This window comes from Eumetopias jubatus, unplaced genomic scaffold (genome assembly GCF_037043125.1).
Source record: "Eumetopias jubatus isolate StellerSeaLion01/CBP00866 unplaced genomic scaffold, mEumJub1_p1.0 scaffold_5, whole genome shotgun sequence".
Classification (NCBI taxonomy): Eukaryota; Metazoa; Chordata; class Mammalia; order Carnivora; family Otariidae; genus Eumetopias; species Eumetopias jubatus.
Window position 1 is genome coordinate 151610305 of NW_028274811.1, and position 70940 is coordinate 151681244.

Sequence of the window (70940 nt, forward strand, 5' to 3'; positions counted from 1 at the left end):
AGGTAGATTCTACTTGGCCAGGTAGAATAAAAAAACCTCAACGGGAACATATGCAGATATTAGCCATGGAAGGTATTACTACTGCCTTTTCAAGGACGTTCCAAATATTGAAATGCTGAGGTCTACTGCCGCTAAAGGTCCTGGCATGGGGACTGCCGTATATTTATTTACTTATTTATTTATTTAAGTAAGTTCTATGCCCATTGTGGGGCTTGAACTCATGACTCCGAAATCAAGAGTCACCCGCTCTGCCGACTGAGACAGCCAGGTGCCTCTTAAGGACTTCCATATATAAAACAAAATGATGGCGATAAAAAACAACCTATTAGGTAGTGTCCTTGCTTTAAAAAGTTGGATTTACAATTTAAATGTCAGGGCTTGTTAAGGAGTGGGGTTGAAGTCAACACAGGTGCCCAGTGTATGTTGTTTTGAAGTCCATCTGCACGTACAACTAAACAGGATTTGTGTTACACATCCAGGAATGTATGGGCACATCTGGGATGCAGCATGGATGAGCGGAGATGGAGCCAAAGGGGCAATCTTGTTTGGGTGGCCTGCCCCCAGGGACATCAGGGGAGAGAAGTGGCCCTGAGATGAGATGTATGGCCCTGACGGTGCAGCTCAGACACCATAGCACCGTGGTTGGGACACTGCCAACTTACAGCTGCATGGCTTGAGGAAGCTCCTTAGCCCCACGCCCCTCAGTTTGTGCATCTCTAAGATGGGTTCATGCCACCTGCAGGGTTGTTGTAAATAGTCAACTACATCTTGTCCACAGTGGGCTGGGCAGGATGCTGGCAGCATGGACCCCCTTCCTGAATCATGGCCCCAGGAGTAGACACCTAGGGATTTCCTAGTGTTTCCCACCAACTGGTAGCCTTGGATGCCCCCTTCCCAGAAGCTCTGCCGAATGCCCCTGCAGACTGGGTCATTACAGGGCCTGAGGAGTTTTCATGTGCCCCCTGAGCACAGGAGACTTATGAGGAATGATGAGCAGAGAACCCGCCATGTTCCAGCCGCATGGGGCAATTCAGGATCCTATCCTCCCCCATATTCCACTGTTACACATCAGCTGTGCAAGGTCAAACATTGTCATTTTTAGTTCCCCCTCTACATAGACCTCCCAGTGCAAATTAGTTTTTGGGAGGTCAAGTTCACCATTCTTGACCCCAAGAATGGAAACCTTGGTAGATTCTGGTGGTCCAGGAGCCTCTGAGATGGCTGCAGTGATTTATATTTAGGCGGAATCCCACTGAAAGCATGTTGAGCTGAAAATACAGCTGTGGTTTCTTCTAGAAAACAGTGGGTAAAGCAACATTGCTGGTTGAATCATCAAGACACAGCACAACCACCTCTGATCCATCCATCCAGCAGTTTGGAAGGAGAAGCATTGTTAACACACAGAGTTGTAGAAAACATGAGCTATCTGTGTACACAGAGGGGAGGAAATCTAGTGGAAAGTTCAACAATTCCAAAAATGAAGCTCATAAAATATTTTTGAGCAAATGACTCTGCTTTTAACAGTTATTTACCGAATTTTATAGCTCAATGTTAACCAAAGTCATAAAATTATAATGACTTAGACTGTGCAAAAGTAGCAATGCTTTTCAATTTTCATTCCCAGAATAGCAACGCATGGTTTTAATGTTTAGTTGGGGTTATGTGGATGTTCCAAAAATGTGCTATGCATTGCTGTAGAAATTAGGATTAATTCAACAGAAAAATAAAAGACATTACTTCTCTCCCCTCCTTCCCACCTTCAACCCAGCAACACTGCCCTTTGTCTTCCTCTCCCTCTTAGGGCAGCCCAGCTAATGAGGCTGACACCAGGCAGGAGGCAGGAACAAACCTTAATGACCTCTCCTGGACTTGGACTTGCCTGACACCCAAAGCAGCCATTTGTGTGATAGATCTTCTCAACAAGGAAGGTTTTTGTGTTTGCTAATTTCTTGGCAAAATTGAGTTGTTACTGCTAAAAGTGACAAAAGATAAGGCTGTCCCCAAGCTAGGCAGCATCAGCTCCTGAAAGGTGAACAGTGCCACAGAGGACCAGAAGTTTGTGTCTCACCTGGAAATGGAAGCAGGAAGTGTTATTCCTGCCGGTGCCCCTGGAGACACCCCAGCTCCAGGTAAAGGGAGGAAGGGCCTGGGCAATCAAGCTGGATGTCCCCAGACCCACAGCGTGACACAGCCCTCCACTGTCCCCACCTGTGGCCCCCAGACTCCACACGCTGCCATTCCTTCTAATCCCTCTCTAAGCTCCATCAGGAGGGTCCGAGGAGCCTCTGAGCTGCTCGAGCCATTCGCAGTAGCTCCAATCCTCGCACATCGGTGCAGCGTCACCCCACAGGTACTTGGCACAGCCTTACCTCTGCACCCTGTGATGGAGCAGGAAGTGCCATGCGCGGTATTCTGTCTGCTGAGTAATTAGGCAAATGGGCACTAAACTCAGATTACAGCTGAGTGTCTGCTGACAGCCACCGGTCTAGAGCCAGGTGGTAAGACTTCACCGTGGGATCAACCCAGGTTAGCCCTTTCTTCCCAGACCCCTGCAGAGGGTCCAGAAGGCCCTGTCTCCAAGAAGATGCATGGGACAAGAGAGGAGCGGAGTTGGAAGAAATTCCCCCACTACTCCAGAAGACAAGATTAGTACCCTCCTCAGAACTCCAAATCTTGTGGCCGGTAACAGGAAACAGCCAAGATATTGCAAAGGTACGGACGATACGCAGAATATTGACCTAGAGAAGTCTTCTGGTCATGAAGACTTCTCTAGGACCTCTCCTTCCACCCTGAGAAAAAGAAAAGTGCAGAAAGGAACCAACATTTATTAAGCACCTACTATGCGCCGGGGGCTGTGCTGTGAGCCGCTCATGACGCCTCCCTTCATCCCCTCATCGGGCACTCAGGTAAGTAGGATCACTGGCCACTAAAGGCTTAGCATCTTTCCCAAGGTCACACTGTTACAGAGGGCAGCAGATATTTCCACCCACATCTGTCTGGCTCAGGTTCCTTCCGCACCACAGCAAGAGCTCTTTGGGGGGAAGCACGCCTCCCTGACAAACGTAGTCGGAGCTTGATGGTATTCCGCCCTGTTCCTCGAGCGGGCAGTAGGGGGGAGAGAGCACCCCTGTCTAAAGGTTGAGCCTCATCTTTGCCCTGAAATCCTTGTGTATTGAAGAGAGTAGACCAAGGGGCAATTCAACCCATCGGGAGCTCTCCATTTCCCAGGACTTGAAAGAAATTGCCCCTCCAGGGATCTCCCTCACTGCTGCAGGGACGCCGAGCATTGTCAACCATCGAGAAGAGCATTTCTGTCCACTGCAAGTAGCTGAGGCCCACTACCAAAGAGCCTTTGCTGAGAGAAATAATCTCCACTTAACGTTTTTCTTTTGCACAAAGCATCTTTTATCATGATACAGCAGGTTGACAGCTCCGTCAACTCCCACTTAGGAACTAAAAGCTTCAGAGAAAGCTTCCATCTCTCTGAAAGCAGCACCCGCCTGGACACCCCTCCTGCATGAGGGTACAGAACACACGTGGCACCCCCAGCAGCCCTCGGCCTCCAAGGGAGAGGAATGGGGCAGCAAGGTCTCGTCCAGGCTCACCCTGGGCTCCACTGCCCAGCGACCCGCTGGGGCCCCAGGCTGAGTCCTTACTCTTGCACTAGGGAGGGGGCGTGCTCATGGAGCCATCACAGACATCTCTCCATCGAGGCTGGGGAGCACGCATTCCAGGTTGGCGCCAGGGCCCTGACCTCTGTCCGTTTCCACATCTCCTGACCTCCACACCACATGACTGACCAGAGCTGGCCTCGTGGGCACAAAGGGGCTACTGCTCATCCCAGAAGGTCTCCAAGGGCTCTGACCCCAAGTACAGGAAGTACAGGCATAGGCGCATGGAAGGGGGGCCGAGGGGAGAACCCGGCCTTGCCAACGCGCTTCCCCACCAGGGTGCTTCTCAGCTAGATGGGCCCCCCCACCACTCCAGCCTGGGCCACAGGAAAGGAGGGAGAAGCTGCACCCAGATCACAGGCAGCCCAGCTATTTGGTGCAAGATGTTACCACTTAAAAGCGATACTTTGAAGAGCAATTTAGCTAAATCCCTTCATCATTGTTTTTAATCCCCCTCATGAAAGACAGACATGTGCTATTGGTGCCTCGGCCAAGAGGAGACTTCCAGGGTCTACACTCGACAAGGCTCAACTTCAATCCCTTCCCCCAACAGCCCCCACAGGGGTGCTCCCCATAGCTCCCCAGAAGCCCCTTCCCCTCACAGTCCCCACAGGGGGACCCCTCCCCTCCATAAGCCCCACAAGAATGCTCCTCTACCCCCAGCCTTCACAGGACCCTCCTTCCCCAGAGCCCCCCAGGAGAGCCCCTCCCCACAGCCCCCCCAGGAGCTTCTCCTTCCCCACAGCCTCCCATAGGAATGCCCTCTCCCAGAGCCCCAACCCTGGGCCGGCCCCTCTCCAGGGCAGACACCGCCCAGCGTTCTTCCTGTTGGCTTTCTCGGGCTCCACAGGCTTGGGGTCAGAGCTGTGTGTCCCGGGACCAGCGCTCTGCACACACCTCCCATCCGGGCAAACCATGACCTCTTTCTTCCTCCTGCTTCTCATCCCATGGAGGTTGAAAGGGGGCCGAGTTTAGGAGCTGGTGAGCTCCAAAGAAGCCACTTTGCCAGCAACGGGGAAAGAGCCTCCCCCCGGGGTCTCCCGGAGCAGCCGGGTTGCCACCACACCCAGCGGCCTGTGGCAGTGTGGACACCTCTGGAGTGAATCGTGACGGAAAGGCGGGAGGTACAGGACCGTCCTCCTGGATTCTCCTGCACTGCTCTGGACGCCGGCCGTGCAGGGCAGGTCTCCAGGCTTGGTCCCCCAGCACCATGGGGGAGACAGCCCCTCCGCGCCGCTCCTGCCAGCGCTGGGACTCTGTGGGCAGAGTTAGCTGGGAACCTGTAACATGCAGGTTCCTGGGCCACCGGGGCCCCAGACTTTCTGAGGTGTCCGCCTCAAAATGAGCTTCCCCAAGTCAGAGAGCCATGGTCTGTCTGTCAGAGGGTGCTCAGCTCGGAGATCCAGAAGGGCACCAATGGAGCGGGGTCTTTGCAGAAAAATAGAATGGATCACGGAAATGAAACTCCACATGTAGAGCTTCCTGTCTTTCTCTATGGGGGCAAACGCCCCGGAAAGAGTCACCTTCCCTTCCCCCATCCCTCAGTTGGAAGGACAGCTACAGCTCTGGTGGACATGACGTCATTATATGCATGTGGCAGATGCAAACTCTCCTGGGGTCCCCTGGGCAGCCTGAAGCAGAGACGGTAGTGAGGCGGGAAGAGGAAGTCCTAAATCTGTAGGGAAATGCGGCTGGCACTGAAGGATGGCCTGGCAAAGTCTTCTATGAGAAAGTGACTTAGCCAGTGGATCTTGACTAAAGCCCGCTCCGTCTTCGCCAAGCCCCGCCACTGCGCTCAGGAGACCAGGGCTGCTCTGCACCTGCTGTCTCACACAGTGGTTGTGGTACTGTCTACATTAGAGCATTCTGGAGTTACGGTGAGGATGGCATGCGATGTCACCATGCACCAGGGTGCTGAATGGGACTGCTCTCCTGTCCGAAAACTTCTGCCAGAACCCCAGAGTTGCAGACCATAGGAAAAGGGCATCCTCACATTCTAAAGTGGGCCTGGGGACAGAAGGCTTACATCCAGAACTCTCAAAGTGCAGTGGGTTGAATAGTGTCCCCAAAAATGTTAAGTACAAGCTCCAAACCCCAGAACTTGTAAGTGTGACCTCATTTGGGAAAAGGGTCTTTGCAAATACGATGAAGTTCAAGATCTCTCAATGAGATCATCCTGGACTCAGCCTGGGCCGTATATCCAATGACAGGCTTCCTTATAAGAGGGAGCCAGAGAGAGATTTGAGTCTCAGACACACAGGGGAGGAGGCCAGGTGATGTGGCCGTAAGCTAAGAAACCCCAGGAGCTGCCGTGAGCTGGAAGAGGTAGAAAGCATGGCCCTGGGACACATAAACTTCAGACCTCTGGCCTCCAGAGCTCTGAGCACATAAATGTCTGTTGTTGTAAGTCACACTCATGACGAATGATTTAGGAAAGCCCACAAGGTGGACCAATGAGAGAAATAGCAATATTTATTTGTAAGATATTTTATTTGCCCAAATTAAGCAAAGGAGGCTCTATAACCAAATGCATCAGAGGTTCAAGTGCTGATGAGTTGCAACTGCTCATGCCCATGCCGGGGCAATTCTAGACACTACAGGACCTGGGAACTGCCACAAGCGGTTTCAAAATCTAGATATCCATGGCGGGATCTTGACGGCAGGGAACCAGAAGGTTTTAACCTGAGAAGGTGGTTTTCCCCATCATAGCCCTGGTGAGATGAGTCCAAATGAGACTGCTGTGAATGTCTTTATAAGGAGCTTCCATATTAATTCCAAGGAATCAGTATGATGTGCGGCTTGCCGATTATACTATAATTCTGTAATACAAATTAGACCAGGCTCCGATGTCTTTGAAATGTACTGTGTTAAAAATGGTAGGTACAGGTTAAAAGATACATATTCGGAACACCAGGATTTACATGAAATTATCACACAGACTTTGATAGAGTCCTGGACTGATTCAAAAGAGCAAGTTTCATATGAAGCCGTCTCATTCCCTTTGAAAGGGCCTTGATCTCTGCGTAGTCATCTATTAATTATATTACAGATAAGGTAAATAAAAGTGTTGCAATATGGAGATCACAGCCTTCTTTCTTCTTCTGGAGACGAAAGGTATGGTCTCCTGTGAAGTCTGCGGGCAACAAGGGAGGATAAAGGTATTCTATAACTGAGAGACTCTATTTATTTTGACACGTGATGGAAAGATCTGAAGTTCCATAGCTGAGACCAGACCTGGACAGAACAGCCATGGCTGGGGGGTGGGGGGGTGGCCAGTTAGGGCACAGATTGGAGGCCAGAGCACACGGTGGGGGAAAACTTGGATTTAGAAATACTGTTATCAGTGCTGTCGGTGTTGATATTTTAATAGACTTCAGTTTGTAGAGCAGATTTCAGTTCCCAGCAAGATCGAGTAGGAACACAAAGAGTTCCCCCGTACCCTGCCACCCCGCCATCCACACCCACACCAGAGGGACATGTTTGTCACCATCGATGCGTCGTCACGGACAAGGCATTGTCACCCGACGTCCATAGCTTTCATCAGGTCTTTTAAAACGATTTCAATCCTACAAATTGTGGTATAAGTGTCCGACAGTGTGCATGCTCCAGGCAAACCCGAATCCACCCCAGGGGCCCCATCACTCACTCAGACACATTCAGTGGGAGTGGTGCTGAAGTGTTCCCATGGCTAAGGTGGGGGAGAATATCTGCTCTCAAGTTTTAGAGGGGAAAAATACCTTCCCCAGTGTACGGGGTAGACTTCTAGAGTCCCCACAGTAACTTACCAATGTGCTTCAGTCAAGTCAGACCTGTCTTTTGGGGACATGGGGAAAGTCAAGGATGAATCCCAACAGTGAGCCCTTTGTCTTTCACCCGTATCACATGGCTCAGAGCGTACACACATAACAGTTCGAACACGTGTTTGTTAATAAGTGGGTCCTATGTCATGTGTTGCCTTCTTTTCTCCTGATTTTGTTTTTGGTCATTGTAGCCTTTTTAGACCACAGTGTGGGTGTGCTTGCTCCTTCTTCCCACATTCCAGAAGTCCCAGACATCCTTTACTAAACGTGTGGTCTCTGTGCCTGTCCTGCAAGCCTCGGAGACCATTTTTAGAACAGATGGGAAATAAGGAAATACACTCAGTAGGGCAATGCAGGCTTTGGACATCTACCTCAGGCTTCATATGGTGCATGTAGGTAGAAGCCAAGCTCATAGCCTTATTTTTTACTGTGACTGGTTATGTTCTTTGATTGCTTCAATGTGATGCACCTTACAGAGCTTCTCAGAAAACAGCACATGTTTGGGGCTCTAAAAGATTCTGAACGAATCATGTCCTTCCCCAGGTTTTCCTGCAACTCATGCATGCATCCATCCTGCAGGAGAGAACACCCTGCCCCAGACAGTCTTGGTGTCAGGCCAGAGGACGGGGCCTCGGTCTCCCCAGGACAAGGGGATCCAGGCAGGAGTCCTGGGGAACTGGTGGCTGAGACTCCGTGTAAATGTGTTAGGAGAGTCAAGATGAAAATATTTCCATAAAATAAACGTCATCAGAAACTCAGGCCTACTCTTTAGCCATTTTAACACACATTTCAGAGGGGCAAAAGAAAATGAGTCGTTTAGCGTGTTGAGAAAGAAATGATTTCTTCTAGATAAAGGCTTTTTTAAACAGTATTTGAGAAACCATCCAAGTGAAGAAACCGTCCTTGCAATAGAGGAAAAGCTAGACGTGGATACAAAGCACAACCCCGGTCCAAGGGTCTGAGAATAAAGAGGAAGGGTCTTGGTGGTGGAGCCATGGGAGTCTAAAGCTGCTCAAATCCACACTCACGTCAGAATGGTGAGGACAGCTGGGGCAGAGAAGGGGGTGTCCACTTGTGGCTTCTGTCCGTAAGACAATGTGTCCGCATGTGCAAGGAAGCTTCTAGAATTTGGAGATGTCCATCTCCAGGGTGGCCACAGGGAGCCAAGGAAGGGAAGCCTCAGTCCCTCGAGTCTCCATTGGCTCCCCAAAAGAGTCCCAAATGAAACTAACTAAACAAAAGCTCCTGCCATGGAAACACAGTTTCCAGAGAAACCCTAGTCCTCTTCTCCACATAATGCTGGCCCTGGATGCCGGCATGAAAACCCCAGAACCATCGGAGACTGCCACCCCACCTCCTGTGGGAGCGAGGTCCGGCCGCGCTTCCTATCAACACGACCATCGTGAAGGCGCATGGGCTCCGACTAGCCCACGGACGGAACGGTTGTCTGCTTTACATTCAAAGCTGCCTTTCAGCTGTGGCTCTTCATTTTATTCATGTTTTGTTTATGCCAAGACCGTAAGGATAAACCGCAACCATCACCCGTTTGTAGCTATAGAAAAGCCAGTTTCATAAGAAGTGGACTAGCTGGCTAATTAATCCTGATCTTCCCATTCAGGGGGTGCGGGGAGTAAGCCAGCCAACCCCAGCTGACCGGAGTGGACACAGCGCATGAAGCTTTGTGATCTTAAAGCACTCTGCCATCAATGCAACAATGACTTTTTGGATGGAAAAATCCATTTTTTCCCTTCCGTCCTGTTAACCTCTGGAGCCATCTCCTCGCCTTCCCAGGACTCAGATAACATAACTCACCATGAAAGCCAGACAGAAACGGCCTTGGGCACGACCACAGGAAACTCAAATCCATCTCATCAGCAGGAGGACCGTTTCCCCCAGCAAAGGCCGCTTTACCCCAATGACCGAATCACCCCTTTCAACTCTACTTATTAATCCTCAAAATTCCCCAGGAAAAGAGGCAAATTGTTTCTGTGCATGATGCAAGCCAGCATGAGCGCCAGTTGGGCGGTTCTGGGGAAGGGTCACAGCTCTGTTACCCAGGGGCCCAGCCCTGCCTGGGCACAAACGCATGAGCCCAGGGTGGCAGGCGGAGGGAAGTGACCCCGTAGCAGCCACAGGCACTTGGCGGACCAAAAGCATTTTCTTCTCCCAAAACTGACGTACTTGGAGCCCGTGTGCTCAGCATGGGGGCGGCGTGAAGGCTCCAAAGCCAACAGCCTGGGATCCCCAGTGGACGCAGAGATGTGTTGCTCAGGTGCCCGGTGAGGACTAGAGGACCTCTCCCCAGCCACGGAGTCCCATCCACGGGAGTCGGCTGCTGCCTTCACCCAAGGTCGCACTGCCTCCCTGGGGTCCCATCCCTAGTTGCAGGAGGGGACAAGCCCAGGCCCTTGCCTCATCCCTGTGAGCTCCCGTGGGGCGGGCTGCCCCTTCCCTTCCATAGATGTTCAGCTCTGGGGCTCTCCCTGCTAATCTTCCAGCCTGCTCATCTCTGTCCAGGGTCTGCACCCCCAGAACCGGGCTGCACAGCCCCAACATGGACACCCAGCACCTCCGACTCCGTTCCCCCGGAGCTCACAGAGCCTCTCAATCTGTGTTCTCGTCTGTAGAGTGGGGATAATAATGGCACCTACCTGGACCTCTCCCTGCCACACAGGGACCGAACTGTTTTAAAACTTCAGTCATTATTGCACACAAGATTGCATGATGGCTTGAGTGGGTTAAGGCCAGAAAGGGCGGGGGCTTCTTTCCCATTTATCACATGGACACGTCACATTCTCTCTTGAGAACCACAGTGGAAAAAGTGTGTGTGTGTGTGTGTGTGTGTGTGTGTGTGTGTGTGTGGTGTTGTTGTTAAGGGACAGCAATTGGGAGCACATAGTGATCAGAATAAGGGGACATGTGATAAGAACTGATTGCATTTTGAAGCCCTCCCTGGTGGCCCTTTCCCATCAAGAGCAAGACAAGAGGAGCCCCAGGAAGGCTTTTCCAGCAATCCAGGCAAGAGTAGATGGTGGACGGGACCGGGAGGGATTGGGATTAGGGGGACGTGCGGGGGGCAGCATCAGCACTTTGCCGGCGGACAGGACACGGGGTGACGGAAAGAGAGAGCCCCTTGTTTCCCACCCGAGCACCTGGGAGAATGGGGGCCCAGGGCATTTGCAGGGGTAGAGATGGTGTGGAGCAGGTCTGGGTGTGGGAGACCAAGGACCCCTCTGGGCACTGGGTCTGAATGTACGGGGAGCCCTGAGGGGCGGTCAGTGAGCCCCAGGCTACTGAGCGGTGACCATCTGCAGTCATCTGCACACTGACTCTATCCAGAGTCATCACGTGGACACAGTGACCTAGAGTGGGAAGGGAGAGGAGAAAGGACCCTTGACTCGCCCCAGAACTCATGGCCAGGAGGAGCCGGTAGCAATGACGGGGCAGAGATGGGCAGTGGGCAGCAAGGACAACAGGGAGGTCCCCGATGCCCGCAGCTGAACTGGTAGGGAGCTTTCCAGTCAGCAGGCCAGTGGTGCCCAGGCGGAGGGGTGGGGCAAACACGCGTGGCACCTGTGCGAGGGGGAGGTCTGCTGGCTTGGAGGGAGCCAAGCGGGCCTAAAGGGGAGGCGCGCAGCTTCTCCGAGGCAACTCAGCAGGGAAGAAGCAGGAAAGGTGATCGTCCCAGGGCTTTTGGAATGAAGAGACCGTTGAACTCAACGGGGACATAACATCAAGATGGCAGAGCTTTTGTTGGTTAGTTTGAGAAGGGAGATATTAGAATATGTTTGCACGCAAAAGAAAATAATCCAGGAGACAGTAAACGGTGCACCTGATAATGCAGAAGAGAAAGGCCGTACATGGCCAAGTGGACACTTTCAGTACAAAGAAGCATACATGCCTGAAGGCAGCATCTGGTTTCGGCGTGGGGACTCTCCCTCCCCATCACAGGAGGGGGCGGAGCAGGGAGGGTCCAGGCGAGGCAGTAGGAGGCTGAGGGGACTCTTGTCTGACTCGGGTCGCCAGTGGGAGGGGGGGTGCTGGGTTTCAGGAGGGACACGTGTGCAGGGGTGCAGTAATGAGAGAGCAAATCCGCAGGTGCAGGGAGTGGGTTCCCCCGGCTGACCATGGGCATTGAGGGGCTCCATTCAGGAGCTGCCCCACTGTGTCGATCTTGCTCTGCAGGTGTGTGGGTAGGACGGCTAGGCTTCCAGGCATATGTAGGTCCACGGTAGATGGGAACTCTCGCTGAGAGTCCTGTAGACGTCCAATCTAACCAGCCTCCCAGGATCCCACAGGTGAGGGGAAGAGTGGGGATGCACTCTGGCTAATACTCACCTCCCGCCTCCACCTGTCCCTCCACACCCGCCCCATGACACTCACTCCTTCCTTGCAGACAGAGCCCTCTGGCCACCCCAGAATCTTAAGGAACAAGATGCTTGCCTTCCTGCTCTCTGACAACCTGCACCTGGCATGGGATCCAGTCTGGGCCAGGCTGACCCAAAGAGCAACCTGCCCTGAGGCTGCTGGAAATCCTTTCCCTTGCTTAGAAGAAATCAGGAGTCCGGGCACTGGGTGGCACAGTTGGATCGGCATCTGACTCGCGATTTTGGTTCAGGTCATGATCTCAGGGTTGTGAGATCGAGCCCCAAGTCAGGCTCTGCACAGAGTCAGCTTGAGATTCTCTCCCCCTGCTCCTCCCCGCCCTTGCTCACGCTCGCTTTCTCTGTCTCTTCTCTCTAAAATAAATAAATAAATCCTTAAAAAAGAAAAAGGTTCTCTCTCCCTCTCCCTCTGCCCCTCCCCACCTCCCTCTTTAAAAAAAAAAAAATCAGGAGCTCAAGAGAGGGGCGCCCGGGGGGCTCAGTTGGTTAAGCATCCGACTCTTGGTCTCACTCAGGTCATGATCTCAGGGCCATGAGATTGAGCCCTGTGTCAGCTCAGTGCTCAGCATGGAGTTCACTGGAGATTCTCTTTATCTCTCCCTCTGTCCCTCCCCTGTCCATGCTATAAATAAATAAATAAATAAATGAGTAAATAAATAAATAAAATCTTAAAAAAAAAAAAGACTTCAAGAGAGAAGTTCTGTCTTCCTTGAAGGTTGAGGTCATAGGCATATGACCCTGGAACTGCCACGGCTTATGTTGACCTTAAGGGGACACCCCATTTCCTCCCACTGGTCAGGGGGGCAGGGCAGAAGGATGGAGGGCCCTGGGTCCCTGCTAGCACCACGGAGCTTCTCACCAAGCCTGGCCGCCTGCCTCTGGAGGATGGTGCCACGGGAGAGTGAGTGTCCTCAGCATGCCAACAACATGTAGTTGAACATCTCCTCACTGTCTAGGGAATGTGCTAAATGCCGTGATCACGGAGGCATTGACCTATCCTCATGTTACCTCCTGAAGGGGTCCGACTGAAAAGGCAAGTGCACAGGTGCTTGCCAGGATGCAGATCATGGCACAGATGTCATTGGTCACAACCAGCATCCAAAGGTTGAGTAGAAAGGAAGACGCCAGACTGTCGTAGAGGCTATGGTAAGTATATTTCCATAAGGCCTTTCTTCAGTCACAAATGTGTATGAACGTACGTGTGTGTGTCCAACGCATGCATTTTTATTTGCAGGCTATGGAACTGTCTGTTTTGTACTCATAAAAAAGAAAACCAAGTTTCATTCCATCGTAGTAAATGATACCCACGGTCTTGTCCGATCTAAGACATGGTGGAGGGGCCGAGCAGGCGTGGCGGGCTGCCCAGCCCCCAAGGATCGGAAGCCTCAGTGGCCTGGACTCCACACCCCACATCCAAGCACTTTCTGTGGTACCACAAGGCTCGCTTTCTCCTGTTGGTGTGCAGTGTAAAATAACCATGAGTGTCAATAAGGAGAACCTTACAGAGAAGCACCTCCAGGATGGATTCAATGAGGAAGAAGTCGACAAGATAAATTTGAAAACGGAAATTATAATTAACTTGTCATTAGTCATGATCTCCGAAAGTAACGAGTAACCACGTGGGTTTTGCCCTGGGGATTCACTGCCGAGCCCAGGAGAACCTCTCCTCTTTGCCAGGCCTCCACGATGGTTCTTGGTGTTAATTGGATTCCCAGGGCTAGTGTATGAAGGCAACAGAGACCAGATACATGAATACAGGGCAGGAAGACTCTCCCCAAGATGCCAGGAAATTCTGTGCCTCTGTTTTATTTCGCTAAAGCTCTTTTAAAAATTCATCCTATAGCCCAAACATTAACTTTTATAGGTTGATCTTTAGAAACGGAGGAATGCCATTGTGGGTTTTTATCTGAGACATAAGCCTGCCGAGTGGCACTGAAGTTTTGGGGACGGTGAGGACCTGACCACTGTTAGTGCTGCAGGGATTCCGCTAGAGGTGGACAAAGGCGTAAAAGTGCTCTGTGGGGTTCATCGCCCATGAGACATGCATTTGGTCGCATCCAGGTACCTAAGCATGTTTCTATGAGGTGATTTTTCGTCTCCAAATAGTGCTTGGAATATGGAGCTGTTTAGTTTCAGCTTCCTGCAGTCCCATGAGGGAGTTCTCTATCCTCGGTTCACAGCTCCACCGGGTACAAACATGGGTCTTGACGTGTGTCCATTCTGCACCTGCCTTCGTGGGCTGGAACGCACACGCACAACAGTTGCACAAGAATCATGTCTGATTTTAAAGGACATTCTCCATCCAAGCCCAGATCTCAGAAAGAGATGGTTTCATTGATTTTGTAACTTGAAGTGGAGTTTTGTCCAAAAATGTCTGCATGATGAAATTTTTTTCTGATTACAAAATTTTTATTTCTCATTTAAAAAAAATGTCAGAAACTCATATAAGTATAAAGAAGAAATATAAATCAACAACATCCCATCACTTAATAGGGAGGCACAATTAGTTTTTTGTGAATTTCTCTCCAGGCTCTCTTCAGTATCTATGTGGGTAAATCTAGAAATACGGCTCCATATTCACTTTTCCAGAATTGGGATCAAAGCATAACCACAGTCAGTACCCATCTTTTGTCACTTCTCGTTAAGACACAAACAGGCTCATAGTTTTAAGTGTTTTTCTGAAATTTCCTTTTTAATGACAGTATCTTTTCCCATTGGGTGGTTGGATCAAAATCCATTGAACAACATTTCCTTTGAGACCTGAAGTTCATCCATACTTCACCCTCATAAATAACATGGCAAACACATCTTTCCCTGAAGCTCTTAAGAGTCCTCATTCTCTCTTCTTCTTTATCCTTCTTATGCTTTTCTCATTTAAAAAAGTATATATATAGAAACAGGAAAAATGCCCCTGGATTGCTCTGGGGTTGAAAGTCAAAATTAGTGCTGTTGTCATGGGGGAAAGGCCATTTGGGCAGGATTAAGAACAGAGCCAAAATGCATAGCCTGAGGTTGGAGGGGAAGTCAAAGTCAGAGTCACCTTGAAGGACACATAAGAGAGACCAGGGTCTCCCCGTGGATTTAGAAAGATCAGTTGCTTTGAGATAATAGAGCTGGCTCTCCAGACCCCACCTGCTCCCCTAGGTCTGAGCAGGGATGAAGCTCAGGGGTTCACGGCACAGACTGTCCAGGGGACATGGAGGACCACAGACAGCACCCGGGGTGCAGGGGTGAGGGAGGGGAGGGATCCCTCTCTCCTAGAATCTGAGCATTTCAGCTCTATCCTATTAACTCCATGGGGAGGACAGCCAAGCCATTGTAGTAGTAGGCATCTCTAAGTTCATCATTTTGTTTCAGAACAACCCCTCAAGTTTTGTATTCTTTTACTGAAATGCAAAACAAACAAACAAAACAAACAAACAAACAAAAAGCAACTGAACATATTTCCCCAGACACATGCCATTTGAACTATTATGGACAAAGCCCCCAAAAGCAATGTATGTGTGTTCCGCCTATCCAGCCTGTGAGTCCAGTAACCAGAGCATGTTCAACCCGTTGGCCTGTGGGGCCCTGAACAAATGGATTGTGACGATTATACCTTTCACAGGAGCTCCTCCCGAACTTGGTGCACCTGGGAAACACTAAGTAACCCGTTCCATGTCTGCAGTGCTGGCTTGCCCCTTGACACCATCTTCCCACAGGTTCATGTCCCTGGAGGGTGGGCTCCAAGTCGCTGTCCCAAGTGGAGTCATCCAATGTTCTAGGCTCCGTGGAGGTCCATGTTCCCACCACAGGACTCCACGTGTCCAGCTTCCAAATGAGAAGGAATGGGGTCCTGGTGAGTTCCCCAAGCTGCACATGGCTCAGCTGCTTGTCAATGACCCCAGACACCCTCACGGCTGCTCCAAGTAAACACACCAACCTCACACTTTTTGCCTAAAAGATGAGCTTGCTTCCCTTCTGAATGTTCTAGATTTCACTTGTTGGTATTTGCTTCCATTTGTGATTGGCTGTTTATTATAGACATTTTTTGTTTGCTTGTTTGTTTGCCCTCCTGAGATTGCAACGTAACGGTTTGCATTTCCTGAAGCCAGGGTCATGTCCTAGGCTACAAGCCCAGCTGGGAAATCAGAATTTCTCCCCATATGCCATACAGGTCGGGGACCAGAGAGCCTTTCCAACAGGCAGAAAAGGCAATCAGTTTGGCTCTGCCTTCTCACACATGCAGATGATTTTGTGTCTGACCCTGGGGACAACTGAACCAAAGTGCACAGCAGTCCCCTGGCCCAGAGCATGATGTCAGCGTAGTGTGCCCTGCCCATGCTCTGGGCACGGGGATGGATGGCATGCGTGCTGAAGGTCTCCTTGCAAGCCTACCGCTTTAACTAGAGAAGGGTTGACCTCTCCTCCCTAAATCATTCAGCAGGTACTCTCACTCCCTGATTTACTTCTTCCCAAATTTTTCTTCAAGAGATAGAAAAACCCAATTCAATCTTTAGCGATAGCAGAGCTGGTTCTAACTCACATTAGAATGAATGTGGCAGCCAATGTCCTGCAGCGGGGGGGGGGGGGGGGTCACTAGAGCTCAGAAGGGCTCTGAGAACCCTAAAGGTACTCACACCAATGTCACCAGGTGTGTGCTGTTCGTCAGAAGACTATTGAATTTAACAGTAAGATTTCTATTTCTTTTTGACCGCTAACATCTGGGCATCATGGTACGCTCATATAGCATGCTTTATGGGTTTTGTGGGTGCAGAGCTGTGGGAGAGCCTGCCTATACAGGACTAACTGCCCAACTCTGTTGACACTTAGGACGGGGTGATTCTCTGTCGGGCTGTGGGGGAAGGGTAGCTACCCACGCCCCCACCGAAAGCCCCCGGGGCCCAGGGAATAGCGATCACCAAAATCCCTACAGAAACATTCACATTTAGTATCAGTGAAAGGTCCTACTCAAGTTCACACTATTCTTTGTGGAGGCATCTCGAGAAATGCCCCCTTGAGGCACCAGCTGAGCAATTCAGACACAGCACGAGCTGCCTTCCCGACCTCGCCCGTGGCGCCCCTGCCTCTCTGGGCTCCCACCACCACCTTGAGCCCCCTCTTCCTCTCCAGCTGGCGGGGCCCCCGGTGTTACCTGTGTGTTAGCCCCGTGGATGCACAACAGTCACCTGGGGTCTTCTTGCAACAGATTCTAAAGACATCAGTGCCTCTGTGACAAATCAGGCAAAACTTGGGCTGAAAAGAAAGCATGAAACAGAGAATTACGCCAACGGAGCCCTGTCAGGAAGCAATGTGAGATCCACGGGACATCAGGAAGATCGACAGGAAGTGACCGCGAGAGGCAGCTTGCTTCCTTTTTCTTTCTCTCTCTCTTTCTTTCTCTCTCTCTCTTTCTTTTTCTTTTTCTTTTTCTTTCTTTCTTTCTTTCTTCTTTCTTTCTTTCTTTCTTTCTTTCTTTCTTTCTTTCTTTCTTTCTTTCTTTCTTTCTTTCCTTTTTCTTTTCTTTCTCTCTCTTCTTTCTTTCTCTCTTCTTTCTTTCTGTCTTTCTTTCTTTCTCTCTCTCTTTCTCTCTCTCTCTCTCTCTCTCTCTCCCTCTCTTTCTTTCTTTCTTTCTTTCTTTCTTTCTTTCTTTCTTTCTTTCTTTCTTTCTTTCTTTCTTTCTTTCTTTCTTTCTTTCTTTCTTTCTTTCTTTCCTTTTAGCAAAATCAACAGATCCTTTGCTTCTGTGCTGTATGCTGGCTGGCAGGTCATCTGGCTTTCAGGACACCGGTGGGGTGACAGGGGGTCGGTAAGTGGCCTCACCGTTGGCGTGCCAGGCTTGCTGGCATGTCTGGGGGACTGTCACACCTCATGGAGGCTTTCTCCCTCTTCCCTGGCGGGGCTGACCACAGGGCCCCTGACCACGGACAGCCGTCTCCATGGTTCACGTTCCCACGTACCCACCTGGAGTCACTCCTCAGGCTTTCCGTAAACCAACAGTGGGTGGACTCACCCCTCATCTTTGGCGGTGATCAGATGTGCACACGTGATTTGTGAGTGAGCCTGTTCTCTTCTTTCCTTCTACTGCCGGGAGACGGCCGAACATGACATAACTTTGTCATGTGGAGCTCCTGAGCCGGGGGTGGCTCCCCGAAAAGCCAGTCCCCACACAGGCCCAGAAGGGCTCCGGAAGCCCATCCCCTTCAGCCTCTACTTCCCTGCTTCACCCAAGGTCCTTCTCAGTCCCTGTCCAGAAAACACATCAGGATCCAATCATTCTAACTGGGTAACGTTTCTGGTTGATTCACATCCCAGGACTAAGGAAATCTGGAACAGCCCCTCTTTGCAATGATTAACTGCCCCCCAAATACCAACAGGACAGAGTAACTGGGGATCGAGTGGCATTGAGAGGCATTTGATTGCCCAGGAGCTGAGCATGCTGGTTGGAGATGATTCTGAAGATAGACCCGCAATGCCACGTCGCTCTTGCCATGCTGCGCAGCCACTGGAAGTGCACAGGCTGGGACTGAGGGTCTGCTCTCCCATCTTTGCTTTACTCTAAAATGCCTGCAGGTCCTCACCAAGTGGGTTAGTGCTCAGAGCCAAAAGGACAGCAGCCTGGGAGACACATTTGCTTGGCAGGGAACAAGCATACATTCTCCAAAAGGGGCCCCTGGCAACTCCATAGTGAGTGGATCTCTGGCATACAGAAGCAGTTGGATCTGCAGACTGAGAGCCCATCAAAGCGGGGCGCCCCCATGCAGTCCCTAGGGATGACGGTCTATGTGCAGTTAACTGAGGGTGTGGACCGAGCCTTCGGAATTTGGGAGCGTAGGAAAAACCAGCTCCCAGGGCACAGAACATAACTCAGCACGATGCATTCTCGGAAGGTCCAACTGGAATGTGGCAGGAAATACGGTTTTACTTTTTGGTCTGATGTTGTTTACCACTGACAAGAGCTGAGTCAGGGAGCCTGAGCCACCCACAGCTTGGGTTTTTGGGGGTTCTTCGTGTGACAGAAAGTTGTGCACTGACATCCACCCCATTATCCTAAGTCACATTTTTGACCACAAGATCATACATTCTTAGATGTCATTCTTACGGCCAAAGATATATTGCCATGTTAGAGCCATTGGCTTGTCCCCAAATAAAAGTACTTAAGCATCATTACACGACTGACATATCACTTTCATTTAGGGAAAGGATCAAGTGTCTATCTGCATTGGGGAGTGGATTATTTTCCATTTGCTATGGTGCCTTATTAAAAATATCCTCATAAAACTTTAATATTTATTACATGTTCTGTCATTAGGACACACATCTTGGACACATCAGGAAAGTTGAGAAAGAAAGAAATAGTTGTACTTATTTTGTAGTGACCTGAATTTAGCATCAGATGAGAAAATCATGACATGAAATTTTGGTAGAGAGATAAAAGTCAGAGCGCATGCCGAACGATATTAGTGGCAGATGTGATCTTCAGAGGGGTGATGGCATTTCCTCTGAATGGGTGGATGTGCCCCTTCAACGGGGATGTTAACATGATTAGCAATGAAAGTATGCTTTGTTCCCTGGCCTTCACGTGGTCTCAATATTGGCACTTATCCTTTACTTGTATTTTTTAAATCACACGTTATCCTACCCCACGTACAGATGTTGCCTCGGTGCTGTTTAGAACCTCACCATACAGACGGCTGTTCATAAATATCCAGATCCATGTGCTAAAAATAAGTGCAGTGGGATATATGCTTTTCCCTTTTCCTTAATCCAACTATATACATGTACATACATGCATTCCTATATATACATAAATACCTGATTTTCTCCCCTGGTTTCTATGGTTTTTCGGCCCCAGGACGATTTTTCTTAGCGCCCACGCCCCCTGCGCATAGCTGTCTGCCCCCAGACACCCATTAATTGACTGCAAACACAACTTTATTGCAAAATGACTGCAGCTTTATTAAGCAACTGGATTTACAGGCAATAACATAATCAATATAACATTAATATAGCACATAATTAAATAAGATTCCTACAAGGTCCTGCCTGTATCCCAAAATATACAGAAGTTAATTGTTTTCACCGATGGCATTAACCGGCAGGATTTGAAACCAAACTTGGAAGAACAGAGTCCCCAGTTGTTCTTATGTAAGTATTTCATCTGATGGAAGAGGGAACCATCCCCACAACCCACAGGAATCCATATCACCATGAATCCCCCCAAGACTCCCTAGCTCCAGGGCCCTGGGCGACAACAGCCACCCAACCAACGAATGCTCTCAGGATGGACTGCGGGGCAAAAGGAAGGTAACAAATTGTACCTAATGCTTTTCCCGACCAGTAGGAAGAGGGCTCAGCCCCGCGGGCTCTTGGAAAGTTCCAGGAGAATGCGTCACATCTGCTGAAGATGGAATAACTCACACTCCCCGGAATGAAACCAGCCAGTGTTGTCTCCAGAATCATGTGTTTGCATTTCAGGTTCTGGGAAACCCTGCAGAACGCGTTTGCAGTGGGCCCAGGAGGTGACGTGCCCCAAGAAGGAAGCACGCAAAGTGGGAGCCCTGCAGAGGCGCTCGGCCCGAGCACCGTGCGACGGACAAGCACCGTAGATGGGAAAGGACCCGGGGAAGGAGCAGGTCACCACCATACCTGCACACGCCTCTCCCTGCGCTCAGCCGCCCCGCCACACGTGGCTCCCAGAGGAGCTTCCCGCCTCTGCCTGCCACGGTCCCGGGAATTTGGATTCCGCTGCTTCAACATCCTGTTTCCCCTCATTGCCACCTACCTGACCACCAAAAGTAAGTGTTAATTCAAGTAAAACAGCTGAAGTGGGTATAGCTCTTATACACAGTAGTGTGCAAAACCATTTAGCCTTTGAGTGCAATGCACAACTAGACATGATCAGGAAATGGAGGCGTTCTGAGCTCCTTTCCCTCCGGATCCACTCCTTCCGCGATGCTGATGCGGGGCTCTGCAGAAAGGGCCCCACCCTTGAGAAGGTCAAAGTCTCAGAGGGCAAGTAAAGCAGCTGAAGGCCAGGACACAGGAATCTCTTGTAGAAGGAGGTGCGTTGCACATATTAAACGTAGAGCCCGGTCCCGGTCCAGGAACAAAGCGATTGCTCTCAGTGAACGTCAGTAGGGGAGTAAATTTCAGCAGGTCCTTATAAAATCTTTCTGATGGAGAAGGTCCTAGAGCCTCAGTGTTTCAGGAACGTGGGGCCGTTCACCTGCAAATGGCACAAAGGTAGTGTGGCCCGGACTGGGAGCGTGGCCGAGGTGAGGCAGTGTGGAAACCGCTGGCCACGTCCAGGGCAGGAGGCGAGGGAGGCCGGGGGCCAACAGCTCCCCACACCCCCACCGCCCATCCTGGGCCACTTCCAGCCGCAGTGAAGACCCCTGTGGGGTCACCGGGGATAAAGCCTGGTCCCAGCAAAGGAGAAGCAGGGGGCTCCTTGGGGCAGGAGTTGAACCCGACCTGAATGTGCCACAGCCACCCTGGTGCCCTCCCCAGATCACCTGCGTCTACACTGCTCTCTGCCCTTCGGCGTTGAGGCAAGGTCCCTGGCTCTCTGAGCCCTGCTAACTTGGGGCTCGGGCATCCTCGTGCAAGGCTCCCCATGCACTCACACTGGCCACTGCGCTCCCAGGGCTGGGATCTTCTTCCCCCTGTCCATCCAGGGACAGACTGCAGGGTCCACATGAAGGGCACTCTGCCTTGTGGGATCCTTGCTCTGCCCACAAAGGGAGGCTCTCCGTGCCTCACAGAGTCTGGGAGTCCATGTGTCTGAGACAGAGCCAGTTTGGGACAGAAGCGCCCTCCAGTTTGGGAGCACCCCAGGGAAGCCCAGCTTCTCCCTCACAAACAGGGAAACTGGGGTCCTGTGGGCTTAAATTATTGCGTTGGCAGGTACACCAACCAGATGAGCAATGCTGACCCTCCTCCCCCGTCCCGCGCCTTCCCCCGTCAACCCCCCCCCACACACACACACTGACAGGGCTGTCGGTACCTAAAACAGAGGCACCATTTGGGAAGTCCCGGAGATCCCTCATATCACTGACCACCGCGAGCCGGGGGGAGGGTGGAGGGTGCGTCCCAGCCCGTGTGCCCCTCACCCACCCGCAGGGAGGCCTGTGACCCCTGCGTGCGGAGCCTCGGGAAGTCCGGGTGCGGGAGAGAAAGAAGCAAAGAGGCACAAAGTGGGCTCCATGGAGGAGAGTGGGCTCCCGGGGCCTAGAGAGCCAGGAAGATGGAATCGGCCACATGTGTGCAGGGCTATGGATATCCTGTTGTAGGTGGGACTCAAGTGGCAGTGTCCATGGGAAAACAAGCAACTTCTTCCCACAGACAAAATGTGGGAAATGACATGCTAGCTTATCCTATTTGGGCATAAAAAGACATAGCTAAGAAAAAAAAAATGGCATTGCCTACTGATGACAGAAAAATCACAACCAGATTTTAAATACATGGGCCTCAAGATAGAGCAGCTGTGTCCCCAGGGGTAGTGGAGGGCCTCAGGGTGACAGAGGGCCATCACTGAATGGAGAGTCCGATCAGATGGTGGCACACACCATAGGACAGTTTTCAAAATAGAAGAGCTCCCACAGCCTTAAATGCAGTGTGACTGCGCAGAGAAAACACCCCAAACCTTCTCCCATTCCGGGGCAGGGGGGCATCCAGGCAGCAGAGGGCAGCTAGAACCCTAAGCTTCCAGGAGATTCTTTACCTGTCCCCCTACCTTTAAAACTAAGCCAAGAAGAACCCCAACCTCACCCGCCTTGTGGGTGGATTCACGCCGCGACCACCCGTAAGCTACAAGCAGCACCTCGTGCCCCAATGATTGCTGGTTAAATGTAAGGAATTGTGATGATCATAATTCAGGTCCAAGATAATAAATAACGTTTCTATCCATGACTTCTAATCTCCAATCCACCACGTTCTCCTCGGTCTGCCCTCCCTGTGTGCATGACTAACACGCACCTGCAGGAAGGCACTCTGAAGTCACCTCAAGGCGGCCTAACGGTAAGACTCATTGTAGCGGCCCATAATACGAATTGCTTTTGCCATAACACATGGCCCCAGCACTGATTTTTGGCTCGGGAAAATGAAAATGAAATCCAGGCAGCAGTGGAGAACATTTTCCTCTATATCTGAAAGGATGACTGTTGTGCCCTAACCATGGGGTCAAGTCACAGCCACTGGCCTGGATCTTCCCTTACCTCTCCTTCCAAGATTAGCATGTTCCTAGCATGAAAGGGGCATTCTTACAAGTCCAATAGGCCCTGAAACTCAGAGTTAAAGACTTGAGGCAATGTGCAAAGTCAGGGGTAGGGGTTTGTGTGGCTCAGGTAAGACGTATCTTCTGCAACACAGGAAGTGATGGTGGGATGGCTTGCAAAGGGGCGCTGGGGCGGCTCAGTCATTAGGCATCTGCCTTTGGCTCAGGTCGTGGTCCCGGGGTCCTGGGATCGAGCCCCGCACGGGGCTCCCTGCTCAGCAAGAAGCCTGTTTCTCCCTCTCCCACTCCCCCTGCTTGTGTTCCCTCTCTTTCTGTGTCTCTCTCTGTCAAATAAGTAAATAAAATCTTAAAAAAAGAATGGCTTGCAAACCCTCGGAGAGATTCTTGCACACCAAAAGCTTTCCAAATGAGCTCTGATTGTGGTAACTGTAAATACATCAGAAACACGTGTACTGAATTCATCTTACTAAAACCACGGTGAAGGTGCCCAACTGCATGGCATTCGAAACCCTCACACTTTCTAGAAATATGTGGGGTTCAAAGCAAGCCTATGAAGGAATATCAAGGCCATATGTTTCTGACTCATTTATACCTAAGTTATCAAAATGCCATTTGTTTATAACAGATATGTGAGGTCCAAGAAGGTCTGGGGTCTTTTTTAGAGTTTAAAAAAACAACAACAAAACAAAACAAACAGAATTCCTTCTTAGAACGGGGGTAAAAGTATCTCCCAAGAGAAAATGAACTCCAGTCCCTAAAGATTCAGTTGGTATAAACTTAGCTAAGAAATTCCTTTCTACCTCTATTTGTAAATGCAGGTGGCAGGTGCCAAGGGGAGGGACAATGAGGAGGAAGGTGGGTGCAGGGGATCCAGTGGTCCCTCCGGATCTTCACTCTTCCCTGGAAGGTGTCCCATGCCTTGCTCCCTATGCCCTTCTGGTGGAGGCCAGCTGTGGTCAGCACTCAGCTCTCCTGCTACTGCACTGAGGGGACACTTCAGGAGACAGATGATCACTCCTACCAGCACACATGCCTGCTATGACCACTTTTCATCAGGCATCCTCAGCTTGCTCTTCGCAGAATCAGGACCTCTCACTCACGCATCTGTTTAGGTGGGTCTCAGGCAACTGTCATCTACTTTTTAAATTCTCAATCGCATGAATAGTAAAAAGGGGAAATGTGATGCGCAAGAAAAGGTTAACTATATGCACAAAGAGTCAGCGACCCTCAGACAAAGGGGAGACCCTCACAATGGACTGTCTCAAGATTCTCGAACACAGAGGTAGAAGCCGCCGTGCAGGTAGGCTCTCACCATGAGTGGGGCACAGGGAGGGGTTTTATTTTTCCTTTCTCGGGGCTGCAAGATGACAGATGTCCCTGCTGACCAGGGACAGGGTCAATGTCCTCATGCGGCCCCGCACAGCCACGGCCCAATCTGCAGTGACCAGAGTGGCGGAAGCACTGTGGGACACCTGCATTGCACGGATGCTCTGGAGGATCTCCGTTCTCTGGCGAGCATGACTGATTCTTGCCATTGAAGATGGGTGTGTTTGGTTCTGCTGTAGAGCCTTCTGGGTCTAGGAAGTGAAAGTGTTAATGAACCATGAATGGTGATCCCAGAGCCTCTTACTGGCTGATTCCTTAGCAGGAAGTAATTCAGTGCAGCTTAGGGTCCACCCAGTGTTTCTCCGAGTGTGGACCCCCCATTGACTGCAGAATCACCCTGATCTAAATTGCAGATGCCTGGGCCCCACCCCATACCTGCTAGAACAGAAGTGTGCAGGGGGCTGCTGGGAATATGCTTTTTTTTTTTTAAGGATTTTATTTATTTATTTGACAGACAGAGACACAGCGAGAGAGGGAACCCAAGCAGGGGGAGTGGGAGAGGGAGAAGCAGGCTTCCCGCGGAGCAGGGAGCCGAATGTGGGGCTCGATCCCAGGACCCCGGGATCATGACCTGAGCCGAAGGCAGACGCTTAATGACTGAGCCACCCAGGTGCCCCAGGAATATGTTTTCTTGATACATATCCCGAAGGGTCCTGCTGCGCCCTTCGCAGAGGTAAGGGACTGAAGGTATGTGGGAAGAATGGGTAAGACTGCTGGGTGGGAGAGGCTCCAAGTTCTGGGCCTCCTCACTCCGTCCAGTCCTTCCTGTGCACGCCCCCTTCTCCCTCCCTCCCTCCCTCCCTCCCTCTCTCCCTCCTTCCCTCTCTCTCTCTCACACACACACACACACACACACACACACACACTCTTGCACAACGTGGGCAGCCCATCTCGCTCCCACTGCCTGTGGTCCTGGAGCTCACCCACGGGACGGCCACGGTCACCCCGGCCATCCCACGCACCTGGAAGCAGGAAGGTGGTGCCCACCATGGCTAAGCCGCAGTTCTCAGTGAGGTGAAGTTCCTGGGACCCCACGCCTACCTGTCAGTTCAGGCGCTCAGTTCACTTGGCCAGGAGACCTTCGCAACCAGTAAAACCCTCCCATTGACAGGGCTCTGCAAATCCAACTCGACAGATTCCAGTGTCTAATTATTCTCACTGCTGCTGGAAAAACACTTGACGCTTCTGGGGGCCCCGAAAAGTTCCTCACTGTGCTCCTTTGTACAGAAAAGGAATGTAATTTCTAGCACACTTTGAAGTGTCTCACTCTCATCATCATTACATTACATTTAGCATTCTTTTTTTTTTCTCCCCAACAAATAAGGTGTTGTCCGCTTGATAATCTGAGGTTAAATTTACAATCTGCATCCCAACACGGTGCTGAGCAAGGAAACCACACTGCTGACCTCAAACGGCCTCACAAAGAAGGAACAGGAGAGCAGAGCTGGGAAAACTCCTGTAGGAAAAGCAAATAAACAAAGGGACATGGAAGGAAAACATAAACCGTAGGGATGGTGATCCATCCAGAATCACAAGCAAGAACAGAAATTCTAAATCAGGGACTAATTAGTCTAAAAATAGCCCTCAAATGTTCGAGGTTGGAGGAGTCATTCCCAACCTAATCAGAAGTTAGGGACCAAGAGGTCCGATAAAAGAGTAGCCTCTGCGTTTATTTCTATCTGAGCCCCGAGAGGAACGCGGAGAGAACGTGACGTACATCTGTCCACCCAGCTTAGTTACACATGCTACATGACACACACGCCGAGTGCACAGAAAATCCTACCCACCCAGGGCCACGGAGGTCCCTTGGGGTGCAGCCCACATAACAGCCGAGATCCACCCTTCGTGGGCTTGTGTGGTTGTGAGAGCATCAGACCGTCCTCAGCCGGGAGTCCTGGTGTCAGGCTCGGGGTAGGAGGATCAGCCACCTCACTGGGGCGCTTTATGCTATTTTAAGTGGTAGATCTTTCAGCCAAAAACCAGCTGAAATTCTAGCCACGTGTCCTCCACAAGGTGGTTCCACTTAGGAACAATAAATAAATACATGCATTTATAAACAAATAAATAAGAATTGTACGCAAGAGGAAAGAGCCTTAGCAGAAACCCGAACTTTCCCTGCACATCCTCCTCTGAAAGCCCATGTTTTCAATTATGCCATACTGAACCTATATTGATGCTAATATGTTTGCATTGCTGGCTTTCATTTTATTTTTTTTACAACTCACCGCAGGATAGTGAAGTCAAAAATATACCATTCTGATCAACAGGACACATCTGCGGTGAATCCACACAGAAGCAATTAATTTCCTGGTGGTATTTTTACACTAGGGGCTGATGCAGGTCCCCGTTATACAAACAAAAACTCCAGACAGCTACTGCTGCCTGATAAAAAATAAATCCAATGGCGGAGGGCTGTTTGGCCTAGGACTGCTACAGGCTATGACTTGTAATGAGGCTCCCAACGCTAATTATGAAGCTTATTAAAGAGAACTGGACAACTTGTCCTAAAGTGCAGGCTGTAATCATGCTGAAGAAGGCGGGCCTCCGCACATGCAGTGCACAGGCACCTGGCTCAGCAGAGGGGACCCGGCCAGCACAACCAGGGTGTGGATCAGATTCAACAGCAACTGTAGGGTTGTGCTTGGCAAACCGGTCAGGATAAACCTGATAGAGGGGCAGGTGAGACTCCCAACTGCCTGCTGGTCGTTCACACACCAGAGCCTTCCCTCCTGGCGAGCATCTGCCAGGCAGGGTGCAGGAGACCGTCCAAGGCGACGCTCACGCTCACCCGCACGGCGTTCTATTGTTACACTTACTCTGAACTCCAGATCTTCTCTGGATCTGAATGCAGAGGCATGATTTCAGTGCACTCTTTCAGGAGGGTAGGGGAAAGAAAAGATTAATAAAGATGTTATGAGCCTGAACCGCTGTGAGATTTGTTTAATTATTCCCCACAGGACTGCCCCAGCAATCTGCTGACATTTAGCCCCGACCTTGCAAATCCTCGGTAAATATTAATATATCAACTCAAACAGGGACCGTTGTTTTATTGGTTCACGGAGCTCAGAGAGATTCGCCACAGCGGTAGGAAATAATGTGCAGAAGTGAGGAGGACGAGCTGCTTTGATCCCACCTTCTGCTGCACACATGAGCTGGGGACATCGACAAAATGGCAATGCTGGTCTTTGCTGCAGCTGCAGTGGCTCTTCGGATGCCTCCGCTTCCCTTGTACAGCCTGCTGGAATCATCCCAAAACCACAGTGGCGAGAGATTAGAAAGGAGGGACAGGAGGCCGGCAGAGAAATCGCACGGTATTATCTGCAAGACTGGAAATGTTAATCATGGGGAAGAAGGTCCGAGCTCCAATCAGACAGCCTTTGCCACATGAGTGGGCCCAGGACAAGGGCGAGGAAGGGGAAAGCACCCTTCCTCCCGCCATGGGACCAGCCTCCCTCTACCTCCTCCATCACCGACCGCTGCCCTCCGGGACCCAGGTCCACACAATCCCAAGTGCATATCTGAGAAGGAAAAGTTAGCCCATCTTGACGAGAGTTTGCTATGGGGGGGGGGGGGGAGATTGCCTTTTAATTTTTCCCTGCATGCGCTGTTGATGGTGGTATTTGAGGAGGTTTTATTTTCCTTGTCTCAAAATTATCTATTATTGACTCATCTCAAAAATAATCTCAAATTCCTAGAGACTGAATGTCTGCCGGGGGCCAAGGAGGCCCCCAAAGTTCTTGGGTGTAAGAAAGAGGGCTGCCCGGGCCACATTTGGCTTTCAGATGTACTGGGCTGCAGAGTCAATGCGTGATTAATTTTATTCATAAAAATGTTAATCACTTCATTGTGAGATCGTTTTAACATTCAGTGCGGGAGCACCTTTTTAATTTCTCTTGCCCACCGTCTCGCAGATGTATTTAATATTTCCAGACACTGCTGCAGCTATCCGAGGACCTGGCAATTAAGCATACGTTTAAAATTCAAACAACAAGCGAAGCTACAGCAGCGACAAACAAGCAAACAGGAAAAGACAGAGCAGAAAGGCGCGGCGCCGAGCCTGCCAGTGGCCGACGGGGAGCGCGGGCTGAGCAGGCGCGCCGCCCCCGGGGACCCCTGCCCGCAGCGCCAGGCGCGCATCAGCGCCGCGCGGCCCCAGCTCCAGGGAGCCTCGCCCTGCTCGGAAGGGCAGTTTCAAGTCGAAGGAATTAGGAGTGAAAGCTCTTCGGTTTAGAAGCCTTAAACTGTCTTGTCGTTACCCGCCGCCTGGCCAGGACTCGCGGCCGCTGGCGACCCCGGGGACGGCGGGACGATGGGGTGGGCGACCAGAGGCGGGCTGGGTGCGCCGGTTCCCCCCCCACCAGACCCTGCGGTGCAGCCCGGCCATTGAGTCCCCGCATTCAAGCCTTGGGCTCAGGTCGCCTGATAAATGGATTAGGGGCTCAGGGACTCCCGCGGCGTCTTCAGAAGCCAAACAGCGCACTGAAGGGGCTGCCCCTTGTGCCCCGCCCCGGAGCTCGGGCCACCGCTTGGCCTCCGCCCGCGCCCCCTGCCCTCGCCGCTGGCGCCGCTGCGCTCTCCGTGATCTGCTCCGCGTGGTTCGGGCCTCCAAGCTGGGCGCCCTGGCCGTTGACTGGGAGGCGCTGCGTTGGAGAGACCCATCCAGGCGCGCAGCTCCCTCTGTGCTCCCCTTCGGGATTCTGGGCCACCTCACCCCTCCAACTTCCCATTCAAGATAATTCCAGAATTTTAGGCCGCACTAGGGGCCTCCTCTGCCACTTCTGTGGGCGGTGGGCCTCTTCCTCCGTGGGAAACAAATGTTAAAATGTAAATGTTACAACTGCTGTTGGCATAAAGATGAATATCTTGGTATTATATATTAACACTTTGTCCTCAAAGTTACTTTTTTGTTAGTTTCTTTTCATTTGAGAATAAATTAGAACATTTTCGTGGGTCTCTAAAAGCAATGTGGGCAGCGGGCCTTGTGGTCACTGTCCTGGTAGGTCAGCTCACCTCCTCTGCCCCACTCTGTGCTCACTCTAAGACAGACCGTTGCTCATTTTCAGAGTCCCTAGTGAGAGAGGGCAGGGGATAGGTACCCAGCTTCCTTAGCTGGGGCACAAAAGGATGCCAGCAGTCCCCCAGGGATGACCTTGGGAGGCCTTTCAGCTCTGGAGCTATAATTAGAGCCACTGGCCAGTGGACACCCTGGAGAAGACCTGTGGAAAGCTAGCCACGCCCCACCTGGCTGAGCGGGGCGTGGAATTGTTCCAGGGCTTTTAACTGGAGACCATTCACCCAATGCCTGAGCCAGGATGGGTACTCAGAGGCAAGGAAACGTGTCCAGGGGCATTGCTCCATCCACAAGGACTTTGGGGGACCCCTACGGGGGGCTGGGTGCTGCCACCTCCCCCAAGACACATCCCCTCTACCTCCTAGCTCTTTCCTCTGGTCATCCACTCCGGATTCTTGCCCTCCCCACCTGGGGGGGGGCAAGATGTGCCAGGACTGTCCTCCAGGATGCTTCCCTGGGGCCTGGTAAGTCATGGGGCCACAGTCATGTGCTCAGTTATCAGGTACCCCAGACTTTCCCCTCTCAGGTCCCTGGAAACCTGAGAGCCCAGCTGACTGGTGTCACAGTGCTCGGTCCTGCAAGTGGCCCATGCAGCACAGGTCTGGTGGGAGGAGACCACTGGAGGTTCCAAGGGCCTTCCATGTCCCTACGGCCCACACACTCTAAACCTATTCAGAGCCGCCCCCACCCAGCAACCATGGGCTTGGCTTCTTCCCCTCCTTTCCAAACTCCAACTTGGGGGATGCAAGATTAATATCCCATTCCCCACAGCAAACTGGGCCCTGTCACTTTCGGGAGAGCATTCCTGGCTCCTCTCCAAATCAGTGTCCATAAATCCTTGGTCTCCAGCCGGCAGCCCCAGTCCTACCCAGACTCTGGCTGGGAGCAGGCAGGCAACCTCTAGCCTGCTTGCACCATCCAGAAGGAAAGGAAAGAGGTCAGCTGGATCAGACCAGAACCTCATTCCCCAACTCAGGAGAAGGGATGTGGCAGAGCGGTCAGGGCCAGGCAAAGCCTCCACGTTTGGGGGCCGAGAGCCAGCATCTGTCCCAGGGCGCCCGAGCACTGTGGCCACCCTGCCCTTTCTCTCTCCTTTCTCCTCCCTCTTTCCCTCTCTGGCTTCGTGGCTCTCTAGCAGAGCCCCATCTACAAGGACGACTGAAACTTTATAGGGCATGATTCATCGGGTGGCGCGCCCCTCGGAGCCATGGCGCGTATTACATTAATCAGTGTCAGACCACTAAAACCGAGATATGAATATGAATTCTCCATATTGCAGGCGAGATAAATGTGCTGGTGAATATAATTGATTGAAGGAGGGAGGGATGGGTGGTGGGAACAGATTTCAGACTCCAGCATCCAGGGGGTCAATGATGGGTGGGACCTGTGCCCACCCCCCAAGTCTTCAAGCTAGGAACATGGGGTAGGAGGGGGGCAATCTAGAAGGTATGAGCTTCTGACTGTCTCTTTGTCACAGGCCTGCACTGGAGCAGGAAGGGGAGGATCTCCGCATGAGATTTCATACCCTTCCCTACCAGAAGACTCAAGAGACAGAAATCCTCTGCCCCAGACACAGGCTGTCCTTTCTAGTTCCCCATCAGAGGGGGGGGCACCAAGTCACAAATATTAATCCCGTGGACATCCCTCACGCCTACCCCTTTTCGGCTTCAATCTCCTCCTTGCCAGACACTGTCCCTAAGCAGGCGTAGAGTATGAGAGCACCTTCGTACAGGCAGAAAGTTCCAGAAGAACTTCTGCTTTGGCTTTAGAAGAAAAAGAGGTTTCTATGTCTACTCCCAGATATTTCAGGAACCGAAACAGCATGCACAGGAGGTGCTCCCGCTGGGGAGCCACGCACCCTCGCATGCACACTCAAGTGGCTGTGGTGGTGGGGGGAAGGGTGGTTACAAATCATGCACAAAGAACAAAAATGATTGTTCAATGCTTGATTAAAAATTCATCTCTACCTTTTCACTCGAGAAAAATAATTCTGAGGATGGAGATCTGATTTCTTTGCATGGGAAACTTCTGTCAGCAGGGGGGAGCACAGACCCTTCAGGAATTCTAGACCACTGGGTTCTCAGGCGTGGGACTCAGCTGGTGAGCACATGCTGGTCCAGGCCCCTGGGCAGCAGCGTTCAGGGGTCCCAAATGTATTGGACGGGAAGAAAGAAAAGAACAGAGATATGGGGTGTGCAAGCAGCCGAGGCCTGCGTGGGCCAGCCTATTTGATTCTAGGAAATGAAAGCGTGGAGGCTGCCGGCGGCAGAGGAGTCGGCCGCCCACCTGATGCTTCCAGCAGTTACCCAGGAGGAATCTACCAGCGCACTGTGGAAGACGGAGCACCATGTCTGTGAGCCAAGAATGCTGTTCCTCATCACAGCAGCAACACACCCCTGGTCAAAACTCTCTCGACCACACTCTTGCCAAGTACACAGGATCCATCTGTCCCCAGTGGTCAGGATGGGATGTGAGGACCCATCCCAGGAGCTCTGGACTGGGGAGCTGAGGGTGCAGTGACCCCTGAAGCCCTAGTGTCCAGGGCAGAACAGGAACTCCTCTCTAAATTTCCAAGTTCCACCCGGACAATGAAAGCGCCCTGCCTGGGACCGGGCACACACACCCTCCCCACAAAAGCCAGCAGTCCAACCAGCAGGCCTGCCACCGCACCCCCAAATTCAAACAACTGGTGGCACCCAAGATCACACAGAAAGCCAGACCACCGCAAATCCAGGCTCCTACCCACGGCAACTCCCAGGCCCAGCACCCCAGATCATGCGCTATGCCCCAAGGAGCCACATCAACGCCGCGGTCAGGACTCCATTCCGCTTCCAGCCCATAGAGGGCGCGCCGAGCACGTCCATTCGGACTGGAAGCGTCTCCACCGCGGCCGCAGCCCCTGCGTGCCCGCGGGCGGCCGGCCCTTCGCCGGGCTCCGCGGCCCCACTCCTCCCGCGCGTCCACGCGCCCTGCACCCCCACGTGCCCCCTGTGCACGCTCTCCCGCGGCCTTCGCGCCTCCCGTCGCCACTCTTCCTCCAGCCTCTGGGGTGGGGAGGGGCCCCTTCCTCTGAAAGGACGGGGACGGGGTGGGTGGGGGGCTGGAGAACGACGCAGGCTTCCGTAAAAGGGCAGTCAGTCTCCGGTGGGGTGGATCCCCATGTCCTCAAGGCGAGTCGCCCCTTCCCCCGCCACGGAGGAGCCAGGGACACAGACAGCGGCGCCCAGACTTTCCCCTTTGGCTGAGGCGCCCCTCTTCTCCACTGGCAGCCCCCAGACAGCTGGCGCTGAATATGCGGCCTCGGCGGGGTTTGGGGAGGTCCTGTCCTGCATCAGGGACTAGGCTTCTTTCCCCCTGGGCAGGTTCCCCTGCAGCTCACAGCCTCACTGAAGATTTTGTTAATGCTTGTATTCTCAGTTTTCAGGAATTCTGCATAAAGTCATCTGTGCCCTGTTTGAAATGCAGCTGCGGTGGCGAGTTTGCTCTGAGCGCCCCCAGAGGGGGGAAACCCTGACCGCTGTGATTCCCCAAGGTCCTGGGCCATTTCCCACCCTGCACATCCGAGGCCAGCTCAGTCCCGCATCGTCCTACCATCACTCGCAGCCACCTCCCAGACCCTGCTATCCGAGGTTTGTTTTTCCTCTGCTCTCTCGGTGTGCCCATCCAAGGCTCTTGAGTTTAAAGGGGGGGGGGGTCCCTGAGAAACCAAAGCACCCACCCCTCTTTCTTATCCCAAAAGGCTACCTCAGCTCCCTGGCTCCCAAGCCCAGAGAACTCCCAAGCTGCATCTCTCTGCCTGCCCATTAAGACATTTTAAAAGAGCCTCCCAATCTCTCTCCACGTTTGATTTAACCAAGTAACTAAAAAATACCTTCAAAGCCAAAATTTCATACTCCATTGTCCTCACTCTACCCACCAAAGGCACCGACGCCATGATGCACTTTTGAGACAACTAGTTATAAACTGATTTCAAATCCGAAGTTCTCCTTTGGGGACATAATTGGAAATTCATTTTTTCCCCCATTGTTGCCCACTTTAAGAAATCGTTTTTAAACTGCTGAAAATCGAAGTCATTTATGTCCCGAGAAAGGCGTGTCCTTGATAAATGTCTAAGGGTTGGAAAGAATTAAACTGCCTACAAAGAAACTGCCCTGGTGATATTAACAAATTCAACAACCACCAAAAGACTGTGAGAAACACTGGCCTCCGCTGGTGGAAACTCCCCAAGGAGCCTCTCTTCCCAAAGCCAGGGGCATCTGGGCCCTGCCAGCATTGCAGGATTCCGGACACTCCTGTAGACACCCAGCCACACACAGTGGGGGGGGGGGGGGGGACAGTGGGCATCATTTCATTTAGTTTATTAGACAAAAATATATGATTTAGACAAGTTCGCTGACGCGCTATTTACAATCTGAAATCACTCTATATACAGAAAGGAAAGAAGAAGAAAAAAAAAAGACACAAGCACGTGGGGCATTTACCGAGCCGACAGTGAACCAGAGCATGGTGCCAGCCACCAGAGCCTTGGGCAGAGGCCAGGCTGCCTGCACTGGAGCTCGGGCGGTACGAGCCCCTTTCTGCAGAAAGCGATGGATGGGAGTCCTTGATGTCGTGGCCATATTTGTCCGTTACACCAGTCTGAAATATTTGTCCTAATTCCTCCCTCATCCCCTCCCTCCCAAACTCCTCCCCCCTCCCCCTCGCAAAAGTAAAAGAAGACCCTGAATCAGGCGGACGGGAGGGCTGCTAGGATCCGGGGCGTTCCCTCCTGCGGGGCCAGCGAGCTGCAGAAGAAACACAGCAAGACAAGAACAAGAAGGGTCAGTGGATGGACACTATGACCCGGCGTCGCCGGTTCTGCCAGCCAAGCTCCTGGGGGCGTGGTCGCCTGGCCCGCGCGGCTCCCGGGTCGAGAGAAACCTGGTGGAGCCAGAGGGCCCCGCACGCAAGGCTGGTGGACAGCACCCCTTCCACAATGACTGCCAGACCCTACCGGCCGCCCCGCGCAGCTCTCCAGCCCCGTACCCTCCTCCCCCACACCCCACCCCCGCTCCAGCCCAGGCCAACGGAGAGTACGAGCAAACAGCACTCACTTGTCGCGCACGGGCTGGAAGGGCGATTTTAACTGCTGTGCCGGCGAGTCCGGCCTGGGGACGAGGTCTCTCTCTGCGAGGGAGAGGGAGAAGCAAAGCGTTAAGAGGCAGGTGTGTGGGGGGGGGCGCGTTGCTGCGGAGGTGCTCAAGCCTCTTCCCCACCCACCCCCTCCCTCTCACAACAAGGATAGGGTCTCCAAGAAAATCCTTCACCTTCCCTAGGCAGGCCTGCAGGTAGAACTCAGCTCTCCTGACGGAGCCTAAGGCCTTGGCCTCAGTCCCCTAATCCAGGCAGAGATTACCGCTCATCCCCGGGTTTGGCTGCTACCGCCTCTCCCCTCCCTGGCCGGCGCTCCCCCACCTCCAGGCAACGCCGGGGTTCCGGATTCCCGGCCCGGCCCGGGGCGGACACCCCTGGGCACAATACCTGGGAGCGCGGGGCTGCTGCGAGCAGAGGCCTTGTCACCATGGAGCATCCCTGTAGCAACGTGGACCGGCGGCTGCGGCGGCGGCGGTGGCGCAGGCAGGTGCGGGCCGTGGGGCGCGGCGTGGGGCGCGCCGACACCCAGGAAGGAGCGCATGTTGAGCAGGGAGCCCTGCGCGAGGAACGCGCCGTTGGTCCAGTTGGAGAACTTGCCGATGTGGCAGGTGTACAGTCCGTGGCTGGGCAGGAAGGCGGGGTGTTGCAGCGGTGTGCCCGCGGGGGGCCCATGCGCGCCGGGATGGCTGGCGGGAGGCGGCGGGGAGGCCTTGGGCGCGCCGTCGGGACTCGTGGCCGTTTCGGCCAAGGACCAGATCTTGGGCTTGCTGTGCGGCACACCCTGCAGGCCGCCCGACGCGGCGCCCGGACTCAGCAGGCGCGTGCTGCCAGGCTCCGGGACCTCCTTGACCAGGCCCAGGGGCGAGTCCTGGGACTTGAGCGCGTCGGCGGCTGCTAGCGGTGAGCCCTGGTCCTGAGCCAGGGCTGTAGGTGCCGCCAGCGCTCGCGGCGCCTCGGCCTTGTCTTCCTCGTCCTCATTGCTCTGGTCGCCGTCGTGCTCGTCGATTTTGTCGATGTCAATGCTCTCCAGGTCGATCTCCTCATCGTCCTCAGCCTTCTCCGGGTCGCCCTCCGTATCGCTTCCGAAGAGGGCTCCGTCCTCCTGGTCCTTGCTGCGCGCGCCCCACGTCACCTTGTTCTCCTTCTTGAGGCGCCGGCGCGCGTTGGCGAACCAGGTGGAGACCTGCGTGAGGGTCATCTTGGTGATGATGGCCAGCATGATCTTCTCGCCCTTGGTGGGGTAGGGGTTCTTGCGGTGCTCGTTGAGCCAGGCCTTGAGCGTGCTGGTGCTCTCGCGCGTGGCGTTCTTGGGCCGCCCGGGGTCCCCGTACTGGAACTGGCCATAGGGGTAGTAGGCTGGCGCCGTGTGGGCTGCGAAGGTGGCAGGGTGCACCCCGGGGTTGTCTTTGAGTTCATATTGTGAGCCCTGCAACCACAAAGCCCACCGAGGGAGGAGAGAGAGAGAGAGAGTAGGGGTGTGGGGGTGGAGAAAGAGAGAAAGCGCGATGAGTCCCCAAAACTAGGAAAGTCAGGGGCAGCTGCTCCTGTCAGCTCAAGAACACGAAGGCCCCCAGTGCACCACCCGGGGAGGAAGTGACTGGTCAGAATCTTCAGCCTCCTCTAAAAACTGAGCTTCCAACCTTCACGAAGAGGTTGTTTTTGTTTTGTTTTTGTTGTTTTTATTTTTATTATTTTTTTGTCACTCAAGAGAAGTTCCAGAATCCGTGCATTTCCAGTACATCACAGCAGGAGCCATGGCCCCATAGAATCTCCCTAGGCATCCCTCAGTCCCCCCCACCCCCACCACCCACAACAACTTCAACAGCCTTAATTTCCAAGTTTATCTCACACTAACTAGAAGGGAAAACCTTTTAACTGCGCTGATAAAACAGTTTCTCCAAATGTAAAGAACCTAAAGCCTAAGCCCCCTCCGACCCTGAGGGGGTCAAGCAAAATAAACCATCTCGGGTTTTCTTTGGGTCCAAATCCACCAGCAATTTAAAATGAAAGCACACTCCTTTTAGCTCCCAAATTAATCTGCATATAATGGTTCCCCACACTTAAAGGTCGACAGCGGTGACAGGTAATTTAAAATTTTAATCCTGGCCATCATCAACAATAACAAAAACACCATTTGTTTTTTTAAAATACAAAAGGAGGGCTTAACCCGTAAAATATTAACGCGAGGGCTCGGGAGTCCCAGCTGTGTGAAGGGGTACTGCTCTCCTAGGCCTGTTCTCACTTAGTTTATCTCTTAAGTTTGACTGTGATGTGGCAAGAGGAAGCTCAAACTGTTTGCAAGCGTTTAGAGGCCGTGATTTATTTGCGATCAATATTCTTTTTATCATCCGTAGTAAAACACAACAAGTCAAATTATCCCATCAGGTTTTTTGGTAAATAACATTTTATCTTTCTAACAACCTCATTAGGCCTCATTATTACCATAAATTGCCCAGACAGACATTCATTCACAATTTTATCTTTTGACTTCCAAATCCCCAGTCGTAAGGGCTTGGAAACCTAGGCCTAGACTTAAGAGTTTGGATTTAGGCTTACTTTCTGAGAACCAGAGGGTGATCACTGGCAGATACACCCACCTTTTTGAGGGAGATTTCTATATGGTTTCCCCTTAGTTAAAAAAAAAAAAAAATCAAGTTATCTCCCTTCCCCACCACACTACAATGGGAGCAGATTCCCAACACACAGCTCCCTTTCTCTCCTACAAACGCGGGGGAGGGGGGGGAGGGTCCCAAATGGCACATATCTGTATTCAAAATTTCTGTTAAAAAATTATAATTCTCCAAATAAATATGGTCCAATTGCTATGTTAGCAGAGGGCGTTTCCAGACTGAGAAAGTTGTAAAGAGCAGAATATTTCTTTGACTAGTTAGTTTAGTGGTGGATGCCGCAGAGGAAAGGCTGCCCTGGCCAGATTTCGTTTTTCCCCAATCTTTGCAAAACGTACCTTGCACTTCTCTAATTATTTTGGTTCTAACTGTAAGGACGACATTTCGGCCTCTTCTCTGCCAGAATTCTTTTTGAAAGGATACCTTGTAAATCTCTCATCGCTTCCCTGGCATCCCCAGCCGCCAGAACAAAATGGGAGCTGATCTTTTTCGATAGCCAGCGATCTCAAAAGCAACCGGGGCTGCTTTCAGAGAAATAGTCTTCCTTTTCAAAACTACAAGAAAAAGTTACAGAAAAACACACCAGCCGCTTTTCTCTCGTACAGTTGGCCGGTATTTCTTTCCTGACTCTTCTTCGGGGTGTGGGAAGACGTGGGGGGTGCCTGCAAATTGCGTTATCCCGCTCGCAGCAGCGCGAGAGGGGGCTGCCTCCCTGGCCCCCAGCGCCCCGCGCGCAATTCAGCAGTATCCCGAAGTTTAAGCGCGACCTTGCAGTCAGACCAAGGAAAATGGATCCTTTGGACCCACAGAATGGCGAATGCCCCGCGGAGAATTAAATTTGCAGCTCCCTCCCCCATCTGACACCCACTGGGACAGGAGACTAAGAGGGCAGCATTTATTTTAAGCCCAGGGACTCTGCTTTCTTTAATCCTCCATTATGTAACACGGAAAGAAAAGTGCTTTTCATTCGGTGCAAAAGAAATGAAAACTTTGGCAACTTACGAAAGTCAAAGCAAACACCGTTTCGGACGCCAAAATTATTTCCACTTTTTTTTCCCCCTAAATCTCAATTTTGCACACACTCCATTAAGAGTCCCCATCCGGCCCGTCTGATCTCCCCATTGTTAGGTTTATTTTGATCACCTCTACAAGGCTTTCCAGGGTTCTCTCTGGCAAAGTCGGACACAACTAGAGGAGGTCCACCGAAACGGGAGAAAACGGAGTCTCCCCGGCACGGGCCCAAAGCCAGAGAGGTCGCGCGAGCCGGGTGTGCCGGCGAGTCGGGGGCGTCCTGCGGAACCTAGCCGAGCTGCCGGAACGCCGCCCGCCCTGCCCCGCCGCCTCCGCCGAGCCGGGGGCGCGAGCGACTTTGGCCCCAACCTCCAGCTCGAGCCGCGCGCCCCGGCCTGCTCCTATGGCCTCCCGACTCCCGCCGAGACCCCCCGTTCGCGGCCCAGGCCTCCCGCCTCCCCCGGCCGAGCTGCACGGGCCGTTAGCGGCCGGCCTTCCGGCTCTCCCGCCACCCCCGCCGCCTCGGACCCGCGGGCCAGGCCTCCCCCGCTCCCCGCCGGGCCGGCTCCGCCCGCCCGCCCGCCCGCTCTGCCTCCCGCGCGCCGCGCCGCCAGGCGACCCGCGCCCGGGGCGCCTGGGCCGGTGGGGGAGGCGGCCGAGGCGAGGGACGCGGGCAGGCCCGGCGCACTCACCATCTGCGAGAAGAGGCTGAGGTCGGCGGCGTAGGGCAGGAAGGCGCTGTAGTTGGGCGCGCCCGCGTACGGGCCGGCCGCCGCGTACATGCCCAGCACCGAGGTGACGGCGGCCGCACCCGCTCCCGCACCCAGCTCCGCCGCCCCCGGCCGGCCCGACGAGGCGGCGGCGGCGGCCGCCGCAGCCGCGGCCAGCACCCCCGGGCGCTCGCCGCCGTAGGCGCCGGGCCCCGCGGCGCTCAGGTACTGCGGGTAGCCCAGCTGCGGGAAGGACATGTCCGCGGATCCGCGGCGGCGGCGGCGGGCGAGTATTAAAGGGGCGGGGGCGGGGGTCGGGGCGGCGCGGCGGGAGGGTTCGGGGGGGAGAAACGGGCGGCAGACCGGGCGCGCTCGGGCCGGCCCGGAGGCGGGGGCCGGTGGCTGCTGCTCGGCCCCGGTGCTCGCTGGCGCCCGGCTCCCGGCTGCGCCCGGCTCCGCGATCCCGCGCCGACTGCGGCGGCCGCCCTCCGCTCGGGCGGCGGGGCTTTCAGACACAATTTGAAGTTGATGCTTTGATTGGCATCCCCTTGAGCGCTGGCCCCGCCCCCGGCTCCCCTCCCGCCCCCTCCCTGCCTCCCGCCCGCCCTAGCCCGGCCGCTCCCGCCCCTCCCGGCGAGCACGTGGTGCTCCGCGCCGGCCGGGCCACCTCCGCCCGCTGTGGGCGCGCAAGCGGCCCGGCGGCGGGTGCGGGCCTGGCGGCTGCGGGCTTCTTCCCCACCGGCTCCCGCGGCTGTCTGACAACCTGTCGACACCGGTTTACAGCTGTCGGACCCTGGGGTTTGCTGTTTCCAAGCCGAGGTGTGTCTGCTCCTTCAGGAAAACATCTCGGCGCCTGTTTTTCTGCCGTTCGGGCAGCGGTGCTGGCGCTGGGGCGGTGACAGACAGCCGACGGGAATGGCCTCTCCTCCGAGGTTGGCGCTGCCTTGGCCTCCCCCAGACGTCTTTGGCAGAAGCGCACCCCGGCGCCCTCGGTGCGGCGCGGAACCTGGCGTGGCGTGACACCCTGACGCGAGCGTGCCGTCCGCGGGGCCCCAGCTGGGCAGTAACTGGTCACCTGGCAGTGACTGGCCTCTCTCCACGTGGATAAGCGGGAAGCCGCAGAGCTCTGCGGGCTTTTCCTATCGTGAAAACTTTGAGAAGGGGCAGCTGAGAATCCACTTCAAGGGGAAAGCGGATGCAGTCCACGGTGACAGGTTCCTGGAGGGGGGGGGTGGGACCTTTTCTTTGCTGGAAAATCACCACTGCAGCGCAAGGGAAACGTTCAGCCCCCACCGCGGTTATGGGAGAAGCTAAGTGTGGCTTGGGGATCCCCTCCTCTGTCTGCTAGGTGTGCACACTCAGGACTTAAACTTGCATGGAGAGCGCCCGCCCAACGCGACGCCGCGAGCAGCCTGGGAACAGGGCGTCCCTCTTCTCCTTCCCTCTCTCTTCTCCATCCTCAGCTGTCCGGAAGAGCAAGCGGATGCTGCCATGACCCCACGCTCTGGTGGGGAGGTCCAGGTCCGTCCTCGCCTCCCTGTGCACAGGACATCTCTAGGGCAGGCCACTTCTGCCATACACTCCCTGGCTTGTTCCTGGTGGAGGGGGAGGGAGTGGGCCCGGGTTCCTGGGGCCACTTTTCCTCCTATCTCCTACTAAGCAGCCAGTGCCTGGCTTGCACTCCCTGCTGTGGCAGGCTGGCACACTGGACCCTGCAGGAATTTCACCCACGCACTCAGCTGTTCAGCCCTGTATTGGCCAGTTAGGTCCGCGGAGTTGAGGCTGGCCTCTGGGCCCAGTCCTCAGGATGCTGTGCTGCTGGTGAACTGGGCCACCTGCCCCCTGGACCCTGACCTGACCCACAACCCCTAGTTCCCCTCCAATCGCCTGGATCATGGAGGCCCAGTGACTCTTGAACCATCAGGAAGGCTCTCATTTCCCATTTTTGGGGCCTGAGGACAGACAGGGAGCCACTGCCTATAATTAGCAACAATAACGCCCATAATAGTAATTACTAATTACCAGCGCCATGATCAGGCTTTTATTTCTCTGCTCAGTCAGGTTTTCTTCCTGTTCATGCTGCCCCTTCACTCCTTCCCCTACCCCCGCCCCACCTCCACTTACTAGCCCTTGCTCACTCTAGAAACCTCCCGAAACTATCTGGACACCTTTCCTGCTTTGACACAGATTCTGGGGTGCTGGAAGTGAGCACTAACCACTCCCAACCCTGGAAGTCATTAAAGGGAAGCTTCCTCCTGCCCCCCAGCCCCCCATCTCCCTGGCTGCCAAACCCCTCTCTCCTACCTCCCAAACAAACCAGTGGGCCAGTCCCACCACTGTCCAGTTTAGCAAACTACAGTGTCACATTTCAGGGTGACAGGTAAAGACAGGAGAGATAAGCCCTCTTCGGTGACCTGGAGAGCAGGTGGAATGTGAGCCCAGAGAAACTTGTCAGTGTCGGGATTCAGCCACATGGATTGATTCTCCTTCCCACTCTCCACCTGCAGCCTGCAACAGCCCATTTCAGTGGTACTGTAGGTATCAGAACCTGGGAGTGGTGGCTGTGGGCAGCAGATTTTGTCCTTACCTCCCCCCACAGTCACCTGCTGTGCCCTGCCTATATCACCTGCATTTGGGTTATGAAAAGATAGAAGGTTCTAGAAGACATCAGGGAGGTGAGTGGGAAGAGCCCTCCTGAAAACCGTGTCTGAGGATTCCACTGTAGTGGGAAAATTGGCTCTAGAAAAGCCTGTGGACTTCTGCCAGGAAGCCCTGGAAAGGTGCCTTAGTTCTGACTGTGACCACTCTGCCCAAGGCCAGGGCTGGATCCCAGCAGAGACTGGGTGTACCCCTGGCTTACCTCCTCCCTTAATTCTCCTTGAGCTTTACCCAAAAATTTGCATGAAGAAAACTTGGAAGCAACCTGCCAAAGAAAGGGGGGGGAGGGGAAGGAAACTGCCTCCAAACCATTGCCCTGGAGAGGAGGAGGAAGAGCGAAGGATCCAGAACTTCCTGGCTCAATGTCCCCATGGGTGGGGAGTATCATCCCACCATCCCTCTAATCTTGTTAGCATCAAATTGTTAATGGGGCTGAGGAAGGAAAACCCAGTGTGCCTGAGCCTGGACCTTGGGCCTCACTTGAACATTTGCTTAAGGGGAATCCAGAACTTTCCCCAAAGAAGATGGCCCAGCCCACTTGCTCAGCCATTCTGGGGTCTTGGTCATACCTCTGATGGCAGAGAAGCAGGGTCCTTTTTGGGCTCAGTGGCACTGGCTGGGGACAGGCTGCGGGGTTCTACCCGCCCACAGCCATGCTGCTCTGGATCTGCAAGCCAGGAGAAACCACCTTCACAGACCCTCAGCCACTGTCCCCACCTGGCAAGAGGTGGTTCAGGAAGGCCCCATCACTAGTCTGGAGGCCTCAGGAGTGGGGGGGGGAGGGGGCAGGTGGTTGGGGAGCCCCTCCCCCTTCCATAGGGTGGGCCAACCAAGGTCCCTGAGACAGGGACAGGACTGTGGACCAGCCATACAAAGCCAGCCCTAGGGGTCTCTGCATGGTTGAATCAGAGCTCCAAGTGGTCTGTGTTCTGGCTCAAGCTGGGGAGGGAGAACAAGGATGCCCACTCGGACCTGACGCAGTTGGACCAGGTCGTGGGAGCAACCAGGCGGGGCTGGGCAGTGGCGGTTGGCCTGGGCCTTGTGCCTGGAAAGCCTGGACCCGCGGCATCCCCGGCTGGGACCTGGGCCTCCTGGTGCCCCGGTGGTTGGGCAGGGCACCTGAGTGCAGTGCAGGAGCGGTTGCGGAGGAAGGTCCCGAGACCCTGGGTGTGTATTGGCAGAGGGAGGGCAGAGAGTTGGTGAAAATATGATTTTGGACCAACTTGACTTTTAAGCGGGTTTCAAGGCCTGATGGAAAGTTTACTTGCTGGTTGTCATTAGGTGGGGGGTAGTTTTCTGAATTGGGGGGAAGTGTTACCCCAGCTCTGAAAAAGATCCCGTGCCTCCTTTTCTCCCCAGCCCTCAGTAACGGTTAGTCTCCACCAGGCTCCCTACCCACCCCCTTTATATTTACTTAAGAATAAGATTAAACACACCAAAAAGCATGCCCATTTACAATTTTATTTCTTCTGAAAGAATTCTCCACTGATTTTGAGGCTCCACTGACCTGGGTCCCTGAAGAAGAGGAGGAGGCTCATTGGAAACACCCCACTCCCAAGAGCCATCCTGGGGATGTGGTTTTGGCGCCAAGCACAGGACAGCAGAGACCGGTGTCAGGGATGCAGCGGGCGGCGCCAGGGCCTCTTCCGCAGCCTTTCCAAGATGGCCATTCCTTCCTCTGCAGATGGCGGGGCAGCCACGCAGCTCAGCAGCTCAGTGGCAGGGCTTGGTGGCCTGATCTGGCCTGCGCCCCTGACCCCGGCCCTTTTCTCCGCCCAGATGCACGCCTCCTGATTTATGAGTCTTGTTAAATACCCATTAGACTTTGCACCTTTCTCCAGCAGGACCCAGGAAGCCATCCTTCTAGGAGACAGTGAGGCGAGTGCCAAAGAGTCCCCAGGAGGATGGCTGAGAAGCGCGCAGGAGCGCGGGGCGGTAACTGGGTGCCCTTGGGCTCCAGACCAAGAAGGGAGCCTGGCTCGCCGCGGTGATTCCCCCACCTCTGGGTGCCGGGCCTGCGCCCTCCTGCGCGAAGCCGGGGCCCGCGCGGGGGGACCCAGAGCAGCACCCAGTGAGCGCCCTGAAAACGCGGGCCTTCGGACACCGGGGCAAGATGGGCGTGCCGCGGAGGGGCAGCGGAGGGACCGCGGAGGGACCAGAGTGGGGCCAGAGAGAGGCGATGCCAAGAGACCCCAGGAAAATCCCTGGAGGAAAACGCCCAGAAGCGAAGGACCAGGGCCTCGGGATGGTCAGAAGCTCGGGCAGTGCCCGCCAGCTGGCAAAGCCGAGCAGGTGCCAGGGTGGAGGGGGAGCTTGCTTGGTTCCTGGACTGTGGCTGGAAGGAGAAGAGCGGCCCTGGGGAGCCGCGCCGAGGCTCCGGAACCTGCAGGAGTTTCCCACCATGGCAGGGTAGAAAAATGGACCGCCATCACCCGGCCTGGAGTGCCGCGATGTCGCCGTCCCCGAGTGTAGGAGGAAGTGAATTACATGCGTGTGCACACACGTAAATATTTTATAAACCTCCCCTTAATTAACCAAATCATTTCCATTATGCCTCCAATGTGATCAACAGCAACGGTGTGAGGGTTTTCAGGGTTTATAATTTGATGTCACCAGACGGTTGCTCGGGGGCAGAGGTACCGTCGCCGCGCCAGCTGCGCTCCTATTTATTTGTTTTTCTACCGAGTTCCTGTAGGGCTCCATTATGCAGGCTTTAATTAGTTTGTGTTTGTATTTCACCCATCCCAAATCAATGCCATCCCGGAGCGAGGCGATGTAAATTCTCACAGTACAGGTGTAGCTGCCTGCTCCGGAGCACTAGGAAACGCGTGTCTGACACAGGAACGCGGGGCCGCCACGCAGCCCACCGTCAGCTCTCCGCAGCCAAGACGCGCAGATCGAAGCCAATGGGCACTTCTGCGCCCCTGTGAGCGCCGTCCTGGCTGCAGATCCTAATGCCCTTAGCGGGAGCTGGGCCACCCATGGCCTGGGGCACAAAGTGACTTTTCATTGTGCCCGAGTCCTGTGGTCCTGGCTGCGCCGCTGGCCTCTGGCGCGCGTCCTGCTCCGGGCCTGGTGGGCGCGCCGGGCGCCGGGGTGAGCGCGCTCAGGAAACCGAGCTCCGGAGAAGACCGCTGGGACTTCCTGCCGGGTTCCGAGGAGTCCCGGAACCCAACCCAGAGCTCACAGCCCAAATTTCTGGCATCTCAGCGCATGAGAACCGCCCCTGCCCCCCCCAACCCCCCCGCCCCGCTGTGTTGGCTGTCTCTTCCTTCTTGAAATGACCTCTGTGGAGTGCCTGTAAATCTATCCCTACAGCCACGGGGGAATTCGTTTAAAGCTTTCTTTTTTGTCAGGAATAAGAGATTGTTCATCTTTAACTAGACCACATAGAAATTATGATTCAACAGCAGTGTGTATTTAATTAGAGTAATCTCACTTGAATTTAATTACTTAATGAATTATTTGTTTAAAAGGTAGAACGTCTTGTTTGCCAAGTACAGTGCAGACCTCTGATAAGAACTTCTGTTATAAGGACGTTACAGCTTAAAAGCAGTCATGTGTTAAGGTTTATATTTTAACTCCTTGAGTATGTAACTGTTAACTGTTAATGTACTACTCAGACAAAATCTCTGATATTTATGGGTGCAGAGAGGGTGCACAGAAGTTCCATTCTATTCTGTGTGCATGTCCCTTTGGAAATTAGCATCCTCTAACTTTTGTCATTTAATCTATTTTTAAACTTACCGCATTTCACTTTTGGTAGGCAGTTTCCTTTTTTTTTTTTTTTTTTTACTGCAAGATGATGGCTGTCTATTCGAGGACTCATTTCATTAGTATTTGCAATGAAGTGGCACATCTTTCAGGAAAACTCCTGCCTTGCTCCTCTGGGTCCCTGAGGCATCCACCCTAGCAGCAGGAAGACTTTCTGGGTTTATTGATCTTCATGGGATTGGAAGCTACCAAGACCCATTCTTTGACCTTAACCCTTCATTCCTAAACTGTGGAAGAATTCCATTTCCTCTTGTTTTCCAAAAGCAAGAGCAAATGATTCCAAGCCATGCCATCCTTTCTGGGAGGCTCTGAAGTTGACTTGTCTCTGGGTGATGCTCACCACTGGCACAGCTAAGGCCAGGCTCATAACCACAGCCACAGGAGGAGGGTGACCTGCTGAAAGTCTGACAGGATTTCTGTGTTTTCTGTGGTTAGGTTGCTGCAGAAGCAGGCTGTTTCTTTTCCTCCTCTAACCTGCATGGTGGACAGAGTCCTCTATTCTGGCATGATGAAATTTCAGCAGAGAAATGCATATATTGGGTGAGGAAGGTGGCAGGAAGCGTTTCACCCTCTCAGTGGAGAGAAAATAGGAAGTAGGAACACCTTAAATCCACTGGATTGAATTCCACTGCCATTTTCATTAATATTTCATTAATCAAATAAGTTACTTTAATTGCAGGTTTGAGCACTATGGTCACCTAAATATTAAATATTATTAGTATACTGTCCAACAAAGTAGGAATGAGCTTCTAAGAAAAGTACAACGCTTTGATAAGAATGATTAGCTTTTTGTTTCTTTTCAGAATCCCTGATGTTGATCACAGTTGTACATTTTGCAGGTGGTGTTCTTACAACCAACAGTGGTTATCACGTAAACTTAATCACATTCAATTATGGCTACAGGAGCACCTTTCTTCCAAAGAACCAGATCTACATGAATACATGCTTTAAACTATTTATGAATTTACTTCACACATTCTTCCAAATAACAACTGATAGTAACAACCAGAGAGGACATGAGATAATAACTCAGGAATGAGAATACATTTCTCAGATCTGAACAAATCCAAAGACGATTTGCTAGGAAAACCCTCAAAGGGAATGATATGTGTGGGATGGAGAAAGGTGAAAACACTAAATGGCATATTTTTGTTTGACTCCTGGAGAACTGTTTGAAATTTAGACCAGATAGGATTCTACGTCCCATGACTTCCTATCAGCCCTCAATCACTTATATTATAAAAGATTCAATCTACCTACTAGAAATACCCTTTTAGAAATAGCAATTGAAAATATCCACCCACACAGCATCCTAGGCAGAAGTTGTTGTGCATTCAGGGTGTCACAAAATGTGTGAACCAGAAGTCACTGAAGGGCAGGTTAAAATCTGCTCACTGAAGGGACATCAGTGCAACAAACGTGCCCAACAGAGGACGCTTTGGGAGTTCACGGGAAAGTTCCTCCGAGGTTCGGAAGATATTGGGGTCTACCAGCATTTTCCAGGACCATTCTTGTGGAAAAACAAAATCAAGGGTACGAAATGGGTCTAAGGGGGGAAACTTGCAATGTCACTTGACTGAGGGTCCCTGGTCTGCTTTTGCTCAGACCTCCTCTTCCCTGTTACTCTCCCCAAGACTGTCTCCAGAGCTGTTCTGGATTCGGGGTTCTTGGCTGGGGTGGTACCAGCTCCATCCCTCCTTTCCGATGCAAGGAAGACTAGATAGAGCGACCTCGGGCCTTCTGGACCCCCAATTTTGTACCATCTTTGAGTGTGTGTGAATGTTTGTATGTGTACCTGGAAGTAGTGAGGGCATGGGGGCTCTTCTCCCGGACACACTTCCAGAGGATACTTTGACCCAAAGAACATGGCACTTCGGACTAAGCTCAGGAAGTGTCCTTTCTTCAACCTCTGAGGTCCTGTAGGTGCCCTTCCCTAGCCCCCCAGTTCCAGAGCCCCTCCTGATGACCTCATGCTGTTGAAAGCTGCCAAGACACATCTTCCATGCCACTCCTCCACGTTCTGTGGCTCTCTCCAACCCTCTAGTGGAGACCCACGTGGCCTGTGGCCCAGTCTCCTGGGAGTACGGTGAGTGATTGGCAGGCTCATCATAACTCCTAATTCGACCCAGGGTGGTTGTGCACTGACAGTGATAGGTAGGTAAACTTAATCTCTTGTACAGACAATATTTACATTTGAATACAGGACCATCAGTGCATTGACACCAAGCTCCTAGGAGAGAGGAGACCCAAGTTCTGAATGGGGGGTTGGGGTGTGTGGGGGGGTCAAAACTTCCCTTCCCAAACATTCTTTGAAGGAAGGTAGGTTTAATACCCCTTTGGCCAAAGATCCTTCCTTCTCAGATGCAGCCCGTGGCAGAACTAAGCCGAGAGAAGGTCCTCAGAATCCTGCCCGTCTGTCTCAAGCTGCTTAGCTGTAGTCACCAAATACCACGAACGAGGTGGTTCCAACAAGCGAGCTCATGTTCTCCCAGTTCTAGAGGCTAGGAGTCCAAGGGCGAGGAGTCCTTAGGGTGGGGTTCTCTGGGGCCTCTCTCTTTGGTGTGCAGATGTCACCTTCTGCCTCTGTCCTCCCGTGGCCTTTGCTCGGGGCCCACACTCCGCGTGTCTCTCCCTGTCCAAACTTGTCCTTACAAGGACGCCACTCTGCTGGCCTCATTTTAACTTAATCACATCTTTAAAGGCCCTACGTCCAAATATAGTCATGTTTTGATGTTTTGAGGGTAATGTTTTGAGCATATGCATTTTGGGGGGGCATGACTCAGGCCATAGCACTGTCCCTGACCACCTGCCCCCACAAAATCAGCACAAGGGCTCATGAGCTGAAGCTACATTCATTTCCGACACTGCAAAAATCCTTCATGTGAGGTTCAAAGGTCTTATAAAGAAGCTCTAGACTTTTCCCCTCTTCAGTGTTAAAGAAAATGAGGGCACCTTCGTTAAAATCAAAACACGAATATGAAGTGTATATAGTAGGGTATCACGTTCCCCACAGTAATCCTTTGGTTGGTTATTATCGAAGGTAAAATTTGGTCACCTCGATTGCATGGTTTGTATTCTCTCTAGTCAGGAAGAGGCTCAGATCTGAAGCAAACCCTTCTGAGACCATGATTTTATCCTGAACCCCATTGTCTCCTAGGCCGTCGGCAAGCCCGGGACCATGGCCTTGTCCAAGGAGGCAGGGGGCACTAAAGGCACCATCACCCTCTCGATAACATTTATGACAGGAAGATTCCAAAAGTGTCAGTGAAGACCTGTTCCCCAGGCTCCAGAGAAGAGAAAATCTAGAACAGTGAAGCCCATGATGCCAGTTCGCCTGGGTCCCACGGCAGAGGTTTGGCGTGGGCACGTTAGGCTTTGGCCAAGAAAGAATCGCGATGAGAATGGAAACTTAGAGTCCGACCCCCTGTTTCGTCAACAGCTGGGCCTCGCTGCCAGCAAATGCATTATCACTGGGCGGTGAGGTGCTGAAGGAGCATCAGTGATCATTTTACAAACTGAAGGCCCTGTGACATTATCTCTAGGGTTGAGTTAAGTGGTTTGTCTCAGGTCACTTAGCAAGTGTGTAATAAATCCAGAATTAGAACCTTGGCACCCAGTTCAACAGTCTGCATGCTAGGCTGCAGGCAGACAGACTCGTGGATCTCGGGGGTGGGGGGCCTCCCTCCCGCCTACCCCCTCCAAACCCTGCAGGAGCCCCTGCTGCCCTGCTCCCCCAGGGCCACCTGATGGTCCTGGGGGTGCCAGTCCCAGCATCAGCTGCCTCCAGGAGCTCTTGACTCCCCCTCCCTCCTCCCTCCCTCCCCCTCCCTCTTCTCTCCCTGGCTTCCTCCCTCCATCCCTCCCTGCCCCCCTCCTCCCTCCCTCCCTGCCTCCCTCCCTCCTTCCTTCCTTCCTTCTTTATCCCCTCTTTTTTTTTTTCATTTGTTCCCTTCTTAACAAACATTTGTGGAGGACCACTGTAAAGAATGAACAATTTCTTGTGCTGTGGGTGAAGCAAAGACTAATCAGACAGTTGTCTAAATATCTAAAATAAGTGTTTAAGGTAAATTAGACAGTTAGGTAAAGCACATAAACAACTAATTATTACTCAAGGCAGAAATACCTGTGAAGAGGAATATGCCAACTATTTAGCTTTGTTTCTCAGCCTCAAACCGCCCCGCACCTCCACTGTGCGACGCTGGGGCTCTGCAGACCCCATTTCTGCATTGCTGCTTTCCCTCCATTAGACCCTGCAACAGGTGGTGCAGGGGAGGGGGGAGCTGCAGGGCACCCGGAGGGAGAGGCCTGCCCCGCCCTCCCCATCCCTTTCTGGGGCCGCTGCCCCTGGATAGCAGCAGTGGTGTGCAGGTCGGGTTTGCAAGCACTCCCAGAGCCCGGCCACCGTGCTCTCCGGATGGCCGAGCCAACCACAGCCTCTAAAGCCTGAGTTCAGCTCTGTGGGGCTCCTGAAGTTTTGCAGTTTCCATCCTGTGTCCTCTGTGTGGGTAGCTGCTTCCTGCATCTGCCTCTGAAAAGCCTTCCTGTTCTCTTTGTGCCTTTTCAACCAACTGATTGGCCATTCTGTCCCCTGTCCTCGTTTGCAAGGGCACCTCTGAAGACATACCTGGACTCGCTGGCTTAAATGACAGAAACATACTGTCACCCGTTCTGGGGGTTCGAAGCCTAAGGTCGAGGTGTTGGCAGGGCTGGTTCCTACAGAAGTGGAGGGAGAATCTGCCCCAGGCCTCTCTCCTACCTTCCAGAACATTCTGGCAATCTCCACCATTCCTTGGCTTGTGGATGCATCACCCCAGGGTCTGCCTCCATCTTCACTTGACCTTCTCCCTGGGAGAGTATGTGTGTCCAAATTTCCCTGTTTTCCCCATGGGCACCGTTATATAGGATCGAGGCCCACCTACTCCAGTATGACTGATCTTAATAATTGCATCTGCGACCCCAGGCAACCAGGTTAGGACCTCGGCTATGGATCTTGGGACAGACACAGTTTAACCCATAGCTATGTTTAAATAAAAATTCTTTATCTTGATGTCTCTGCCCAGATAGCCGTGAATTTCCTGCCCATGCACTGGGCCTGGACTGATGCGAGGGGCCCAGATTTTAGGAAAGGGCCCCAGTGGCCTGTCACTTGACCCAGACTTTGAGTTGCTGTGGACTGGGAGAGGTCAAGAGCATGAGCAAAGGCAGTCCCTGCGTTGGCATGACGGGGCTCTGGGAGCACGCCGGGGAGGGGCGTCCTCAGGGATGCTGGAGGACACGGAGGCCAGATCAGAGTGGCTTGCTGTCGGGAGCGGGCTTCATTCTCTGCCCAAGGAGGAGATGCTTTCGATTTCTGAGCAGGGAGAGGGGAGATCAGGTGTGTCCATGGAATGTCAAGCAAGGGATCTGGGTCAGAGCTGCAGGACTGTGCCATGGAGGTAGAGGTGACTGGGCGTGCCCACCGTGGTCCTGGTGGGAGGGAGTGAGGGGGGTCCCGGCCATTAGCTTGTGTCCCGGACTCTCTGGCCCTCCTGGCACCCACAGAGCCCTGGCGTGCACACACCAGGAAGGCCAGCCTCCCACCAGCCTGCTGTTCCCAGGGAGTCTGCTCAGGAGCACCTGGGGCAGGTAGGAGGGTGCTCCATGGTAGGACTCGGGGCCCTGTCTCTTTGTCCACTAGGCAGAAAGCTCTGCTTCCCTCATTGGTATCTTGTACTTACAGATAAGGTTTTGTCTGAACAAAGGGTTTTGTGCCTCACTCTGACCCTGAAGAATCATAGAAGCACATGACTGTCAGTGTTCTGATTCTATTATCTTCAGGTGATTTGATGAGGCATAAACTTCCAACTGTTTGTGAAACAGGCCTATGAACACATCTTTCTCTGCTCAGATTCAATGGGTTTTCTATCCACATCTGGAATATATAGTCATATCTCTTAGGACAGAATGTGTGAGAATTTGCTTGATTCTTTATGATGTATTAAATGTTAAATTAAACAGAAATCTGGAATGACAGAAATGTAGGGGAAAAGAATGCTTTTGGATAAAGGTATTTGCCATTATTATTATTATTAATACGGGTGAAAACAATGTACTCGCAAGCCTTCCTTTGGCATGGACACATGCAGGCCATAACACAGAGGCTGAGTTAATAGTTTCACCTTGAGGGGAAGACAAACCCAGTGGTTATAAGGCAGAAAAGAATCCTGCATCATATCAGGGAACTCCTGACTGATGTATGAAGAAGGAAGAGTTCACTATCCCAGGGGAAAAATGATGCTTCTGTGTGGACGGTTTTCTTGCTAACCCCATAATCATGAGATATGCAAAACCTATCAGTGATTATCACCTGCCACACAGCAAACTCAGGGTTGGTTGGTACATTCTATCCGTGCCCCATGGCATCCCACTCAGGAATAAACTCTGTCATGCTCCCACCCGTTAGCTTGGTTTTATGTGTTCAGAGAAAGGGAGAGAACGCGCTTCAGCCCCAGCTCCCTCAGCACCTGGCTAGTGTAAAGGCTCACGAGGTCGGGTGGTTCTGGGCAGCTTCTGCCTGACTTTGTCATATCACTGTGTAACCAGGCTATAGAAGAAGCTCCGTGAAAACCCTGGGTGAATGCTGGTTCCCCCAGGAAGGTTTCGTCTTCTCAGAAGAGATGTGATCTTGCAGAGAGTGGTGTGTCTGTGTAAATCCACCTGTCCAAGCCTGGGGAGCTCTGCACCACACATGGACCAAAGCCTCTCCTTGTCGCCTCTCATCCTGCCTTACGTTAGAATATTGTGTGGCCATAACATGTATTTGTTGCAAGAATTTGTTTGCGGTTGGCTTTCTGTAAATTCGTCCCTGCACCTTGAATTACCCATCCTCCTTTATCATCAAGCCAAGCATCTGAGGAGAAACCACCTCTTCAACCCTTACTACCTCCCACCTGAAATGCAACTCCATGAACGTTTCCCGAAGCTTTATGAGAAAGAACATGGATCTCCTGCCCTCCCTCCCCCTCGCCGCCGTCAGTCTGCCCACCTCTGAGCGCGTTTCCTCCGCCTCCTCCACAGCTATTCTCCTGGGCAGGGGAATGTCTTTAATTCCTCCGCTGACTACGGCCTGTCACGTTCGGAAAGCCTCTGAGGTCCAGCCTCATCTCTCTCGAGTGCGAGCCCTTCGGGAGCCGGCCTGGATGGTTACAAGGCTCCATGTCATTTGTGTCCCTCTTTCTTCTATTCGGGGATGCGTGGAGCTGTTCCAGCCAACTTGCATCCATTTTCTTCCCTGCCAAGATATCCTCCGCTCCCCCTTGACTGCAGAGTGAACACGTCCATCTCCTTAGCACGTCCCATGTTAGCCTTCGTGGTTGAAACGTTCCCGCTCAAGCTGGAGAGGGTTGAGCAGCTGCGGTCTCCTGCCCTCATCTCCTGCAAAAGTCTGTGTGAACGCGGCCTGCCGTTTCCTCAGAAGAGGGAGGGTGCGCCCCGTGAAATGCTGGATTTGGCCTTGGTCTGTGTGCATCATTTACAGCTCCCATCGCCTCTGCCTTTGAACCCACACTCTGAGCCCAGGACCGTCTCTTCTTCCCAAGCGCATCTGTCATTCCTGGTCTTCAAAATCCAGTTGGAAAGCCTGTGTATTATCCTAGAATTCTAAAACTTTGGAATCCCTTGGAAAGTATCTTAAAATGTGTGGACTTGCCTAGAAATCTTTTGATTCATTAGGTATGGGGCTGGGTGCAGTTTATGAATCTGAAGTAATCACGGAGGTGACTGGGACTTCGTTGGTTGAAACAACACATTTCATAAAAAGGAGTCCTAGATCTACACCCAGTTTGACCCTTCAAACCCAACAAACTTCACTGTGTTCTCCTGCAGACCCCAAATCTGACTCACTCCGATACCCCTCCTTCACTGGTACTGCCCCTCTGCACGGATCTCCTGCTTCTCTGTCCACTCCCTCCCTGTCTTCTTTGCCCACCGCTAACTTCCCTGCTCTCATGGGCTCACCCAGTGTAGGCACCCTCCCTGGAAAATCTCCTCATGCCCTGGCTTTTCCCTGTGGCCCCCCCACATCTGTATCTAATCCAAATCTCAGCCGTGAGTTACAGACCCAGCTACTCACCTACATGGGACTCTTCTCCACCGGACAAGCTGCAGAGGTGCCGTGGGGCTCTTCGTGCCCCTGGGATCCCGTGAGGCCGCCAGAACTGGCCGGCCAGCCTCTGTCTCTGCCTCTGTGCACCTTCGCTTCAGTTTTGTTCAACATCCATTTGCTCAGTGATCATGTGTTGAACACGCATGATGCTCCTGGCTCCGGGACGCGACGGTAGATGAGGAACGGGAAAGGTGGATGGGGTCTTGCCCTCACGGAGGTGTCAGCAACACGTGACTTTGCAGAGGTTCCCTCCGCTCCTCTCCTTCCCGCCCAGCTGGTGAGGGCTCCGTACACCCCCGTGCATGGGGACACTCTCACTGCCTCTCTGGCTGCCACATCGCATTTTCTCCAGGATCCAGCTTGGACAATAAATTAGATTGTGACCCTACCCACTGGCACTCTTCTACTTTGGCATCGTCATCTGACTGGATTATTGTCAGGGCTTCCCAAAAGATCCCCTGCCTTCAGTCTGGTTCCAGTTTGATGGGTCTCCCATTCTGCTGCAGGTGACCTTCCTACATCACACACTGACCCAGTGACTCTCATCTGCTGCACGTGACCAAGGTGGCCCCACTGCCTACCTGCTGTGCAAGGCAGAGGCTGTGTGGCTCCCTGATCCTTTCTGACCCAGCCTCAGCCTCCATGAGGAAGCCATGATTCTCCAGCTGCCCCATCCTTCCGGAAGCTTCTGACACACATGCCACCCAGGGCTGTGCCTTTCCATTTTGCCCAGAAGACACGCCATGCTTTCTTTCTATGACGCATCTTCATGGATTTTTAATTTTTAACGGTAGAAGTAACACATATAATTTTGTCATTAAAAATTTCAAGTAAAATTAAAATATCCCTTGTCGAAACCGTCTCATACGTGAGTCTGTCACATCCCTGTTCCATTCCCAGGGATAACCCTGGTCCGGTTCATATGGCTCGCTTTTCTGTTCCTCTCCCATGTGCTAACATGCGTAGCGTGCACACTCACAATAGATATGTGTACACACATGCGTACGTGAGCATGTGCAGCTTTGCAGATGTTTGTACAAGTGACCCCCGCCGCCGGCAGATTGTCTGCAGCTCAATTTTCCTTAATGACACTTTGCCTCTGTTTTCATGTCAGCACGCAGAGATCCTCACTGTGTTCTAAAAACTTGCTTAGAATCCCAGAGCATGAATGTGCTATATTTTATTTAATTATCTCTCAATTAAAGGGCATTTCAATGGTTTCTAATTAGTCGTGAGTCTGCGTGGTGCTGCAGGAGCAGGCTGGGCTACGCATCTCTCCCCTCTGCGTGAGGGTTTCTCCAGGGCAGATGCACGTGCACCTCTGTCTGTTAAGGCTTCTGCTGAGGACCATGTCCATATCTCCTCCACGACTGTGACAGGGAGCCCACCCAAGAACTGGTGGGAAGTGTCCCAAGGGTGGGGAGGGGGACTCCTCATGTGGAAGCCACAGGCCCTGTTAGGAGGGGCTTCTCTGCCTCCCCTGGAGTTGGTCCCACTCATGGGGCCGGACAGGCAGAAGCATGAATGGGGCTGGAGACAGGGCACCTCTGAGTAGCTGCACTTTGCACGGGAAGAAAGGGGGGCAGGCAGAGGACCCTTGCAGGCAGGGGTGAGTCTAAGCCCCACTGGATGCCTGCTGTGGCGTTGGTCTCCTGGGCCAGCCCCACTGGGGTGTTGGGTGGACCCTGAGGTGCCTACGATCCAACATATAAAGTGGGCATGCGCTGAATGGGCTGGTCCACTGCAGCCTGGGAGGGGCGTTGTCCAGCACAGGGCCAGCCGCCTGGTGGCCACGCCCACCCCGGGGTGCTCTGCCGGTGGATGCAGAGCCGGGGCAGCACCAGGACCTGAGAACAGGAGGTGGTAGGCAGATCGACAAGCCCAGTGCCCCGGTCCCTGCAGCCAGCTCTGTGTCTGCCACACGGTGGGTACCTGGGGAGTCCCTGTGGATGGAAAGACTGTGTAAGTAACTTTTTAGAGTGTGTCGGTTACCAGCACATTCTTTTAGAAAAGCTACTTTTTTTATTGTTATCTGTTTCAAAAGTGGGCAGTGTATCTTAAATTCTAATTCCAGCTTTGAAATTCTTCACAGATGTTTGCTGGAGTCACTGTCTAAAATATAAATGGCTGAATTTGCATTGAACTTCTACCCCATTATTTCTTTGTTTCAAGTTTTTGGAATTGTTATAATTCCTTCTGCCCTTCTGTTTATTCTCAAGTGAGTGGGTGGGCTTTTCGCTCATAAATTGACTGTTGGTGAGGGGCATATTTTGACGGTAAATTCACAAAAGCCATTCAATATGAATTCTACCTTTGATTTCAGGACAGGTGTCCTCTGTGGCGTGTCTGTCTACACAACTGAGTGAGCAGCAGGTAGGGGGTGGGGAGAGCTAATGGCCTTCCTAATCCATGGCCACACCTTTGAAAGGTCGGTTTTGAGGCAAAATGATATTACGTCCACTAAGCTGACTTTAGAAAATGTAGTTCTGGTGTACGGCATGGTCCATGTGCTTGTCTTATGACTTTATACCAAAGTCTGATTGTAGCTCCTCCTTTAGGGAGCCCAGCGAGGGCGTGGGGCAGAGCAAAGGAAAGGGTGAGTTAGGAAGAGAAGGGTTGGCCTGGGGGAGCCCCCAGCTGAGCCAGCTGGTGAAGATGACTGGACCCACACACTCCACCACCCTCTTTCCCAGTTTCTCCCTCTGGCCGGGCAGACCCCATGGCAGCCCTGGCTTGAACGCTGGGATGAGATGGGTCATCTGAGCTCACCATGGCCTTGGAAGTTAAACCACTGGATGATTCCGGTACATCCTGGAACATACACCTTAATGCCAAAACCCCGAGGAAGGTGAAAGATTTATTACTTTAATCCAAGTTTCTTTGCGGTTGGCATATTGTTCTGAATCTTATTCGGGGATTCATGGAGTATTCTGGAATTCTTCTCTGAGATTCTATAGTTACCTCATATTTTTATGCTCTTTGTTCATTGCCCATCATCAATAAACAACCGCGCAAGAAGATGGCGTGGCTTCTGTTGATAGTCCCCCCATTTGCTTTGAACTGGTGTCCGGAACAAGGTGACAGGACAGTGAGGGCCACTCTCAGCCATGAATTCTGTAACTTAGGGGCCAGGACCCACGTGGGGCATGTCCTGGCCACGTGGGAAACCCAGGTGGAAACCTGCACTCAGCTGGTGATTTAAAAACAGAACTGGGGGCTTCATAAAACACTGAAAATCATGTGAAGAACGATTTCTTTTAAATCACCTTTGTGTGTGCTGAAAAATTAAAACCTCAGTGACTTACCACTGTGGATTTTTGGCCCCAGTTTTACCCATAAGATGCCAGGGGCACGCACAGTTTTTCTCAAGTAGGGTTGCATAACGGAGTGAAAGGCTGTTGTTGCACAAATATTTATTGAGCGGCCACCGCAAGCCAGACGTGGGGCTGGGCCAGGGATCCAGCGTTCGGGAGACGCGTGGGCTGGAACGTGAGGTGGGAACCACCCGCTTGCTGACATCGAGGACCTATGAACGCCCTGAGATAAGACCTGGCATGCCTGCTGCCTTGTGTGGAGCGGTCACCCAGGGTTACCCAGGACAGGTTCTCAGAGAGACGGTCAGTTCTGTGAGTTCCTGAGGGTCCCCGGAAGCCCCGGGGCGGACAGCCAGCGCCGGGCCCCAGCTCTGCTCTGCCGGAGGCCCAGGAAGGGGGGGGTCCAGAGCTGAAGGAATTGGCGGGCTCCTGCCCGCCCCACACCGCACCCTCCCCATCAGAGACCTTGGCACCCAACTGGGCCCGGGCTCCCAGGCTGCCCTCGCGCGGCCCTCACGCAACCCCACACACTCGGCGGCTTAAAATGACAGAACTGTATCTCTCGCAGCTCCGGAGGCTCCCATCAAAGTGCCACAGGGCCATGTTCCCTGCAGAGACTCGGGGAGCCCTTCCTGCCTCTCCCAGCTTCCGGTGGCCCCAGGTTCTCCTGGGCTTGTGGCCCCGTCGCCCTGACCATTCCTCACTATCACTCGGCCTTCTCCTCTGTGTGTGTGTTTTCCTCCATTTTTCGTAAGGACATCTGTCACTGGATTTAGGGGCCGTCCAGAGAATGCAGACCGATCTCTTCACACTAAGATCCTTAGATTAGTCACATCTGCAAAGACCTTCTTTCCAAATGAAGTCACATTCATGGCCTCTGGGGATTAAGACGTGGACACACCTGGGCAAGGGCCGCGGGATGCACGGGACTCGAGACGGAGCCAGAGCCCACAGGGCGGCAGAAGTGCACACCGTGCTGAGCGCGGCATGTGCAGCCAGGACCGCACGGGTGGTGCTTGCTCCTGGGACCCAGCGGAGGGCTGGGGTCGTCCCCCGCCATCTCCCAGCTCCGCCATCTCCCAGCTCCGCCTCCAGTTGTGTGGTCCTGTTGTTGGGAAGGCTCTGTCCCTGTGGCTCGAAGACCCCAGCCCCTCTGCACCTTCACCAACCACTTTCCCCACTGGAGAAGGGAGAACTTTCTACCACGATGTCGGCAACCAGACCCATCTCAGTCAGCCGCCTCTCCCCCAGCCAGGACCTGGCACAGAGACTGGGGCTGAGTCAGGGCTCTTCGCAAGTGAAAGATGAGACGACAGAGCGCTCTGCCCTGCCCGGGGATGTTGCCAACATCTCCCCGTGCCCGATGCCTCCCAGGCGGTCGTGTCCTTGCTGTCAAGAAGACAGTGCCTCCAATCGCAGTGCACTCAGTTCTTCTTCTTGGCCCCTTCACTGAACACCACATCCCTGCTGCCATGTCGATAGTAATCTACTCCCTAGTTATCTGCAGGAGTGTGGTTGTATCCTTTTGGATGCATTCACTTACAAGCAACAGAATACCCGACTCGTTCAGACTTAAGCCGAAATGTCACACTTTTCCCACAGAAGAAGCCTGGAGGGGTGTAGTTCAGAGCTTGGTGAGGTGTGCTCCATTCTGTCATCAATGCCCAGCGCCCTGCTCTCTCACCCACAGCTCGTTGGTGTTGCCTCATGGCTTCAATATGGCTGCCACCGCTCCAAGCATCACATTCTTACCCAAACACATTGAAACAGGGAGAAACACAGACAAAAGAAAAGGGATTTACTTATATCTAAAAGAGTGATCATTCTCAGGAGTCCCCTGGCAGAGCTTTTCATGTGGCTCGATGGCAGAATTGGGTCAAGGGCCATGCCAGATGCAAAGGAAGTTGGGGCATCAAGCCAGGAAGGAGTCATCCTGCGCACTTTGGGGTTCTAGGCTTGGCCCTGGGGCGGGGCATATTCCTGCCCATGGTGGCCATTACATCTGCTCTCACATTTCCAGGCTTTACCTCTGGGAACAGGATGGTGGCTCTTATTCACTTGAGGCTGGATGTGGCCGTGTGACTTCGGGAGCAGAGAAATATGAGCTGAGGAACACGTGTCGCTCCCTAGAGCATCTTTAAGGGCTGAGACGAAGTGTGCTGAGACGAAGCTTCCTCCAGGCTGGACACCCGGTTTAAGAGGGTAGCAGAGGCCCTGTGTTCTCCAAGAGGGACCCGTGACGTGAACGAGAAAGAAACCTTTCCTGTGTGAGGTCACTGTAAGTTCTGGAAATGCAGGTGACCCATCCACTCACCACCATCCCTGACTTGAAAGTCCCAAGGAACAAAGCTTCAGGACAACTTCACTCCCTTCCATAGGTGGTATTTTATATCCTATTTTTTTTTCCCAGCAGAAGGTGCAGGATATGCAATGAAGCCCAGTTCCGTTTCTTGCAGAATCTTAAATCTGGGGATACAACAGACTTACTGGATTTTTGCCTCTTCAGTAATGCAGTTTTATGAATTCTGACGTGAAATCTGTTTCTGAATATGGACGAGCAGAGCTGTGTTCGCGAACAGGTGCGGCTGTGTGACAGCAGGGACACCTCCTGGCTTGGGGGGGCTCAAGGGTTCCCTTCTGCCTGACACGGGACTCCTCACTGGTGGGACATACCAGGTGATTCATCATTCACTTATTCGTTTTGAAAACTGGTACCTTCCTCTAAGAGTACTTAAATTGGGAACACATGATGGGCGACTTAAGTCTTATTTCGCTAGTAATTTAGACTCTGGTGGCTTTCTAAAAATATCAGGTAATGGTTGTGTCAAAATGAGAATCTCTAAGTGAGATGTGAGGGTCACCACTTCTTCCAAATTTCATTTTCACCAGTGATGGATTTGGGGGGATATTTACTTTCTATGGGAAGTAGACACTTCGGGGGCTGAGAAGCATTCACGGGCTGACAGCAGGAGAACGCTGGGGATTTTGACAGGGTAGAGGGTACCACTTCTGCGTGAAGCCACACTCCTTCTTGACACCTGTCTTGGAGGCGAGGCTGTGGCAAGACTGGCTGATGCCTCGGGCAGGATGTCAGTTGGGCAGCTTCTCCCCTTCAATTACCCAGCAGCCAATAAAAAATAAAATAAAGTTTAAAATTTGACATGATTCACTAAGTTAGTCATCACAAGTCTGCATAGGATTCGGTGGTGAAACCATTGCCCAGCCCGCCCACAGGGCAGGAATTAGCTGCATTCCGGGACGCCCCAGGGTGCGTTCCCAGCTGCGGGGGGCGGGGGGGGGGCAATCCAACAGCGCCTGCTGGCAGGACAGGACGCCCTAGAAGGGAGCCTCTCACTCCGCCTCCCAGAGCCCCCAAATGTGCGCCTAGCTGCAAGGTGAGAGGAGTTATTCTCAACCTTCATCACGTCCTGCCATTGGGTCTTGGCACTTGATTTGTGGAAGCCATTGTCATGCTTAATGGATGAGTGTCAGGGTCGAAGCCACCTCTCTCTTGGAACCAGACTTTCCAGGGGACACAGTGTAGAGCCGTGCACAACGAGAGATGCCCAGCCTACCCGGAAGGGATTCACACACTAAGCCGACAGCCAGTTAATTTACTCGGCTCAGAATGCACCTAGGTGATACCCTAATGTCTTGAAGGAGGAAGTGCCCAGAGCTGTCTGCTTGACTCCCCGACACCAGTCATTGTTCCAAAAGCCCATTTTCTGAACAACACATTGGTGGACTAATCGAATTACTACCAGTGATTTTTTTTTTTCTTTTGGTAAGAATAATGTAGGCATATTTAAGAAAATAGAGAAAATTATAAAAAGAGAAATAATCTATCATCACAGAACGTTCCATTGGACAGCATCGTTCTGGACTCACACACAGGAGGTGGGGTAGAGAGGACTCTCTGAATCAGACAGACAGAAGCACCGGGTCTTTGGGGACACCAGGCGGCAACTGGTCATGTTCTTCTCTAACTGGCTTGTCAGTGACCCAGAGTATGCACCTGCAGTGTTCCATTCCTCAGGGGTGTATCTCGAGAGCTTCACCTCTTCAGGATTAGAAGTGTTAAAAAAAGCAGACATCGCCCAATGGGCATGGTTTCCGTCTGAGGCTTACATGCCTTTATAGGTTCGTCCTGCATCTTGATAACCTCAAGAAATCTTCAGAGCTATATTTGAAATTAAAACACAGGCCATGGTAACTTGACATATTTAACAGGAGGTACCATTTTTCAAAGGACCTGCTACTTAGTATCACTGAAAACAGTTTTGGTGATTATTTCCTCTGGGCACTGAGAGAGGCAGAAAATAGCTTAATGGGAAAAGTTACTGTATGCTATTATGATACAATTATTATTAGTGCTTTACTCTTTTTGAGACATTCTACCTCATTTAATTCTTCTGGACCACAGTGGGAGGGACACAGGATGTTGCCGGCTTAGCAGGTGAGGAAAGTGGTGTTCTTTCTGAACTGTGAATTTGCAGGCAGACAGTCAAGTGGAGCCTCAAGCCCAGTTTGCTCGGCTTTTTATTTTTTCATCACAACTTAAATTTGATAAACCCTAAGGTAAAGGATCTCTGAAAAATAAACCATCGGATTTGGCCTCCAATGAGAAGGTGCTTCATTTCAGCTTTTGGAGACCTGACGATTTCACATTCCAATCCACCATTACAAAAATATCAAGTAGGTTTCTCATAATTTCACCTCAAAGTCTATGGTGCACGTTCTCAGCCCTCTGTTAGTGCTCACACTTGTCCTGAAGACGGCCCAGCATGGGGGCAGGGACAGCAAATCTTCCCACGTTCCTCCTTGGAGGAGCAAGAAGGCAGGTGCCCCTCAGAGATGGCTGGCCATAAGGCTCAGAGAAAATGGCATCAAGAGCCGTAATTGACATCCTGGGCCAGTGTGACATCCTGGGCCGGAGTCCAGGTGGGGCAGTGTCCTTGTATGTCCCGACCTCTCGTGACACGGCAGAACCACCCTGACACAGGGGTCATCCACGTTGGCCTCTCTTCTTGCCACATCAGAAGCCCAGATGCTGCAGAAAGGATATTTATGAAACTAAATTTCTCCTCAGAAATGTGGGCCCAACCAACAGATTGGTTTCTCTCCCACTGCCAGGTGGAGAAGCGTCTAATGCCTGTTCAGCGAAATTTGATCCTGGAGTTGGTGATGAAGTGACTAATGAGGAAAACCCTATTAATTTATGTATGAAGTGTTGTGGCACAGGCACAGGACATGAGACCTTCTCCAGCACGCGGCCTTGTGTCTAGGAAGGTGGGACGAGCCAGTGTGTGCAGGGTTTTGGGAGAATTGCCCTCAGGTGTGGGAGTCATGGTTTGAGCTGCACCGGCCCACTAGGATCCCTGTCATACTGGCTCACGGACAACTGAGCCACGACATACTTGCGGGTGACCAGCCTGTCTGGTTTGCTCAGGATTTTCCATGTTTTCACACCGGAAGACTTGAGTCTTGAGAGCTCCCTCCATCCTGGGAAAAGCTGAACTGTTGGTCATCTTTGGTGTCCTGCCAAGTGTGGACAAGTTCTTAAAATGTTCCTGAAGAACTGTGGGTTTTGTTTGTTTGTTTGTTTGTTTGTTTGTTTGGCTGGCTGGTTGCAAATGAATGATCAGGAGATAAACAGCCTCTTTCTTCCCATAAACTGATGTCACCTACACAGAACTCTGGCTTCAGGCCTGGTGGCGGTGGGTCTGCCCAGGGGAGGTCTCAGTGCAAGCACCTGTCAGAAGGAGGTGCGGTGGGGGGTGGGGGGTGGTCTTCGTGGGCCGAGCCCCGGCAAATAGATTATGTGTCTGCTTCCTGGCTCTTTGCCTGGCATGGGGGCAGCTACAAGGTGGGCTCTCTAACTGCAGGTTTAAATGCAGATTCAGCAGCAGCCCATGGAGGGGATGGTGAGCAGGTAAAAAGCATGTGGCGTGGCCCAGTGAAACTCGTTAATCTCAGCCCCAGGTATCTGAGTCATGCAGCAGAGTGCCGAGCGGGCCGGGGAGAAGCCGCCTCAGTATATTTACAAAGAGCCTGAGAACATTCTGTCTTTAAGGAAATACTCTTCAGGTTCTTCATAGTTCATTAAAGAGTGGGAGAGTATTAAATAATTTCATCTGAAATCTGAAGTGCCCAATGAGTAGGATCAGGGTTTGGTCTACTTTGCCAGTGTTGAGCGAAGTCTTTGATGTCTAGTGCTTGCTAATCTTTTCTTTTTCCTGATACAGGTATTCTATTATGAATCAACAAGGGAAGGTAAACGAACAGTGGGGTTTTAATTGTGTATAATTACTTGGTATGCCGAAGTATTTTACAATTGAGATAATTTGCCTGAAAGTGATGGTATTTAGTGAATAGAATTTATGGTAATTCCCTTATTTTCCCCCAACTGCCTAACAATCTTTACAACAAGGAAGTAGAAGCACAATAAGAATCCTGAACTGAAACAAAGCTGTACATAAAAGTGCTTAAAATGTATCTGTTTGTCTTTGTTTCAGTAGGAATCCAAAACAAAGTTAATCTGATAAACAAGGATCAATAGAAAAGTGAGTGAAGATTCGCATTTCTTTGAAGCTGGTAGAGGCAAGGAAATAATCCTTCCCAACAATGGAGGCCTTTAATTCACAGGCTGCAGCACTGAGAGCCATTGTGAAGTGGGATTTGCTGGGTTTCAGGTTTTAATTTGAACTGTACAAGCAGGTGCAGTGTGAGCAGCCTCCACTCCTGGCAAGTCAAATTCTCCAGTAACCCAGTGCTCTGTGTTTGGTGATAGAGATTCCTGCTTTCTGCTCTGTTTTGTTTCAAGCAGCTACTAGGAATGCACTTCCTAGACATGCTGTCTTTTGCCCCTGGTTCCGTCCTCAGGTACTTCTCTAACTGTGGGACGTGGGTACCAGGGAAGAAGGGGAACAACGGGAGGCAAGTTCAGCTTCCAATCTGGAAAACAAAACTCTACTAAAACACATGCTCATTTAACCAGAATAGGATGTAGACTGAAACATTCTTGGAGCCACTGGGGCAGAAAAATGCCTATTTCTAAAGCGAAGGAAGCTGGCTTTCCCACCAGCCACCACGCAAGCCTTGGGACCCTCAGGATGTGTCCCCCTGTCCATTACACTGTGTGGATATTTTCTCTCCCAGACTCAGATGCACCATTCCTTCTAATTCTGGACCATAGAGTGATGGATAACGAGGAGACAACTCAGAGCCTGTGGCTTGATCAGGGTGTCACAAGGCTTGGGCACTGTGTGCAGCCGACAGTAGAGATTTAAGAGTAGGGGATATGGCCTAATGGCAGGTTCTCTCAGGTCCAGAGCTTATTTCCCTTCATTCACAATGAACGGTCACAGATGCTTACCAGGAGTCAGGCACAGCTGGGTTCTGGGCACATAGATTATTCTCAGGAGTGTGCAGAGCACAGAACACAGCAAGGACCACACGAGAGGCGCGATGGAGGGGTGCCACTGCTGTGTGCAGCCCCTGGGCGATGTGCCTTAGGAGGCTCACTTCACAAGCAGCATCTTTTCTTCTCTCATTGCTTGTGCTGCCAGCGGACACACCCAGCTCTGAAAAACATCAGGAGAAACGTGGAGGTGGGTAAGTCTGAACTACCAAGGATCGGTAAAATAGGATGCTATCAAGCATGAAGGTCTATGTCTGTTTATTTTTTCTTGGTATAGTCTAGGAGGGTGCTTTATTTTCTGCGCATGAATCAGCTCTGCGGGGTGCTGCACTGTGGAGCTCTCCGCGGCGGGGCTCTCCCTGGTGGGGCACTGCTGGGTGGGGTCCTACCACTCCACTGACTTTGCCGTAGCCCCTAAGCCTGGCCCTGCAGAGTGGTCCCTGTGTTGGCTGCACTATTCTGTGAGCTCTTTCATTAACTCCACCGAGGTCTAAGTGGGGCATTCACACTTGTCGCTGCTCACCTAGCCACCCTTGTTTGCAGAATGACCCTAAAAACCTCTTCCTCTGGGGCTTTTAATCCTTTTTAAAATTTTTTACTATTTTTTTTAATTTAAATTCAATTAGCCAACATGTAGTGCATTATTAGTTTCAGATGTAGAGTTCAATAATCCATCAGTTGCATAAAATACCCAGTGCTCATCATATCACGTGCCCTTTTTAATGCCCATCGCTCAACTGCCCAGGGTAGTTGGGTGACAGGGCTTTTATCCTTGCAAAAATGACATTAGACTCTTTCCTCTGAGGTGCCTCTGGGGTGAACGGTCATCAACTTCATCGGTTCCTCGCAGGATTCTCCCAGGGAAGGCAGGTCCCTTCACAGCAACGCCTCCTTGGTTTCCTTGAAGGGCCTGAGGATCTGAAGCCGGGCTTCTCGTGTCCCATGTAGTTATTCGAACTTTCATTAAATTGTTTCATCTTCCTTTCTTTGCAGTTGTCTCTGACATTTTATATTCTCATTTGAGGCTAATGAGATGATATTTGTACAGTGATCTTCCTTTAAATAGGAGTTGCTTTATGGGGCCAATCCTGCCTCTGAGGCTCCCATAGGCAGGCTTCTCCCCGGCCCTCCTGGGGCTGCATACAACCCTCTCTGGGCACCTCACACCACGTCTGGTGTTCCTAGGAAGCTTCTGTTTCTTCAGTTTTTGTTTTTCTTTTTTTAACTTTCCCTCTTCAGGGGGCTGTTAAACATTTTCCTCCTAGATTTAAGTCTGTCCTTTTGAAACTCTCTGTTTCTATATTACCCCGACAGCGATCCCCAAGTGCTTAAAATATCAAACCTGATTGTGTGCTGGCTGCTGATCCTGGTGAGACCCATTGGTCTTGTTGAGTCACTTCCTGGGATGGAGGGTCTGAACACCACTTGAATAGTAAGTTATGCATTAGATTCTCCTACAAGTCAGAATAATGGGTTGTTTTTTTAATACTCTTGCGAACACAGTAGTGGATTCTTTCCAGATTGGCTGATGATCAACCAGGAAAATGCATGAAAGGGGCTGCAGTGTCCCCCCCTTGCTTTCTCTCCAGATGCCACATTCCTCAGCTAAATGGACTGGAGGGCATGAGGAGAGCCGGGCTCTCTGTGTGTAGGCCCTGGAACCAGCCCCCAGGTCTCTGAGCCCCAGCATGTCAGGCTGCCAGCCCAAGTAGCTGGGAAGGGGAAAGGGGGGTTGAGCACACAGACAGCCCCGCTGTTCTGTAATGCAGGTGTCCCCACTGCAAGGGGCTGCATTAGGCTGGAGAACGGAGGTCCCATCCGAGTCCCAGGCCTGGCTTCTGAGCCTCATGTTGGGGCTGTGTGAGCGGCTGGGCAGAAGGAGCACCTGGGGCCGTGGGTCTGTGTTGAATTCCTACTTCACAGGCGGCACGACTCAGACTTTCTGTCCAGTGCAAATGAAAGAAGGTGTGGTCCATAGATACAGTGGAATATTACTCAGCCATCAGAAAGGATGAATACCTACCATCTGCATCGACATGGATGGAACTAGAGGGGGTTATGCTCAGTGAAATAAATCAAGCAGAGAAAGAATTATCATATGGTTTCACTCATGTGTGAATGTAAGGAATAGCACAGAGGACAATAGGGAAGGGAGGGAAATCTGAAGGGGGAGAAATCAGAGAGGGAGACAAACCATGAGAGGCTCTGGGCTCCGGGAAACAAACTGAGGGTGTCAGAGGGGAGGGTTGTGGGGGTGGGGGAACAGGGGGATGGGTATTAAGGGGGCACGTGTTGTGATGAGCACTGGGTGTTACACGCGACTAATGAATCACTGAACGCTACATCAAAAACTAATGATGTACTACAGTGGCTAACTGAACGTAATAAAAAAAGAAAGAAAGACTTTCATCCTTTCCCCAAAACCACTCATCTTCGGTGCATGAAGCCCGAGTCCTTTGGAGAATATAGGACTGAAGATAAGGAAGATGACTAATGAACCTTAATTCCAAATTCCACCCAGTGTGCTGTTGGTGCTTTGCCCCTTGCTCTCTCTCACTTTATCGAACATCATGAAAGTCAGCCTAGTGCCATTATCCTTGGTCATAAAATATGCAGAATGCCCCATCTCCTCTCTTCTCCGTGGTGATGGGCCTTGTGGAGGAGCTCGGGGGGTCGGCCAGCACGCACATTACACTGCGGTCCCAGCACAACGATCACAAGCTTCGGGGACTCGAAACATTTTATGTCCTTAACAACAGGCCCAGAATCACATCATGGTTTTGTGGGTTCACTGATTTTTCACATTTACTAGAAACATGTTTTTATTTACCTTTTTTTTTTTTTTTAAGGAGACTCTTTACTTTATGACAAGTTGACTGTATCACATTTTAGGAAGGTGGTAGTTAGCTTCAGCAAAGTTGAGGGTGTCATCAGGTCACCCTGGCTCACCCCAGTCTGCAGCCCCACACGCCGATACCCCGTCAGCCACGCTGTCAGGAGTGAGACAGCCACGTGCTCTGCCAGCCACACGCGCTCTCCCCACTACAGCTCGAGTGGATAGTGTCACAAGGGAGTCTTTCTGCAGAAATGTTCTGGGGTTGTATACATAATCACCTGAAGTCTCTGTCCCCCCGAAAAACGTCACCAGCTTTCCCAGCCAAATGACAACCACAGGCATCCTTGATAGACCATGCTTGTGGTGGACACTGCTGGCTATGTCATTTTGCAGGACTCACTGGGAAACAGAATTCCAGGGACTCTTGTTTAGAAATTATTAAGAATTTCAAGATGATAGAGGTTAGTGTAAACCATGCATGAAGCCCTCTTGTGGTGGGTTCATGTGCAAATGCAGGGGTGTACATCCGTGTGCTGGTCACCAACCAGGGTGAAGCTGACAGATACACCCCAACCGGGATCTCCTGTCCCCTCCACAGTCCTAATGCCAGTGTGGGTTTTCTCCTTTCCTGAGTACAAGCGACAAGCTTCCGTGAAGGTCTGCCTGCCGTTCCTGTACCCCCACCCCAATCCCAAAGCCTGGCTCTCCTGCCCTCACGCCCATAACCACAAATAGACTGAATGCCAAATTAAGACAAATGGTTCTGGGATTTTTAACCCCTGGGAACTCTGGGTGTTTAGACAACTTCTTAAATTTTAATTGCTATACCCAAGGAAATGGGCTGGGCAAACAGGTAGACGGAGAGGAATTTGGTACAACTCTCTATCAGGATTTAGCTGCACAAATCGATGATCTCCCCAAGTTTTGCTGGCTATACCCTTGTCTTTCTCATCTGTTGAGTGCCTGTGGACCCTGATTTGCAGATACTGGAGTTTGATGAGTTTCCATTTAAGGAATGGAGCAAATCCTGGTTAAATGTGCACAAGGCTGGGGCACCAGGTGGCTCAGTGGGTTAAGCGCCTGCCTTTGGCTCAGGTCGTGAACTCAGGGTCCTGGGATGGAGCCCTCCGTGGGGTTCCCTGCTCAGTGGGGAGTCTGCTTGTCCCTGCGCCTCTCCCCCCGATTTTGCTCTCTCTCTCTCTCTTTCACTCTCTCTCCCTCACTCTCTCAAATAAATAAATAAAATCTTTAAGAAAATGTTCACAAGGCAGCAGGAAGTTTGCAGGCCACATTCCCAGTGACGTGCCGACCCCCCACTCGACCACTTCCTGGCACCGAGGGAGACGCAGTGCGGACTGGTGAGTGCACGGCCTCTGGAGCCGGACTGTACCTGGCTCCCCTCCGTGGGAGCTTGCTTTGACTGGGTCTTCGTCCTGGCCCTGCCTCGGCTGCCTCACCTGTGAAATGGGCTTGATGCAGAGTCCTGTTTTGTCGGGCTGGTATGAGAAAGACACGTGCTAACGCTGTAGGATAACACCTAGCCCACGGCGGGTTCGAGAACGTGGTTACTTTTGCTGTTATACCCCGTGGATGCCCATGCGTTCGGAGACCTGCTGGGTGGGAATCTGTAAGCGCCAGCACAGATGAAGAGGGAAGGCTTTCCTCAGGAAAGACTAAACATGGACCCCCTCTGATCAGACATGTAAGCAACAGATTCCTTCGGAAATGGGAATGACAGAAGGAAATGCAAATGAAACAGGACAATTAAGATGGAAAATTCCAGGAGAATATTGGGCCACAGGCTATGAGATGCTGACAGCACTCAGCAGGGGCGTCACTCCAGCCTGTGGCTCACCGAGGCTGGTCTGGGGTTTGTCATCCTATTTTGCAGTTTTTCTCCCCAAACCTCACACCCACCATGGTCCCACACCCACCACGGACGTGGGCGGAAGAGTACAGTAGAGTCACTCACGGGGCATTTTACTAACAGCTTCTCACGTGCTGGGTCCTTTTGCTTTGTTTTCAGGATGATAATGCCGCTCTGGTAACCAGATAAATACAAGTAAGGCTTTTATACATAGATTTTGTGTCATTCAACACACTTGATTTTGGCTCTGCAAGTTCAATAAGCTGCCTTCCAGACTGCTTTCTAGGGCCTAACGCTGCTCCTCTGCGCCTGTATCCTTCAGGTGCCTTTCTAGCTTGTCTCACCGACTCCTGGTCTTTGGGCTTGAACTCCAATGACTGAGTCCATGAGAAAGCGGTGCAGTCATCCAAGCGTTCCCGGTCAGCCCCCCGAGGAGAGCTGAGGGGCTGGCAGTGGCTCTGAGGCTGGGGTTTCAGGGGGTCCTCGGGCTGGAACGTTCTGTGGACTGTCCGGGATTGCAGGCAACGGTTGTTGACTCTACACTTGCTGAATTCCGGAAGACAGACTCCCGGGCTGTCTGTCTCCGCCGGCAGGGCCCAGATCCCTGGCTGGGTTTGCTGGGAGACAGTCTATCGGCAGCCAGGCAGGAGGGACAAGATAATAGTGACAAGGCAAAATAAAAAATGGTATTTATCATGGCTCCAGTGTCACCAACCTGTTATTTTTATTGTTCTTCAGAATAATGGGCTTTATTAGGGCCATTTATCCTCAAGTCACATGGAAAATGCTGTGTATGAATGATGAAGAGCAGGCTGGAATAGCCAAAAAGCTCGAAAACCTGAAAACAAGTTACAGAACTCCTTTTCAAGTAAACCTGTCCTTCAAAACTTGAAAACACTGCCCTTCTAAGGGAGCCCGGACTCCGGTGATGTGGCAGCAGAAGTAGAAACTAAAACAGCTCAATTTGGAAAAATGTGAAAATTACATGGCATTGGTGAGATCCCAGACATGAAATAAAATGAAAACAGCTGTGGACAGAAAACCCCGTGTACACGGTGCAAGGCCATTTATCTTGGAAAGTCAAGGGAGGAATTACCTGACCCGGGGACCACGTGTGCGTCGGGGAAGGTCGCAGACCCATGCACCGGCCCCCCGTCCCTTGAAGCTCCGTGGCTCCTGGAAGCGTGAGGTGGTGCTGCGCGCCGGAAGCAGGGCCCAAATGTGAGCGTTTGGGGGACTTTACAGAACGCCTCGCCCTAGTGCAAGAAACAGGGGTTGCAGGGAGTGCATGACTTAAGTGTCTCGTTTGGACTCCTGGCGGCAGCCCCCGTGTGATGTGATGAGCCCCGACTGCTGGCGCTCCGGTAACTCACAATCTCTGGAAGCCTTGGTCAGGATGATGTATTTATCAGCACCAGTCCCTCTGCCTCTAAAACACACCGGGATCTGGCAGAAATGCTGAAGCCTACCCCGGGGAACAGTACCTTCCAGGAGCCGGGGACTGCTCATTGGGGCAGGCGCCTCTGTCCATCTCGCCCCATTTGGGGCTCACCAGTGGACGAGTTCACGCAGATTCCTGGGGGTGGAGGAAGCCAGGATCCCAGCAACGGGATCCTGGGGGATCTTTGCAGAACCGTGCTCACGGAGACCCTGCTGTCTTGAGTTACGGCTATTGGGGCTGTTTGAAAATGTCAGAGTCCTCCTGCAGATCAGCCTCAAGCTGGAAATTATCTCCATGGCTGGGATGGAAATGATTTAGTGGAGCCTCTTTGGATGAACCCGCGGGCGGGCCTGTGTCTCCTCCCGGGAGAGCCAGCTGCCTGTCAGGTTGCCGGATCGGCCACTCTCTGTAGCCCAAGGCGCCTTGGCTGGGGGATACCCTTAAGTCCCAATTAGAAGAAAAACACTGCCTGAGA

At 52.3% G+C, this 70940-nt stretch overlaps 1 protein-coding gene across 1 annotated transcript; it reads right to left on the reverse strand.

Moving 5' to 3' along the window:
* Nucleotides 1–34257: 34257 nt before the first annotated feature.
* On the reverse strand, nucleotides 34258–39270 carry IRX1 (iroquois homeobox 1). Its single transcript, XM_028089979.1, has 4 exons — nucleotides 38995–39270; nucleotides 35052–36090; nucleotides 34625–34697; nucleotides 34258–34315 (listed from the first exon to the last, which is right to left on the reverse strand). The coding sequence occupies exons 1-4, from the start codon at nucleotides 39268–39270 to the stop codon at nucleotides 34258–34260; spliced, it is 1446 nt and encodes a 481-aa protein (XP_027945780.1).
* Nucleotides 39271–70940: the final 31670 nt, after the last annotated feature.

Coding starts and splice junctions, on each gene's coding strand:
- IRX1 (XM_028089979.1), bottom strand. CDS start 39,270: ATGTCCTTCCCGCAGCTGGGCTACCCGCAGTACCTGAGCGCCGCGGGG. Junction 36,091..38,994: donor TCAGCCTCTTCTCGCAGATG/GTGAGTGCGCCG, acceptor TTGTGGTTGCAG/GGCTCACAATATGAACTCAA. Junction 34,316..34,624: donor TTCCAGCCCGTGCGCGACAA/GTGAGTGCTGTT, acceptor TTTCTTCTGCAG/CTCGCTGGCCCCGCAGGAGG.